General features: G+C 45.6%; 1 protein-coding gene across 2 annotated transcripts; it reads left to right on the plus strand.

The window, feature by feature from the left end:
- The first annotated feature begins 6570 nt into the window (after nucleotides 1–6570).
- On the plus strand, nucleotides 6571–60024 carry ONECUT2 (one cut homeobox 2). 2 transcript variants are annotated; one of them, XM_088798013.1, is made up of 2 exons: nucleotides 6571–8342; nucleotides 11382–15017. In XM_088798013.1, exons 1-2 carry the CDS (start codon nucleotides 7112–7114, stop codon nucleotides 11384–11386), a joined length of 1236 nt encoding a protein of 411 aa, XP_088654139.1. In that variant the 5' UTR covers nucleotides 6571–7111; the 3' UTR covers nucleotides 11387–15017. The 2 variants fall into 2 exon arrangements, with proteins under 2 accessions (XP_088654139.1, XP_019610878.2); XM_019755319.3 differs by lacking the exon at nucleotides 11382–15017 and adding an exon at nucleotides 45155–60024 and having other exon boundaries at nucleotides 6580–8342.
- Nucleotides 60025–60948: the final 924 nt, after the last annotated feature.

The following is a 60948-nucleotide window of genomic DNA, read 5'->3' on the forward strand; positions in this document are numbered from 1 at the left end:
TCTCCGCCTCCCGAGCCGCGGGGCCGCACAGCCCCCTCCCCGGGAAGCGGCTCGGCGCGAGCCCCGGGGCCGCCGGACTCCCCGGGGCAGGGAGGGCCGGACCAGGGCGGCACGAGGGCGCGGCCCGGCCCGGGAGCGGCTCGCAGCCTCCCGCGCGGCCACCTCGCGCCCGCGGCCTCGACGCCGGCGGGTCGGCGCACGCACCGCTTCGTCCGGGCCAACAGGTCTCCCTCCCAGGGCAGGGCGGCCGCCCGCTCGGCTCTCCCAGCCCCGGCGTAGGGGCGCCCTTCTTTAGAAGCAGCCAAACCACCTGTGTCCGGCCAGGCCTGGCTCCGGAGCTGGTTCGACTGGCCCTCGGGGACCATGTCCTACTCACAAACCACGGCCCGCGTGGTTAGCAAACGGTCGCCTCTGAACCCTGCAGTCGGCCGGAGTGGCTTTTTCTTACACATTTGGAAGCAAAAAATAAAATAAAATAAAAAATCCTAAAATGTGGCATCGAAGCGATTTTCCAGAGATAAAATGCTCCCAAAATAATCTGAATATGTTCTATTACTTTTGATCGTGTTACCTTGAAAGCTCAGCTCAGATTCCCTTGGTTATTTAATATGTTTGAGAACCGATACGAGGAATCTAAAATACATCATGTGATTTTAAAAAAAAAAAAAACGAAATGGTCTGATTCGCATAAATATTTAAACCCCTCGATTGGTTTTCTTGGTTTCAAATAGAAATATTATCTTTTGAAATCGGAAGTAATATTTCTCTCGTTTAAAATCTGACCAACTCTTTAAAAATACATGCTTTTTAGAAATTCCATGGTAGCTAGACAATTGAAATTCTACAAAAAGATTTTTAAACTCTCCTATTTTCCTAGAGAGGGGAAGTCATGGGTATTTGTATTAACGCCTAAACAACATTGAATCCTCAATCAAAAATGGTTGTGTCCAGAGCAAATAAATGATCATATTAAGAAGGTGATAAATAAAAAAGCGACGCCGTGCTTACTGTCTCAGAGCAACTTGAAAACAGCTCCACTTTCAGAGTTAAATTTGTCCTTTTTACTGCAACTTTTGCCTTCCCTTTGAAAGAACAACAAAAAAGATTTCACGCACAACTTGACCTGAACAAAAGGACCTCACGCCAGTTTTTCTTTTGTGGGGTGACAACTGGAGGAGAGGAAAACTTTATTTTAAGCATGCTTGCATTGTACTTTTGGAAATCCACTGTGAAATGAAAGTGCGACCACAGACCCCCACCTCTTAAAACAGAATGTACAGGGCTTTGGGGGAGAGAAGTTCTAGAACAGGAACTGAAAGCCAAGGAGAGAAAATTCACCATCGTTCTCGGGCTAACAAGTTGCTTTCTTAAAGTGCCACGTGATTTTAGAGAAAAAGCTGTTAGGAGAGCTGTGCTGCCGGCTCCCTGACCCCACCCAAAAGAAGCCCTGGAACGTTCGCAGGTTCGAATCTTCAAATTCCCCCTTCATTTTTTGAATTTCACTTTCCCGGAACGAGTCAAATTATGTCTCCCACCTGATTCCGCAGTGACAGCAGACTCGAAAATAGAACCGGAAGAGGGGGGCGCAGAGAAGATTCTGTGGTGGGCCCCAAATGAGCGGCTGCAGTCCCGACACCCAGCCTCGGCGACAGTTACCTCCCGTCGGGATCATAGGCCTGGGCACCCACTCCCGCCCAAACTCCTCCCGCACGGGGGCCGGGGATCCCAGAGAGGACAGGGGGGGGAGAAGGACAGAGGGCTGTGTGTGTGTGTGTGTGTGTGTGTGTGTGTGTGTGTGTGTCCCTGAGGACACAAAACTCGAACAGTCGCGTATCTATAGGAGTGGAAGTGGGTGCTCCAGGTCGGCCGACCGTAGTCCCCGGCTTTCTTTAAAACTAGGCGGGTGGGCCCGCCGGCAGGTTGGCTCCGCGGTGCTCAGTGTTCCGGCCGCGGCTGCTGTCCAGACTCGCCGTCCCAGGAGCAGGTGCCAACGCTCTTTGGGATGGAGACTCCTCCTTCCCCCCAACCCGCCCCCCCCAAAACGGACTACTGAGGCTGTGATAGGTTTTGCCCCAGCGCAGCCACCCCGCTGGGGTCGCCCCGCAGCCCTACTTCCCACTTTCGAATCCAAGAACTGGGCTTGGGGCACCGAGAGTGCGCTCCCCCAGCCGGCAAGGTTCCCGTACCTTCATTTTTCTTTCCTTAAGAGGCCAGCTGAGGGTGGGAAGAACACTAATAAACTCCAACTCTCCCTCCTCCCACCCCGACCCCGGCGCAAAGTGTCCTTTGTCAACCAAAAAGTTAAGGGCAGCCAGTCCCCTGCCAGCTCTGCCAACTAACCTGGCATTTTCGATTTTAACAACATCCACACGTTGGACGAAAAGGACCTTTTTGGCCTCAGCACCTGGAAAAGTTTTTTAACTTTCCTAGATTCAACTGGAATCTTAAAAGTGTCATTGAATTTCTGAGCTGAGAGGCCGAAAGGAGTTCGTGGGACCTGGCTTCGGTTTTAGTTTTCTTCTTCCTGTGCTCGACCAGCCCGAGCTTTCAGGCCGAGGAAAATTGAAGCTAATGGAGATATCAAACAGAGACAATTCCAGGGGCTCCTTTTCCGCCACAAGCACCCACCGTTCATCTACAAGTGTAATCACAGAGACTTACGGTGTCATCACCACCAAGAGCTCGGAGACAAGGGAAAGAAAATTCTGCACGGTTAAAAGGAACCCTCTATTATTACTTATTTGTGTGCAGCAACATAAGAATTCCCCCCCCCCTTCAAATTCCCCCACAATATTAAAACAGCATTTGTTGTCCAATTCATACAAACGCTTGAGGCCTTTCTGGAAAACCATTACCATTCAATGGCTAGAAAATTGCTCTCCTTCCTTGAAAAAAAAAAAAAAAAAAAAAGGCAGCCACAGCAGCAGCTACAACAGACAACAAAAACTTTCTCCTGCATAATCCTCGCTCATGGAATGACAAAGAAATGATATTGACTTACCCCTGAACGGATGATGTGTTTGATAAGGGGGGCACTTTTTTGAAGATTTCTGTTCGGGAGCTGCACAGACAGCTGCAATTCATGGGCGACGCTGATTGCCAGAAACGCTATAGATTGGCATGGGGTCTGCAGCTCACGGATCCTGATCAATACCCCTACACTCACACGCCAGATGGTTTGGGGAAGGACAAAAATAAAATAGTCCAAATCAACCCACCATTATGTCTTTTTGTATTGCTCTGATAAACCTAGTTGTAGCACAAATGTGTTCGGCCCAACACAAAACGTTCTTCAGGTTTTGAACCTTTGGGTGGAAATAAGCAACCCTCCTCTTCCTGGGATTTGGGCTGTGGTTATTGTTGTTTGGTTAAAAAAAAAAAAAAAAAAAAAAAAAGCTATTGGGCCCCTTATCCCAACAGGCTGGGTTTACTTGTGGTCTGTTTATTTTTTGCGTGTGAATAATTTATAGGGTCTCTGTTTTAATTGAATGTCCGCATCTCTCTCCCGCTCAGAGCCTAAAAAACAACTTAATGTGAAAACACATCTGAAAAGCTCTGACACTAAAAATTTGCCAATCTTTTCCTGCAATTCCTAACTCAAGTTCAGATTTTTTTCCTTTACAGTACAATAGCTTACATTTATCGTCTAAGCTGCATTTTATTTACAAGCTTCTTTTGACTCACTTAAGTGTCTGATCTTAAAGAAAATCAGACCTGTGGATGTGGCATGCTAAGAAATGGATATCTTGCTCCTGATATAATGGCTGGTGTAACTGTTTGTCCACATTCTAATAGCCATGAACTAGCACTCCTGAATACCACATTTCTAAACAGTCTACTTATGAATCAAATGCTGAGGGGAGGGGAGAACAGGAGTGAAACTTCAAATTAAAAGAAAAAATTCTGAGTCGCAGAGCTTGTGAAGGTTAGAGTACGTGTGCTAAACAAGGGGCAGTTAGAAAGCAACTCTTCCTTTTTATTTTCTTAAAGAACTAGAGACATAAACATCAAAGAGATTTCAAAACACATGTGAAAATCATATTAGTAATGACATTCTTAAAATTATCTTCAACTAGAAAATATTTTTTTCTCTTTAGAAAGAAAGCGAAAGCACATGCAAACCTAATTCAGTAAAAATTGGGATGCTGACAAAACAAGCATATTAATTTTCCTTTTAAGAGGGTTTTGGGTTGAAATATATAACCTCAAACCACCATCAGAAAAAGTGTGAAAAATCTGCTTTAATCTAGCCCAATAAAATTATACACAAAGAAGCCAATACTATTTCATGATTTCCCTGAGATCGCCAATATTGATCGAGGGAAAAGGGGAGGGAGGGTGGGAGAGAGGGGGGAGGGAGGGAGGGAGCTAGGCAGCGAGAATATGCAACTCACCTTTCAACTCCCCAGCACGTGACTGCTCCCAGGCACACCGAAATGCAATTCCCAGAAGCAGATTTATATCAGTAGCCTGGTAAATAAGTTTATCATTTTGAAGAATTATTTAAATGGCAATTTATGTATTTAGGTTTCTGTATAGAGGCAATGCCTGTCCATGTCCCAGCCTTGGGTCACTGGCCATTCCTCAAGCCTGAAGCCAGGGCAGAATAGGCTGCCTTCAGCACTGGGGCACACCAGACAAACTCCCTCCTTAGCTCTGCCTTCTGCTGCCCTATTTCAGTCTCTGAGTACTCCTGGACCAACAGAAGGTTGCACTCTTGTTAACTTTTGTTCAATTTGGTGTTTATTTCAAACATTAACTATTTCAAATTATCCCAAGTGCCTAGCCGCCATATATAAGGTGGGGAGTGGAAAGAGAGACAGTCGGAGAGGGTGAAGGGGAGAAGAAAAGCAGAGAAACAGAAAACTGAATTATTTTGACTGTCTAGTGTTGTAACATTAAAATGTGAGCATCCAGAAAAGTATGTCTAGCAATGCAGGGGATCGTCCACTTTCTTACCCAGGCTTTGATATCACAGAGAAGCAGCTATTTGAAAGAATAATCAGCAAGGAATTCTTCAGAGCTCCATAGTTGACCTATGAATAACCTCACTGTACATACACTTCATGTGACAGGATGGTGTGGGAGGGGGTGATTTTTGGGGTGGGAGGGGGCTCTGTAGCTAGAAGAGAGCTGGGCAGCCATTAAAAGGTCAGAGACTAAGAACTATTTTCCAAACCTTTCTACAGCACCATGAAGGCACATACAGTATTACAGGCTGTGTCCTTGTTTTCTTATCAAGTTTTCTCTAACAGCTGGAAGTGGTTGGAGGGGCTGTCTTAAGGAGACCCCCCGCTCTTCTTCTGACAGCTGATCAAAAGAAAATAGGTCACGCTTCTCAAACTTATGTCCACCCTGTCCTTAATTACTGTCTCTTTAAACAAAGGCAACATCTGCGCAACCTCAGCTCGCTTGAATCTTCGGAGGCAAACAGAGCGCAACCTGCTTTGAAAGAATCTGTTACTTTGAAGGCTTTCAACGTCGGGTGACTATCTATCTTGAGCCACCTCTCCTGGCCGTAGAAATCCCCACTTCACTGTACCCTGCTCCACTCCCAGTCCCTGACCCGGGCTTACTAAACAACGGAAATTCTAGGTAAAAGGTGTACTTTTTACAGTTGCGGTTTGTGAGCGTTCTAGAACTCGCCAGGGCTTTGGTCTTTTCAGAAATAAGGTTAGTGTATACAGATATTGGCCAAGGCTTCCTGGCATCTACTCAGAGCCGTAACCGGGGCTTTCCTCTCCTGGGAGTCGAGAGAAGCGCGGTGTGTGTGTGTGTGTGTGTGTGTGTGTGTGTGTGTGTGTGTAAAGATACGCGGGTGTCGTCCCAGACGGTTTACATACTCCTTGCCCCAGTTTGCTCCCTATAAGTAACGGCAACAATCCTGCCGCACCTCTCCCACCGCCCCCCCCCCCCCCCCAAATACCACCACCGCCACTTCTTTCCAAATCTCTAATGTGGCAAGCATTTGGTCACCTTGAAACCGCAGCTTCTAGAGTTCTAGGTTTGTTTTGCAATCTAGTAGGGTCCTTCTGAAGCCTCATAACTGGGAGATTTATGGGCTCGCCGGGTAATTAAATGATGTTATTGTGTTAACTTTGCAAGCATTACCGCGGCCCGCGCCTCCTGTGGGCTTGCGTCCGCTGGCCGCAGCTCGCAAGCGGCGAGGGCGCTGGAGTTCCTCTCGCCCGGTAGGTTACGCACGCCACCGTCTCCGAAATTTACCCTGTATTAGAATACATTAGCGCCTGCATTTTAAAAGGCTAAGCACTGGCTCCCAGCTAGGGACGCTTAGGAAGTGGCTTACTAGGAGACGTGTGTTTTTTACACCAGCTCAAAGCGGAGTCTCTTCCTCCCGGCTTCCTAGCCTGGAGAAAAGCTTTGGGGTGAGGCGAAGTGAACTGAAGCAATGCCATTTTCCTCAGAACGCAGCTTCTCAAAAGGGACACAGCGCATCTTTAACATAATTTCTGTCCCTCACTCACAGTCTCGTCTCTCTCACCCACTACCCCTTCTTCCCCTCCCTCCCTCCCTCTCCTTGACGTTTGATTCCAGTGCCAGAGGAAAAAAAAGACACAGAGCCGTCAGCCAAACATGAAACGGGCAGCCCCGCCCCCTCCTAAGCCATTGGCAGTTCCGTGAAGGAGGCCCGCCTCCCGGGCCTGCCGCGTCCTCGGAGTGGCTGTTTGCGGCGCTCATCGGGCGCTGCCCCGCCCCGGGTCCGGGAGGGTAGGTTGGCTGCCCCGGCCAGCGGCAGAGCCCTTCTGGACAGCTCCCGCTCACCCAAACAGAAGACGTCGGCGCCGGAGCGGGCTGGGACATGGCGAGGCAGCGCGCCGGCCCGAGCGGCGGGGCTCGGTGATTCCCTCCCTCCCTCCCCTCCCACTCTCCTCTCCCGCACGCACGCCCCGTTCGCCCCCACCCCGCCCCCACCCCGGGCGCGCCCGCCCGCCCGCAGCCCGGGGCGCACACCCGCACGCACGCTCCCCCTCCACACACTCACGCACTCCCGCGCCCTCCCAGATCCCGCGTCCGAGCTCCGCCACGCGCGCCTTGCCAGCCCGCCGGCCGCCCCCGCCGCCCCCGCCACCCCCGTGCCCCGATGGACTGAATGAAGGCTGCCTACACCGCCTATCGATGCCTCACCAAAGAACTAGAAGGCTGCGCCATGAACCCGGAGCTGACAATGGAAAGTCTGGGCACTTTGCACGGGCCGGCCGGCGGCGGCAGCGGCGGGGGCGGCGGCGGGGGCGGTGGGGGCGGCGGCGCGGGCCCGGGCCATGAGCAGGAGCTGCTGGCCAGCCCCAGCCCCCACCACGCGGGCCGCAGTGCTGCTGGCTCGCTGCGGGGCCCGCCGCCGCCACCGCCAGCAGCGCACCAGGAGCTGGGCACGGCGGCAGCGGCAGCAGCGGCGGCGTCGCGCTCGGCCATGGTCACTAGCATGGCCTCGATCCTGGACGGCGGCGACTACCGGCCGGAGCTCTCCATCCCGCTCCATCACGCTATGAGCATGTCCTGCGACTCGTCCCCGCCTGGCATGGGCATGAGCAACACCTACACTACGCTGACGCCTCTCCAGCCGCTGCCGCCCATCTCCACCGTATCGGACAAGTTCCACCATCCGCATCCGCACCACCACCCGCACCACCACCACCACCACCACCACCAGCGCCTGTCGGGCAACGTCAGCGGCAGCTTCACCCTCATGCGCGACGAGCGCGGGCTCCCGGCCATGAACAACCTCTACAGCCCCTACAAGGAGATGCCTGGCATGAGCCAGAGCCTGTCCCCGCTGGCTGCCACGCCGCTGGGCAACGGGCTGGGCGGCCTCCACAACGCGCAGCAGAGCCTGCCCAACTACGGGCCGCCGGGCCACGACAAAATGCTCAGCCCGAACTTCGACGCGCACCACACTGCCATGCTGACCCGCGGTGAGCAGCACCTGTCCCGCGGCCTGGGCACCCCGCCCGCGGCCATGATGTCGCACCTCAACGGCCTGCACCACCCGGGCCACGCTCAGTCCCACGGGCCGGTGCTGGCGCCCAGCCGCGAGCGGCCACCCTCATCCTCGTCGGGCTCGCAGGTGGCCACATCCGGCCAGCTGGAGGAGATCAACACCAAAGAGGTGGCCCAGCGCATCACCGCGGAGCTGAAGCGCTATAGCATCCCGCAGGCGATCTTCGCGCAGAGGGTGCTGTGCCGGTCTCAGGGGACTCTCTCCGACCTGCTCCGGAATCCAAAACCGTGGAGTAAACTCAAATCTGGCAGGGAGACCTTCCGCAGGATGTGGAAGTGGTTGCAGGAGCCGGAGTTCCAGCGCATGTCCGCCTTACGCCTGGCAGGTAAGCCCATGGGGTTGCCTGGAGCCAGGCAGGTGGGGAGAGGTTTCCCGCATGCTTGGGGCCCCAGGTCAGCGCGCCTAGCACTTCTTTCGGTTCCCTCCTGCTTTCCCCTGCACACTTCCTATTTCCTCGGGACTGTATTTCTCCTTGCATTTCATTTCTCTCCTCCTCCTCGCCCTTTTCCTTACTTCTCTCTCTCCTTGTCTACCCGCTTTCATTGCCCTACATACACCCTTCTCCAACACACACACATATGTCATGCGCCCACCCCTCAATGTGCCAAGTTTGCCCTCTCTTTCCCAAGCGGGATAGGGGTGCCCGGTGTCCGCTAGGAGCCCTCTTTTTCCAGAACTCACAGAGACCAGGAATTGCTCTTATTCAAAATCCTGTGCGCTTGAACTCTTGCTTAGACAATACATTTCAGTTTTCCAGGCTGCCTAGTCTCTCTATGTGGAGGCAGTTGAGGAGCTTTCCTCTTCTTAAGGGGGTGGGGGGAATCTCTGTTCTCCGTCTACCCACCATATCAGGCAAACTTCTTTGGTCACTGGCAAGAGTCACAGCCCTGCCCGCGCCGGGAACGGTGGCCAGATGATAGCAGCGCTTCCAAGCCCTTCTCCGGCCTTGGCGTTGGCGGGGGGTACTTTCTGACCATAAGAGCCGGGTTAGGCCGGCTCCCGTGTCACTGCCCACCGCGAGGGGAGGGTGTAAGGACGAAGGTTGGGACTGCCACATTTACCTCTGGGAGAATGGGGGGAAAGAAACTAAGAATGCAGAGTACCGTTCCTCACTCGCCAGCCACCCTTGCTCCTCTCCGAGCGTTTGCTGATATTTGCCGAGGACTGGCTGGGCTCAGAGAGAAGCTAGGAGCTCGCGGGAAGAAACGCTGAGAAATTAAGATGCAGGTTTGTTAATGCATCTTGGCCGCGGGCTACAGGCTCCGCCTTTGCATTAAGCGGACGTTGATTGTGCGCGTAGCGCGGCAGCGGGGAGGGCTGGCAGCCTGCGGGAGGGGACGAGTGGACGCGCCGCGCCGGGTACATTGTTCTGGAGCCGGCTTGGCTCTTTGTGCCTCCTCTAGCGGCCAAGCCGCGAGGTACAGCCCTCTATTGTTCTAGAAGTACAGACACCTCCTGTGTGGGCGGCGGGAGCGATAGAGAAAAACGCAGCAGTGGCTGTGACTGGTACGTAGCTGCGCGCTTTTGTGCGCACAGACCCAGCGTGGTGCGCGTGGTAATTGCGCTGCCCCGAGGACCGAGCCGCTGGCCCAGAGAGGCAAAGTGTTCAGGTACTCCACTGGGGAGGACACACAGTACCCTACTGCATACGGGGTTGGGCAGCTTCTCTAGGACTGGAGCCATCTCTCGGGATCCGCGGGACATCTGGGAGACAAGTCGTGGTGGCAGTGATTTACTTAGGCACGGGTAGTGGGACGCGCGCGATTCGGAGGCGGCTGCACGCAACGCGCTTCCGGAGCGGGGAGCTCAGGCTTCCTCTCACGCGCCCCGGGGCTTTCCTCGTACCGCTGAGCCAGGCTTATGGTGTGCACTCAGCCGACGCCGGACAGGTCTGGGATGTGTGACAAGCCGCGTGTTCACCTAGGCTCCAAGAGGGCGCGTTTCCGCTCTGACCACCTCAGCCTTTGCCCTCTATTGCAGTGTTGATCTGAGAAGGTAAAGAAAACTAGCTTTCCCCCAAAGAGCTTCTCAACATCGGTGGACTCCAAGTACTTTTGCTTGGATTTAGAAATCTACTTTATGTTTCTCCTTTAGCTTACTCTTAATCCTCGCCTACATTTTTCTCTGATTTACTGTTGGTTCCTAGAAAAGATTAAACCGTGAATAGAGAGAGCAGCGGTGAGCAATAGCTGGAGGCGTACTGGCAGTTCTGAACAGTGTGGTACCCCTTTGTCTTAGCTCCCTCCACCCCACTTCCCTCTCCGCCAGCGCTAGCGTAGCGTGTGCTGGCTTCCTGGGCACAGGCGGCCAGAAGGCACTTGGCAGCTGGTCTTTGGGGGGTACAGTTAAAAGCAGGATGACAGCTATTCTACTCCAGCCCATCTCAGAGCGCTGCCGCCCCCTCACGCCTGTCGCGCAAAGGACAGAGATTTAAAAAAAAAAGAAAACTGCCTTGCTGTCTGTAACTGAAAGTGGTGTTAGTGTGTCTCAGCTTTTACAACGGCCCCAAGCATCGCTCGGGTGAGGGATTGTATGGCATCCCCGGGGGTCCCCAGTCCCACCCTCCACCCCGGGAGGGTCCTGGACAGACTCCTCCCTGAGGGTCGGGCCTGGGGGAGTGGGTGGGTGGGGGGACTTTCGGAGGAAGAGCTCTGAAACCACCTCCTCAGAAGACTGAAAGCCTCCTTTAGCGCATGGGAAATTCCTGCTGAGGACCTCGCTTTGCTCAAGCATTCAAACGTGTGTCTGTTTTATTACCCCAAGTTGAAAAGGGACAAGAGCTTTAGCCTTTTTATCTGGCCATTTTATCAGCAACTACAAGTGTGTGGAGTGGTTATTATTACATAGAAGGCTTTTCAGTGTGGGGTCAGTAGATCAGTCTCTTCAGACACTGCCGCGGAAGCTGGGACTGGTAAGTAGGTATTATGTGCTCAGGAGCACTAGGGAACAGGAGCAAGTGGAGAAGAAAAGCGGAGGCCTTCTCTGCCAGGAGTATCGATCGGAATCCCCGCCGGGACGCCGCCGAGGGCCCACGCCGTTTGGCTCCCGGGGTTAAACAAGCCCAGTGGCTCCACAGGGCAGCTGCACACCTCGGGTCCGACGGTACACACACACCTCGCCCAGATCAGGCCTCTTTCTATCCTGTCATCTATCTGTCTCTCTTCAGTTTCTTTTTCTTTCTCATTTTGGACCCCTCTGGGTCTTGCCAGAGGCCCAAACAGACAGGGGTTTGCATGACCTGAGAATTAAGATGTCTGATTTGGGCCAGTGCCGGCACACCTCACCCTTAAGTGAAGTACACCCCTTCGCAAGAGAACCAGGTCCTTCTTCCCCCACCTTGCCCACCTCCTCGGTGTATCCACAGCCTAAGGGAGAAGGCGTTGGAGAAACCCGGATTGCCCAGCACTGGAATTCAGAAAAATGGACTCCAAGTACACGGTTTCGTTCGGAAAGGGTGGTGAGGGCAGCAAGTGGCTGCAACCGCGCCCATTCGGGCGTCTTCAGCCGTTTCCAAAGGCGCGCTCCCGCGGGGCAGTTTTTAGTAACTGGGCAAGGGGCTGCGAGGACAAACTCCCGCGGGTTCGAGAACCAACACTCTCGGGCTTCGAGCCCAAGAAGCCTCTGAACCAAACTGAACCAAACACAAACACTAACAAAAAAGGGAGAGAACCCAGGCAAGAACTTGGATTGGCGCCCCTCAGAGGAAAATCAAAGCCTCAGTGACGGGCGTGTTCTCCTCCACCGCCCAGAAGACAGAGCCGAGCCCCCGACGACATGCCCTGTAACCCGGGCTCCTGGGGTTGTCTGCTCCGCGGAACTTGCCTTCAGTCCCTGCGGCGGACAGACGCAAGGCCTTCTTCAGGCACCAACTCCCAGCGGTCAATCTGAAGCCAACTGAGTGCAGGCAGCGGAGGGCCCTTAATCAACCCGCCAAGATGACACCAGGGCCACCTGACACCCGCGACGGTGGAGCAGGGCAGGGCAGTGCTTAGCGGCTCCTGCCGGGGGCTCCACTGTGTGCGTGTCTCCTTAGGGCGCGGCGACGTATTAAGCTACGCAGGCCGACCCGCACCTCCTAAACCAAGGGCGGGGGCACCTCATTCGCAGAGCACCCCCACTTCACCGTCCCTCCCGCTAGTCCGCCTCCCAGCCCAGCTCAGCCCGGCTCCCCCCGAAGTTTAGTTCCGAATCCGAGCCTGAGAGGCCGCACGCGACCCACGTTGATACGGAACACACGGTATTTTCGGCTGCTGGCTGGTCAGATTAATAATTGAAAAGCTCGCTTCTGGCCTTGCTTGGTCAATCAAGCCCCTGGTGCCTCGAGAACACCTTCCTCATGCTCATTAGGGTGGACGCGAGGCCGGACGCGAGCGAAGGTAGTGAAGCCCCGCGCGAGAAGTAGCCCCGGTCTCATCGCGCCCTCGACACAAGAGGCTGCGCATTTATTTTTGTTGCAGCCTTTCCACTGTGTGGTTATGTCACTTTCTCAGACAAATGTGTATATGGAGGGAGATCGATGCTGATAATGTTTAGAAGATTAAAAGAGCATTAATGCTGGCAACAATAACGTAAACCTGTGGACCCAGATTTCATTGATCTGGAACCTGATCCGGCGCGTTTCCAGTAAGCCCGACGGTGCGCTCTTCCCAGCAGAGCGCTCGCCAGCGCCCCGGCTCCCTCGCGCTCCGCGGAGCCGCTCCCCAGCCGCGGGCGGGTCCTCGCATCTGGCCGCAGCTCCTCCCCCGCGCGGGCCCCAGCCCTCCCCCTTCCTCACCGAGGCTTTCTCTCACCGTTGAGGGGTTGCCTGCCATCTTCCCGAGCCCCCCAGCGCACACACACCGTTTTCTGCGCTCCTGGCCGCGGGCTCTGCGGGTGAGAAGACGTTGCACGGGCCGGGTACCCGCATCCTCCCAGCTTTCTTGTCCTTGAGGAACCGTCGCCCCCGGGCCCTCACGGCCCACAGCTGGTCCAGCAGAGTCCGGGGCAACTTCTTTCCTCCCTCGAAACCAGGAAATTGAGTCGTCCTCTCGATATGCGGGGACGACCAAGCCCAACTTTGGAAATGACGTCTCTAAAGCTGCCTGCTAACCGCGCAGTTTCTTGAGGGCTTCCTGAGCCTTGGATCCCCTCCTATCCCTCCCTGTTCTCATTAAAAGAGAAGTATCATCCGCATTAAATGTTCCCATTCGCAAACTTTCGGCAAAGTTGCATTAGTTGGGCAATTAAATGCGGCCCCAATGACAAAATCCTGGGCTTCCTCCCTGAGAATTGCCTGCTGTGTTCCGGGATAATTGGGCCAACCAGGGAAAAAGCTTGTTTCCTACCCCGGCTGGAAGTAAGAAACCAGACTGGGGAACCCACCACCACCACCACCACCTCCCCTCCCACCAGCTGAAGAGAACCCCCCCCTCCGAAAACGGCGTGTCAGACCTAGCAGGGTAGGGAGGTTTTCCCTGAGTCACCTGCACTGACTGGAAAAGAAAGAACTTTTAAGCATTTCCTGTCTGTCCGTGGGAAAGACCTCCAACATCCTGCCAATCGCTCCCCTTGACAAATGGTGGCTTATTCTTCCAGAAGGAACACTAAGGTGAATGTGACCAGAAAGAAAGAGCTGGGACGGTAGTGAAGGTGAGATAAGAGCTGCATTGTTCTGTTTTTCCTGTCTTTAATTATAACTCCTCCAATTGGAGAAGTTAAGCTTTTCCTTCCAGAGAAGTTCTCAATCTGGAAGGAAAGGAATATTTTCCTTGCTTCTCCAAGAACGACATGAGAAAAAGGAAGAAGGAAAGAGTGGGTGTGTGTGTGGGGGGGAATTTTGTATCGTTCTGCTTTGAGGTGTAAAGGGTTATCTGGTTTTGTTTTTTTTCTGTCCTCCCTAGATTGGGGTCATCTTCCCACCTTAAAGAAGGGAGCTTCGATATAGCTCCTTGGTTCCTAGTTGGAACTGCCCTTACCCCACTCCTGAAAACTGCAGTGAACTAGGTCAGGTGACCAGTGGTTACATGTAGAAACTAAGGAGGGCGAGGGCTGCGGGTGGTTTCCTTCTGGTTAGGAAGACAACTGGCGCCTCTCCACATGCCCCACACGAAGTGCCTCAGCGTTCTGGGGGGGAGGGGTGAGTGGACTTTTGGAGGGTAGGGTCTTTGATTCCCCCTTATCTCCGTCTTAGAATCCCAAAACGGTGGGATTCCTGGTGAATGGTGAGGGTAGACCAGAAGGGAAAGTGATTCCCCCAGATTCTCTGTTGTCTCCAAGAGGAAAGTTGCCCCACTGCCCTCTTGAGTCAGGCCTTCCCAGAGACAACAGGACGCTGGGTGGCTTCACCTTCCAGAGCTCCAGGCCTGAACCCGGAGAGAGCAAGTCTCCTTCCCCTGCTGTCTTCAACCCAAAACTTCATTTTTTGGGCCACCACTTGGTTTTCTAGCAGTTAGAACCTTTTTCTAAAAGAAGGTCAGAGGAAGGGTGTTGAAGAATCCCCAAGAAGAAAGTGGTAGGCCCCACCATGCTGTGGCTGGTGACTGGCGTTGGCAGACAGTGTCTTCAGGAAAAGTGGTATCACTAGTGGGATCCCTGGAGAAATGGAAGCCTCAAAGGAGAAGCAGAGAGATTTCGTTTCTGGGCTCCTGCCAAAGGAAGGGAAATGAGGAGAGAATAAATAGAAATATTTGCCTGGATAAAGGGCCCTGGGGAAAAGGGTGACTATTGAGGCCTCCTGATTACACTTCATCAGAGACCCTCTGGATCATGTTCTCCCCGACCTCTCAGAGACCCTTGTATTTCCTGACCTGGGGAAAGTCGCTTCATCCAGGGGGATGCTTCTCTTGGTGGGGAGAGACCATTATGAGGAAGCCCAATGGCGGCATTTAAACTATCAGATGCAGAGCCTGCTCAAGATGGGCTAGGGACTCATCAGCACCCCTTACCACCCAGTCTGTCCCCCTAACCCACTTCAGTGCCTTTGGGAAAGGCTTTTTCATTTCCATGTCTCACTCAAGACAAACAGTCTGAAAAATATGCATAGGTTTCTGTAGGGCCAGGGAGGGAGGGAAGTCGATTGGGTAACTCAGCCCATCTGATGCCTGGCAAGGTGCAGACAGGCAAGGCAAAGAGGCAGGCTGCAGCTGTGCAGACAAAGGTAGTCTCACTTGAGCAGGATTCTTAGAAGCTGTGGACATTTGTTGTGAAAAACTGTCCCACACAAATTGTCCCAGAGGGAAGGGAGGCTCTGCATTCCACCTTGGCGCCTCTCTCGCCATTTGAAGATCCATTACTCTTCTGTAGAAAGCAGACTTTGTTTGGGTTGGAAGCACACCTCCAACGTAATTTAATCAGCATTGGACTTTGGCTCGTGTAATCAAATATACATATACTTTCTCCTGCAGGAAGAAAAATAATTTCTCTGTAACTGGTATTGACTTGAAGTCATGTAATCTCTGGAAAGCATCACATTTTTAAAGGGAAAGGTAAAATTAAGGGGGGGAAAATCCATAGTTTTAGTGGTTTGCTTTATCATTGCTAAGAGAGCCAGTTACCGCCTAAGAAAGGGCATTCTAGATCGCAAATACTCGTGCCGCTCCAATTGAAGATATTTCACTTCAGCTTCCTCTGTGTCGTCAGCCTCCCAAATCTATTTTGGCAGGAAACAAGGTTGGCTAGCTCACCAGATCCCAGGAATTTGGACTTTATATTTACACTGGGTGGAGACGTCCTTGGAGGAACCTGTTTCTTCCATTTTTCTACCCTCTTTGGAGAGGCTACAGGCGCAGCATCAGAATCCCCATGGGCAGCAAGCCCCTTCATTAAGGGTGATTGGTAGCCATTGCCAGCTCACTCGGCACTCCATCCCCAGGGCTTTCAGGATGGAGCTCTGCCCTAAGGTATCCTCTTGGAGAAAGCTTGGACTCCCCACTCCCAGGGCGAGGCTCTGGGCTTTACCCAAGTTGAGTCTGTTAGGGAATCTGTTGTAAACACAGATCCATTGATTTGCATTTGTCAGAGAGTAAAGTTAAACCAGTGAAAAGAGAAGCCCTTACCCTTTTATGCAGGGCCAGGGAAACCTTTCATATTGATCCTATTGATCCAACCTTTCCCTTTAAGGAAACCACATAGTTAAAGACCCTCGTTCAATAGATTTACCCTTCGCGCTTGTGATATTCCTTTAAGTGTTCTCATCTAGGATAGCTGGGCATTAAGCCCACACTCCAAACCAAACAAAAATGAAAAGGGGGTAGGAGGGGAGGGGTCAGGAGGCACAATTGTGGGAAGTGAAATTGAATCAAACTGAAATGTGTAATGACTAGATTGGGGATGTTTTTCTCATTCTTCTAAGGTGACATGCAGGGATAAGAACAAAATGGATGCATTTAGTCTCTCTCTCTCTCTCTCTCTCTCTCTCTCTCTCTCTCTCTCTCCCCCCCCCCATTCTCTTCCTCTCTCTCTTTTTTCCACCAAAGAAAATCTCTTTATATGCTAGAGTAGCAACATCTCAGGAATATCATTTTCTACTGCAAAATTATTTCAATCAAGCCACTAGCTTGGTTCATTTAAGCTGATTCACTTCAAAGCAGTAATACTTCCATAAACATTATTTTGATTCATTTGTTGCAAATAAGGAACAGAATTGTCCTCTCAAAATCCAATATTTTGGCCTCTGTGTATGAACATGGACACTGAGGTCACTTCAGAAAAGATGGGGTTTGGAGTTGTGTGTTCTGATGGAAGTAGGTAGAAACTAGACCAAGTGTAAGTTACAACTTTGCTCACAGAGCAGCGTAGATGGAATAGGAATTGCTAAATATTGCTCAGTAACTCTCATGTGTGCAGATATGAAAATGAAAGTCCCCTTTGTTTCCAAAACCGTTGGCATGATCAATTTCGTTTCTTCCTTGATCCTTTTTGTTCTGTAAATAATACCCATTTGTGATTTTTTTTTTCAGCATGGTACATGTGCTATTTCTAATTGGCTATCTCTTGGGTTGTGTTGAGACTTTCATGTTTGTTTTATGTGATTGAAAAATATTAATGATTCCTTAGGTGAGCTAATGTATTTATCTGCTGAGTGAGTTCAAAGGGCAGAGTTCAGCTATGGTTCAGGTTAATTGAACAGGAAGCAGTGAGTTCTCCAGGCTGTGTTGAACAGGGGACCAGTCCCTTCAAATATCACACTCAGCAAACACACAATTTCACTGTCCTCATCCCGGAGTCTGATGTAAGAGGCTCAGATCAACTTGGATTGCCTGTTTAAAAATCCAAAGCAAAGCACAGCAACTGCAACAAAACCCTCGAGTTCCCCTCGGGGAAGAAGAGTTTTCTCATTGGCTAATTGCTTTATTGGTAGCGCTGACCTACAGAGCAGCTGCAGGGGCTTGGATGACGGCTTAGGCCTCAGAATAATGCGCTCCATTAGAACAGGGCAAGGCATTTTTGTTTACTCAATTGGAGCTCCCTGCAAAGTGCCATTAACCCCTGTCCAACCGCGTGTGTGCTGCAAAAGCCAAAGGTCATGCCAGTCAGGCTGTAGGCACAGCTAGCTCTGCCCTGGTGGGAGGGAGGGGGCCTCCTGCTGGCATTGCCTTCCCCAAACTTGACCCAACTCCCTTGACCAAAGCAAGCAGTTGCACAACTTGTTTACATTTCCCAGTTGCTGAATCATGTTATTGATGATTAAACAGTTTTGATCTGAGCACCATCAATCACACCAGAAAAAAATCTTCCCATTAACCCTCTCTTTTCTATTTATGTTCTTTCCATCCCTGTGCATTACGGTAAATAGAATTGTGCAAACGGTGCTTTTTAGCAGGAATATAGTCGGGATAAGTGCTTGGATCAAGAGCAAGACAGACCTCCAAACATGGCTGAGGGGTTATTTAGCAGAAAGAAGGTTTGAGGTGGAGCCAGCAGTTAAGGTTTCCACCAAGAGCACCTTGAGCTAGAGCGCCACCTGCCGGGAGTCGCCTCACTGCAATGAATCCTGCACTTCCCACAAGGCCCAGGCCCCTTCCTTCACTTTGTTCCTAGTATCTGGGTCCCGGTTCCTCATCCTCTTGACCACTATATTTTCCAAGAAACTTCTTTAGGGACTTTTCCTGGTCTTTTGGGACTCTAACCTCTTGCCTCTTCTCATTCATTACCAAGGAGAAATCAGCCGTTCTGCTGTGGTGGGTCAGGTGATTCGCCCACCCTACACATTGAGGTAATAGTCTCCTGCTTAGATGGAAAGAGCTTGGGGGAGGAAGGGCAGAGAAAGCAAAAATATCGGTGGGAGAGAAGGAGAATGGTTATGCGTATAAGAGAAATGGTTCAGTTGATTGTGCCAGTGAGGGCTGTACCAACCGTAAGGTGCTCTGCAAAGGTAAAAATATTGTACAAAAGTGAGAGGGTGGAAGAGAATTAGTATCGGCAGGGAGGATATCAAGAAAGAGATATGCCAAAACAGCGAGCCAGAGGTGGGCTCTCTGAAGTCCCCAGGGAAGAGAAAACGTGAACCAGCCATTTTGCAATTGCAAAGAAGGGAGCCAGTGAGCTAGACTTGGAGCCAAACTGTGGAGCTGGCTGTAGCTCTGTGGGCGACAACGGTTTCCAAATTCGCCTCACCTCGATCTGGCCCGCAGCCCCTGCAGCGGAGCGCCTGTGGGTGGGTTGCTGCCTCAGCGAGGACTTCAGCACCACGAACAGCGCCCCGAGAGCCATGCGCCTGGGCTGCAGTCTGAGCGAGTTTCCACCTCAACCAGAGAAGGCATTTAGGCGGTCTGCCCGGGTTAAAGCCGAACAGCATCCTGATCTTTATCTCCAGCTCTCTAGATCTCAGCGCTTCCCAGACGGAACTGGGCCTCAGTTTTCCCATGTGGCTTCGGTTCTCCATGTGAGGTCAGCAATAACAAAGGGAGAGGAGGCAATGGCGGTGAGAGGACAAAAGATGCTAAACGCCCCCGGTTTCCTTCCGAAGAGGAAGAACGTTACCTCTGTTGGGAGGCGGAGGGACTGAACTGTTTTTCTCCATGTTACTGCCTTCTGCAGGCACCAATTGCAGTTCTAAACACGTTTCAGATTTAGCATTTCCTCTCAAGGTTTAGAGTCTGGTTGCCCTTCACACAGGTACACACATGGATGCTTCCCCCCACACACACACACACCTCTGTGCTCCTGGTTTTTGAAAACATGGCTTCCATTATACTAATAAAATATTCTCACTTTACATCAGCAGAATGTTGATATCAACAGAATGTTGCAGGCAGAGCCAACTATGGAACATCACTACCTCAAATAAATCTAAAACCTGGGTTTGATTGCTTGGGAGTCATCCTTGTTGGGGTTCCCTTTAAGAAGGACCTCTCCACTGCTTCTTTGGGCCAAGGGCTACGTCATTTCCCCCAGGCCACACAATGGAGTCCTCTGGCCCTGGCCAAGGTGAGAACTGACATTAGGCGCTGGCCCCTGACTCTGGCCATTTTCAATCAGATGCTCTGCTTTATTTGTGTTTTCATTCCAGAGAAAAGACGCAGGTGGGTTCTTTTGATCTATGATTGGACACAACACACATCTCTTTGGGTTTCTAGTAAAATGGTCCTTGACTTCCCAAAGCTAATTAAAATGTAAAACTTTTGCTTTATTTCAAGGAACTTTAGTTCAAGCCAAATTTGTTGCTAAAGTGGTTCTCAGGGAGGTAGAACATTGAAACAGACAAGTGTGTCCCCTTTAAAAGAAAATCAGGGGTATGATAAATGAGATTTTTCTTCCCTGTGACAATCAATCTTTAAATTACAAGTTGCTGTTGGATGAAAAGGAGGAAAATCCACCCCAAAACAAAACAAATATGACAGAGCATTGATTCTCAATGTGAAAAATAATTTTCTGTCTAAATACCTAAAATTTGGCTCTAACAATGAACAGGAACATATGTGAATCAGATCTAAGAACTGGTTTCAAATCTATTTGAGAAACACTGATTAAAGCAGTTTCCTCAGGCTGTATGATCTTGAATTTACAGACATGCATATCATAATAGTTTTGGGGTTATATTATCAAAATCTTTTCCAATAAAACATGGATTTGACAGCCAGCAAAGTCCTTTTTTACTGTCTATTTTATATGCATCACTACATTTATTAAAATAAGGCAGTTCACTCTGCAAGGGCTTGTACTAAAGACATATCCTTTCTAGTGAACTCAATGTGGTTTTTAAGAGATATTCTGACAAGACTGCCATGTAAGTAGGACCTTTCCTATAGTCTTCTTTGACTCAAAATACTGAAAAATGTGTGGAGTAAAAGAATTTTTTGCTTTTCTGAAACAGTGTGATACATACATTTCCAAATCTAAAAGATTTTTTAAAAATCTTAGATTCAGTTGCCTATGCAGTATATCTAATGAACTCGGTGAACTGAGTTCACTTCGCTTTATATTTAAGGCACAAGAGAGAATTCTCTGTTCACTCTCAATATCTAACCTTTCTCATCATTTTAAAAAAAAAGTCTTCTGAAAAGGAAAAGACAGTCTTCCTGGAGAAGGCCGATTCCTAGACCTGACTCTGGGCTCCTGCCTCCCCTATCTTTTCAGGACCCCAACATTTCCTGTGCTTTTATAACATCTTCATTAGCTTCTTCCCATCAGCATTTTTTGTGCTCCAGTCTGTCTTATCTTTTTAAAAAATGCTCCCCCAACAGCTGTTGTAGCTTTATCTCTTCCCTCCCTTCACTGCTAGAAAGAGGAGTTGTAACTCATTGAATGTTTCTTACCTCTTCCTTCAGCCTCAGCCCTTTGCAGTCTGGTTCCAAGCACTCCTTTTTACTAGACCTGCTCTTATCAATATAACTAATGAGGTCTTTGTAGCCAAATCCAGTGGACACGTCTCAGTTCTGAATTTGGCCTGTCTGCAGCATTTGACACACTGCCGACCACCCTTTCCTCTCCCTGCCTTCCCCTGTGTTCTGAAATACTATAGGCTCTTATTTTTCTTTTTAGCATTCTGGTCACTCTTTCTCAGTCTCCTTTCTGGGCTCCTCTTGCTCTGTCCATCTATTCAGTGTACTCATCCTGGAAGATCTCATCCATTTGGTTATCATCTCTTTATGCTGAGGACTTCTAGGTCTGTCTCTAGCCCTGGTGTCGCTCCCGAGCTCCAGGTCCCTATTTCCTTCTGTATCTGGACATCTTTATCTGAAAGTCTTCAAACTCTGTTTATCTAAAAGGGAACTCAGTTTTTTGCCCCTGCAGCAACCCCTCATCACCACCACCAAATAGGAATCTCTTCTCATCACCTTGTACATGGCCTCTCAAACCAGACCAGGAAATCAACGCGTACCCTTTCTTTTGCCTTTTCCTCGTCATCAATGACACTAGCCATGGGGATTATTACTCTTAAATACCTGTCTACATCCCTCCATCTCCTCTGTGCTGCCCTAGTTGGGTCCATCACCAACATCAACAGCCTCCTGACGCGTCTCCCATTCTCCGTTCTTGCCTCCTCCCATCCAGTTTCCAACCTTGCCAGAGTGACTTTTTTGGAACCCAAATCTGACCACATGACACCTTGTTTAAAACTCTTTGTTAGCTCCCTGTGACCACTGGTGGGAGGTCCAGATACCTGAGCAGAGTGTACCAGCTCCTGTGGACTGACTCCTGCTCACCTCCAGCCTCCTCTCCCATCACTGCACCCATTCACTCTGTGCTCCTTCCATCTCCTCAAACACATCAGGCCATTCCTTTGGTCAAGAATACTTTTTCCCTACTCAGTTGCCTTGAGCTTAATTTCAGATCTTGGCTTAGATGTCCTTGCCTCTAGGAAGTCTTCTCTGGTCTCCTAAGTCAGGATCCCCAGGGACTAGCCCCCGCCCCCCATTGCACACAGAATATAGGTATCGCCTGCTAACTTGTCAGTGTCCCCCCCTCCCATTAGACTGTAAGTTCCATGAGAGCAGAGGGTGCATACAACAGGCAGCCAACACATATCTGTGAATAACAATATGACACTGTTTCTGCCCATTGTGCCCACCCCCAAGTTAGTAGATGGCATTTGAAAACAAATCATCAGTTACTAGCTTTTTCACCTTTGACTTTACTAGATATTAAAGATTTGAGTAGATAAGTCCTCATTTACCTTCACAATATCCGTGAGGTCATTTGATGGACTCTTGCCTATCTTTATAAATCTCCTAATTTCAGTTACTCAGGGGAATGGGCTGTGTATGTGTACTTATACCTGGCATTCTTTTCTAGCTTCTCCTTTTGAAAAGGGGTATTTTCTGTAAATATTTTGATCATTGATAGATATATTTGCTTACATAACCCAAAATAGATTCTTGTGTTAAGCAGAAATGAGACATACACTTAATATGCCGAAAACAGTCCTCACCATGGCTTGGTTAATAATGGAAGTTTGTCTGCTTCCACCCAAGCCAAAAATGTTATTCATTTCCGAACAATTGAGCCTGCAAACACGTTAGCAAATTAGAGGGACTGGTTTCCCCTTTTAAGTCCTTTTAATTATCAGTAAACTAAATTTGCATTTAAATGGCTGTTACTTGATATATTGCAAATTCTTAGATTGTTATTGACTTAACTTTACCTCTAAAGCAAAAAGCCAGTGTCAACATCTTAAATTTATACATTTACCCTCTTCCTTTCTCATTCCCTTATCTTTTGGAAAATGAGTACATAAATATAGTTGCTTGAGATCCTTGAGACCCAGTAGTTGAGAAATTTTCAGGGATGTTAGACACAGTTTTGCATACACAGTCCTGAACTAAGTAGTAAGAAAAACAGGAAAAAGTTAACTAGCTTTTTCACCTTTGATTTGCTCGATATTAAAGATTTGAGTAGATAAGTCCTCATTTACCTTCACAATATCCGTATAGGATTGAGAGAAAACAGATTGTATTATTATTTCAATTTTAGTAAGAAACTGAAACTAAAGTAATTTGCTCTATGTCTTATGTGGAAATTATATCTTTTTTACAGTTCTGTTTTGACATTCACATTACATGAGTAACAAACTGGGAAGACCAAGCATATGTGAACAAAATGCAGTGTTAAAACAGTTTAGACTTTTTTTTCCTGATGCCTTTAATTGAATGCATTGCTGGCTGCATGATAATTGGGCATGTTCAGTAAGCCGTTGACTGAAGGGGTTGTCATTTGTGTGCCTTGCATAGCCACACTAAGTTTCCTTTGACAAGGAGGCAGAGACAGGCAGTACTGCTGAGCTCACCCCTCCCTGACCAGTTCTCCTCCAGGAGCCTCAGATTTGGGCTTCCATAGGCAGATTCTGGAAAGTCAATTAAAAGGCAAGGTGGGAGCAGGTAAATGATTGGACTGGAGGAGAAAGGGAGGAAAATCCACAGAAACGTGGGCTTTTCTACCAGAAGCCACACCAGCTCAGGAGCCCGTGTTCTGCCTCCTTAGAGCTCTGGAAGTCCCTGGGATGTGAACATCCCTACCTGAGATGGGTGAGGAGCCTCAAGCTAACAAGAGAGAAAGTCTAGGGCAAGTCCTGGCAACAGTGTCTATACGACACTGGGAAGGGATTGGAGGCATCCAGCACTCCTTGCTCCCCTCTTCTCTCAGAGCTCATCTTGCAGAGGTAGCCGCAGGGTAGCTCAGTGAAATGAATGGCCTTTGGCTTTGGAGTGAGACAGGCTTGGCAATTAATTCTAACTGCCACTTACTAGCTCTAACTTAAGCTCTCTGAGTCTCAGTTTCCTCCTTTATAAAATAGGAATAATATGTCCACATTGGAGAGCCGATATAAGTAGTAGAGATGATTTGTATAAAGTAGTTGTCGGGTAACAGGCTGACCTGTCTTCATGACTTCCCCACAGAATTCCTTACCTGGAGTGGTGACCCGAGGGACAAGATGGCTTTGGGTGTTGGGGAGGGAGAGAGAAAGGAAATAAAGTCCAGATTTTATTGAACTTCTATTATGTGCTTTGTATCAGTTAGCCATTGCCACAACAGTGCTGAGTAACAAACCACCCCAAAACTCATGGCATTCAACAGTAAGCATTTTTTTTTTCTGACCTATCTGCACGATTCAGCTGATCTAGCCTGGTTCCAGCTGGGATTGCCCGTGCATCCGTGGTTCGGCTGGCTCGATCATGTGTGTGGGTGGCTCTACTCCACATGTTCCCCATCCTCTCCTGGGACCATTTGGGGGATCCGGGCATGCCTTTCTCATAGCAATGGCCAAGGGGAAAGCACAAGCAATAACGTACTCTGTAACATTCCATTGGTGAAAGCAAGTCACATGGCTGAGGCCAGAGACAGGGCAGGAGGGCACCACAAGGTCACATGGCCAGGAGCATGGGTCCAGGAAAGAGTAGATTGGAGCTTTTTTTTTTTTTTTTTTCTTTTTGCATTCTACCTCATCCCATATATTTTGGCTCACTTTTATTGTTGCAGGAAGCCATTTCTATGGTAAGGATAGGATGGGAAAACAAATTTGGCAACAAATATAAAATCAATGTGGAAGTATTTCAAAATATTTTAGTATTTTATGCTATATACAAGTAACACACCTATGCCCAATTTGACAGGAACCATGTTGCTTTGTACTATGACTATTTGGGGACATGCCTAACCTCTTCTAGATCATGGCAGGCAGCGACCCTGAGCTTTGCCCTCCTTCACCTTTTTTCTTTCTTTTTTTTTTAATAAATTTTTATTTTATTGGAGAATATTGGGGAACAGTGTGTTTTTCCAGAGCCCCTCAGCAATTGAACTGGCAACCTTGTTGTTGGGAGCTCGTTGAGAGCTCTAATCAACTGAGCCATCCAGATGCCCCCTCCAGAAGCTCAGTGGCAGCTCGTTGTCTTCAATCTAGTTGTGGAGGGCACAGCTCACTGGTCCATGTGGGAATCAAACCAGGAACCCTGTTGTTTAGAGCTCACGTTCTAACCAACTGAGCCATCTGGCCGCCCTCACCTTCTTTTTAGCACTAGCACAGTGCCTGACCCATACCTGGCACTCAGTAACTACGGAACGCCATTGATCACCAGTCACATTACTCTAGTGTCCTACTAGGAGGTTGCCTCCAGCCCCACCAGATGACTATACCGGTATGTAGCTCTACATGTATATTAAAATAGTGCTTCATTTTAAACGTTTCTATTTTTTTCCACTGAAATAATCATCAAACATCAGAGGAACAAAAGTCCAAGTTTGTTGCCTACAAAAGTTAAGCTACCCAAAAATTAAAAAAAAATTTATAAAAAGAAAGAAAAAGGAAAAGTTTTTTTTAATTAAAAAAAAAAAAAAAGCAAAACACAAAACTTAAGCTACCCCATTCAGATCTCGGTTATTCTGTGCTGATAAAATCCAAACAATGTAAACGATTGGCTTAGGGTTTGCCTATGAATATAGAAGCAATTGGAAGGTGATATCAAAAAGATCAAAAGATTTACTCATGACTCTAACAGTGGCTAAGGTTTGTTGTTGTTTTTATCCTTAGGTTCTACATGTTGGGCATATTTTTAAAAATCATAAGCAGCGTTACAAATATTTGACAATTTTGTCTTGATTCTTAATGCAGGTGTTTAGAGATGCCTCCATTAGTGTATATGCCCTCAGACAATGTGTTTATTTGCACCGTCCTTCTTCTCTGCCTGTCCCCTAATGGTCTGGTACACAGAGGGCTACTTGAGCTGATTTATATGGATCTCAGTTGCTCTCATTTGTGCATACTTAATTCAAAGAGGTGATCGCATTGATTTCCTCACCTCACTTTTCAAGACATTGTACTAACATAGATATCTCAGCTGCTCTAACTACATTGTCTGAAAAGGAAAACATTTTAAACCTTTGGAAGCAATTTTGACGGACATTTCATTGTGTTCTATATTACTTACCTAATTAAATTTCCTTCACATCGAGGTCTGTTTAAAATTAAATTGAGAAATATTTTTGAGTTCCACTGAGCAGATAACTTTGTTTAGCTGGATTTGTTCTGCGTACATGTGAAATGGCATCCTATGAATCAATATGCAGTGCTTACACTTCCCCTGGATGTGAAGAAATGACACCCTTAGTAGGCAGATGTAGTCTCCAGTTAGTCATAACAAGCTGTCGCTGGTTACTGAACTTGCTTAGCCTTCCAAGAAGTCCTCCCGTTTTTGTGCCCATGGTTTGGCAGGCTGATTTACTCAGATGCTGAGCACTGTGAACAAAATTCATAATTCTTTCATGGATTAACTGGAGTCCTGGGACTCCTATTTACCAGCTCACAGTCTAGTTCAAGGCAGCTAACTTCCTTTGGGGCACACAAAAGTCTTATTTGCATAGCCAACGGGGTAGAATTCCAGACTGGGTTTGAAAGCAAATAGGGTGAATTGTCTGAGGATTCATCCTGGTGAAGAGGTGGGATTCCCAAAGTCTCTTATCTTTGGAAACAAACCATAGGAGGAGAAAGGCCTTATCTTTCAGTTCCACCCACCCTTGTTACTAAAGACAAGCAAAACAGACCCTCTCAGTTTTATCCCCATTCCACTCCATTCTACTGGGAACTGACAGTGATAGAGCTATAATTGGAGAGTTGGCATTCCATAAATACTGCTTTAATATTTTAGAAAATAGTCCTACAGAACTGCTCTTTGTTGCATTGTTAATTAGCCTATAAACATTTCAGAATTCGTTAGAATCTTCAAGGTTTATCTTTGTCTCTTAGTCCATTCGGGCTGCTATAAGAAAATACTACAGAGTGAGTGGCTCATAAACAACAGAAATTTATTGCTCACAGTTCTAGCGGCTGGAGGTCCGAGATCAGGGTCCCAGCATGGTCGAATAAGGGCCCTTTTCTGTGTTGCAGACTTTTCATTATATCCTCACATGGTGGAAGAGGTAGGGAGCACTCTGGGGCCTCTTTTATAAGGTACTAATTCTGTTCATAAAGTTTCTGTCTTTGTAACTTAAGCACCTCCCAAAGGCCTCACCTACCAGTACCATCACCTTTGGGGGTTAGGATGTCAGCATATGAATTTTGGGGTCATAAACATTTAGCCCATAGTAATCTCTGTGCCTCAGACAATAGGTTTATCATAAGGTGTACCTTAAATGAGCTAATGTATATACGAGGTGTGATCACAAAATACAGTGAATGTTTAAATTTTTTAAAAAATTATTATCGTAAAAGGCACATTGCCATGAATCCCCCTCAAAACACTCCCCCTAGTTTCTCACACACTTGTGCAATTGTTCTTGCCACTTTCTAAGGCAGTTCTGGAAGTCCTCTTTTGTGAATGTCTTTAGTTACGCTGTCGTGGCTGCCTTGATGCGCTGAATCGATTCAAAATGTTTTTCTTTCATGGTCACTTTGACGTTGGGGAAGAGCCAGAAGTTGCACGGTGCCAGATCCGGTGAATAAGGTGGATGAGGACACACCGTAATGTTTTTATTTGACAGAAATTGTCGTACCAGAAGCAATGTGTGACATGGAGTGTTGTCATGATGGAGGATGAAACCATTTGCCCATTTCATGTTAATGTGTTGTCCATGACCCATGATTTATGCACACTTTGAAACATGCAGTCTCACAACCATAGCTCACACCCGACTGACTGCACCAAACAAGTTGAAACTTGTCACACACTGTTACTACGTTTCCACACGCTGCTTCCCACATTGAAGATCCCTGCCTTTCCGTTGGATGGCACTCGGCAGCAGCATTCACCATAGTTTTTGATCACATCTCACTGATGCTTAAAATAAACAACTGGCACGTCATGAATGCTTGCTAATTTAGCTGTTGTTGTTGTTGTTGTTATCTTTTGTAACATCTCCATATAGAAACAGGAGATTTGGCCTAAATCACTAACTCTCCCATAGTTTTTATGTTAAAAGTATTGCTTGGCATTGTCCTTGAGAGAATGAGCTCTGGTGTTAGATCCAAAATGTGTCCCAGCTACGCCACTTACTAGCTAGCTAAGTGACCTCAGGCAAGTGATCAACTTCAGTGAGCCTCAGTTACCCTGTCTGTAGAATGGGGGGATTAGGTTGACATCCAACATCATCTCGTTGGTGTGCACATTAAATGAGATACCACAAGTGCTTAGCACTGCACCTGGCACATTTACGTCTCTTTTCCTCCACACTACAGGTGATACCCTATTGTGCACAGATGCATGTATTTTTCAGCTTCAGCATAATTTACACATCACTGGTGGAATTTGTGATGAGAGAGATTGCCAGACTTCACATTGGTCCCGGGATGTAATCCTTGCAAACTGGTGAAACACACAGCAGTACTATTTACTTCCACCACCACCCTTAGTCCCCTACCCCATGTCCTTTTAAGACTCTCTTAACAATTATGGGCATGTTGCTAAGCTCATGCTTAGAACATGGAGGGAGGGAGGGAGGGAGGGAGTGAGGGAGGGAGGGAGGGAGGGAGGGAGGGAGAGAGGGAGAAAAGAAGAAAGGGAGGGGAAGGCAGGGGAAGCAGGGGAGGAGGCCACCGACTCAGCCCTGTTGCTTTTTCTGAAGTAGGAACTTATTTGCTAATACAAGATTTTGAAGCCATGGGCCTCTGAATTCTCAACAGGCATGTCTATTGAAACAGTCTCTAGAATCCTTTCCTGACCCCAAATTACTCCCAAGGATTAATTGTCCTAGTGGTTTCATGGCCACATTATTTCATATTCATTAATGTTTTCATGAAAAATTATAACACTAATTAGCGCGGTTTCCAGTTCATTCCCTTGGTGATTCATTACTCTCTCCCCTCTTGGTGTTCTACGTGTGGTCATAGTGGAGAAAGCATCCAAGGGGTAATTGCAGCTCTGTTCCCTGAGTGATCGCCTAATGCCGTTAGTTCTGAGCTACAGGTGCATCTCAGGTGGCTCTGTGGGGTCTGGTTACAGTTGCACCCTGTCCTGGCCCTTTGGATGCAGGGAAAGGCACGCCTGGCCGGCCGTGAAGACTGGTCCTCTGAAGAGGGTCCAGGGCAGCAGAGGGGAGGGAGCATTTTAAAGAGAAAGAAGTGGGGGCGGAGCTTCTTGGTGGCAGGTTAGCATCACTTTAACCTCTTCTGGAACCTGAGGTGAGGACAGGATAGGGTCTAGAGAAACCTGCCCTGAGAACTTGTACCTGGAAGAGAACAAGGCAAGCAAATTCTCTTCAGTTTTGGCAAATGTGTGGCCAGGTGCTGCCCAGACTCTGGAAGCCTGGTTCTCTCTCAGAGCTCTAATGCCAGTTCTTTACATTAAAAATTTATGTGACCTCACACCCATTGAGATGACAGCTATCAAAAAACAGAAAATAGCAAGTGTTGGATGAGGAGAAACTGGAAACCTCGTGCACTTCTGGTGGGAATGTAAAATGGTGCAGCCTCTGTGAGAAGAATATGGCAGTTCCTCAAAAAAATTAAAAATACAATTACCATATGATCCAATAATACCACTACTGAGTATCCCAAATAATTGAAAGCAGGATCTCGAAGAGGTATTTGTACATCCATGTCCATAGCAGTATTATTCTTAATAGTCAAAAGGTGGAAGCAAACTAAGTGTCAATCGATAGATGAATAAACAAAATGTGGTATATAAATAAAATGGGATATCATTCAGCCTTTGAGGAGGGGAATTCTGACGTGCTACAATATGAATGAACCTTGAGGACGTTATGCTAAGTGAAATAAGCCAGATACATACACACACACACACACACGTATGGTGTGATTTTACTTATATGAGATAACTAGCGTGGTCAAATTCAGAAAGTAGACTGGTGGTTGATGGGCTGGGGAGAGGGGGAATGAGGGTTGTTGTTTAATGTGTATAGAGTTACCTGTTTTACAAGATGAAAAAGTTCTGGAGATTGTTTACACAACAATGTGAATATATTTGACACTGCTAAACTGTACACTTAAAAATGGTTAAGATGGTAAATTTTTTTATGTGTATTTTACCACAATTTTTAAAAAAAGATTATTTGTCATTAATATTGTAATGCTTGCTTCATTAAAAATATTGGAAAATAGAAAAAATATTTATATCCTCAGTAAGGAAATAAAAGTTAAAGTTTTGCTCCTTCCATTTTTTTGAATTATTCCTAGATACGTGTTTTACTGTGATTTTTTTTTCTGTTGCGTTTACTAATAGGTTATTTTTGGTGTGGAGGAAAGCTATAGATGTTTTAAATGTATTATTGTAAAGTAAAATGCTAATGGGGAGTGCATTAAACATAAATGAATTGCGTAATTAATTCTTGAAAAGCAAATTAAATGCTACCGGCACCCAGAAGTCTTCCATATTCCCCTCATCAAAACCCCTCCCTCAACCAAAGAGATAAACAATAACCTGCTCTTACCGTGTTTCCCCAAAAATAAGACCCAGCCGGACAATCAGCTCTACTGCGTCTTTTGGAGCAAAAATTAATATAAGACCAGGTCTAATATAATATAAGACCAGGTATAATATAGTATAATATAACATAATATATATAGTATAATACTGGGTCTTATATTAATGTTTGCTCCAAAAGATGCGTTAGAGCTGATTGTCCGGCTGCATCTTATTTTCACGGAAACACAGTACGATAATCACCTCTTGGCTTTGTTTCATTGTCCTTACCTCTCAAGTACATATTAATACTCCTAACCAGTGGTTTAGTTTGGTCGATTTTTTTAACTGCATATACTCACTCAGAGTGTATGTCTTTGTGTCTGGCTTTTTGTTTTCAGCATTCACATGTTATTGCATGTAGTAGTAGTTCCCTCTTTTTCGTAGCTGTATAGTATTTCGTTAAATTTATATGACACTGTTTACTGGTGCCCCTGTTGATAGGCATTTGGGTTGTTTCCAGTTTTGTTACAACGAAAGCTGCTCTGAACATTATTGCACATACGTTCTAATGTACATAAAGCATCTATTTCTTTAGGGTTTTCTTAGATTGGGTTCCCCCAGAAGCAAAACTTCAAATAAACCAAAAAGTGTATTTGAAAGGTGATCCCAGAAAGCGCTGGTCGGGGAGTGGAGAAATAAGACAGAGAAGGGAAGCAACCCAGTAGTTATTGCTTCATCAAGCACATTTCTGCTGTGGGCGAACTGGGGCTTAATACTACCAAGTAAATAACTCTGTGTGTCCATAGAAAATGTGTCAGAGTTCTTCCACTTGGAAAACAAGGGTGTGGGGGTATTTATCTGACAGCTGTCATCATTCACTGATTGGGGGAAGCTCCTGGGAGGGGGCACGAATTCCCCAGCCCTTCTGGCCTGCCCTGCACATGGACAGAGCAGGGTCTGGCAGCCAGAGAAAGCCCTTAGGCAAAGAGATGAAGGTTCTGGCGGTTGGAAACGGGGCTGGCATGCAGTCCAGTGGTGAAGGCAAAGGCATGTGCCAGCACATGGCAGCGACCTGCACCAAGGCATTCTGTTCTACCTGGGACAGAATTTCTGGGTCATAGGGCATGCATGTATTCAGCCATATCGGGTACGGCCGAACAGTTTTCTAACCTGCTGTACCAGTTTACTCTCCCACCGGCAGCCTAGAGGATTTCTCATTTCTTTGCCAGCACTTGGTATCGAGACTTACACATTTGCACCATTTTGGTGGGTGTGTAATGTTGTCTTAGATCCATAATTCCTGTATTACTAATAATTTTGAGCATCTCTTTATATAATTATTGGAAATTTGGATTTCTTCTGTGACGTGCCTGTGCAAGTCTGCTTGTTTTCATATTAGGATGTCTGGCTTTTCCTTATTGATTTCCAAGAGATTTTATGTATTCTGGATTCGTGCCCTTTGCCAATCGTATGTGTTGTAAATATCCATGGCTCTCCTTTGACTCTTCTTTTGTTTTTTCTTTCTTATTCATGTCTTTTGATATCTAGAAGTGCTTAGTTTCCATGTGATCTAGGATCTCAATCTCTCGCCTTTGGATTAGTGCTTTTTCAGTCTTGTTTAAGAAATCTTTCCCAAGATGGTGAAGGTAGTACCCGATATGATTTTCTAAAAGCTTTGTTTTGCCATTCACACTGAAGTCTGTGAGCCACGCAGAACTCGTTTTTGGGGTATGACATGAAGTAGGGTCAAGAATTGAGCCCCACCCCAAAGCCTCGCCCGGTATCCCAGCTCCATCATTGGAAATAACGCCCTCTCCTCTTGGTCTGCAGTGCCAATCTTCGCTAAATCAAGTGTCCACGTGTGCATAGATCTGTTTGTGGGCGTCCTGTTCTGTTCCACTGGTTTCGTTGTATAATCTTATCCCAGTGCTGCACCATTGTTGTCTTAAAGGTCTCGGTGGTTGATAACAAGTCCTTCCATCTTGTCCTTCTTCACCAAGAATCGCTTGACTATTCTTTGATTTTTTGCATTCTCATATAGATTTTAGAATCAGCTTGTCAAATCCCAAAAGCTGAAAGGAAAGAAAGAAGAAAGGGAGGGACAGAGAGAAATCTGCTGGGATTTTGATTAGGGATTTGATTAGATCTATAGATCAATACAGAGAGAAATAAACTCCGTAATATTGAATCTTCCAATCTTTTGATTTAGGTATTCATTAATTCCTCTAACAAAGCTTACAGTTTTCTTTGTCTATGTCTTGACTACGTGTTGTTAGATTTATTTCTACGTACTTGATTTTTTGATCTGATTATAAAGAGCATCTTTTTTATTTTCTGTTTGTTGTGTTCTATAGAAACATGATTGATTTTTGTCTACTGAGTGTAGGAACCTTGCTAAATTCTTATATTAATTCTAATAGTTTATCTGTGTGTTATCTTGGATTTCTATGTATACAAAATCAATATTGATTTTTGTATGTTCATCTTGTAACTGACCACCTTACTGAACTTTCATTTTAGTTCTAACAATTTGAGTATTGAGCCTCTTGGGTTTCCTAGGTAAAAAATCATATTAGCTTATAATTATGAGGGTTGTGCCTGTCTGGTGAAGCAGTATAGGGTAGTTGTTAGGTACAAGGAGTCTGGAAACAGACTACCTGAGTTGGAATCCCAGCTTCCTTCCTTATTATGTAACCTTAAGTAATTTTCTTAATTGACTGTAAACCACTTCATAGGTTGATTGTAAAAATTAAATGAGTTAATACACTTAAAACAGTTCCTATCAAATAATGAGCATTTGTTTTTTCTTATTTTATTGCACTGACGCCTTTTCCAGCATGATATTGAATAGTAGTGGTCCTTTCAAGCCTCACCTGGAACTGAACACTTTGAAATATTTCCTTCTATGTGTTGGTAGACACCATTGTTTTGTTTTGTTTTTCATCTCTTTGACTGGACTTGTGAGTCTGGTGTTAAACTCTGCAAGAGGGAGCTACTTTTCCAGAAGAATTTCTTTTTGTCAAACAATGTTGTTCACATAATGAAGAAACATGAATAATGGAATTCTTTGTATTTAAACATCACTGAGCTTCTGTTTCAGAAGGAGGCACTGACCCTTGTACTTTCCTGCAGATTCACTGGTGTGGCCTTTCCAAGGAGGCACTGCTAGTGCCGTGACATGCCTTTGGATGTTTGGGATGCGTTTAGCCACCTAGGGCTGTGGGCCAATCCTTTTTTCAGACAATATCACATTCTAGAGCTTTTAATTTTAATTGTATTACAGGTGAACTGGAGCGTGTCTTCAGTTATTTTTCTTTTCATAGAGAGTATATAGATATACTTTTTGAATCATTATATAACTGAGAATGCCTTCCTACAGGAAAGACCATCTGAACTGCATAAATTCTAGCATGACAACTGCAGTGTTATGTTTTGCGCTTAATTTCCTCCAATGTTATTTAGTTCTCATTTTCCTGCAAGTTTTTTCATCTTTCTCTTATCTTACTGTGTTTTTTGTTTGTTTGTTTGTTTGTTTGTTTGTTTTATTACTTATTACTATTACTTATAGAATTCTATTTTCTTCTTGGGGAGTTTTTTGCTGTTGTTTTGTTTTACTTTTGACAAGTTTATTTAATCCAGTGTGATATAAAAGGCACAACTATAATTCTTCATTTTCTGTTCCTGTTTCATAGACGTCATCTCTTTTTGCGTCATGTAGAGATACCAAATGATTCTCTAAAGTGTTCTTTAAGTTTTTGTAAGATAGTTTCAGATGCATTTCCTCTGGTGTCAGATGATGGTCTTTCTTGTTTTCCTTTATTTTTCATGTTTCCTTTTGTCCTGTTTATCCATTCTCAAATGAGAAAGACTAACTTAAGTCTGATGTGTTCCATAGAAAGGTTGTGTTTTCCTCATGACCTTCATTCTGGATGTTAGTGCACCCATCCTCTCAGCCCTGCACTAAATTGCCAATTGATACACCTAACCCAGCTCCTAACGTCTCACCAGCTTTCTTGTAACTTGGCCCTGCTGGACCTACATGGACTCACCTCGTGTGTCCACTCCCAGGTTGCCGACAGGCTGCTTAAATGGAGCATGTGCACCGATCCCCAATATGCCTCACCCCAAAGCCGCCTCTTGTCCCTACGCTCACCCCGCGCACTCTTGAGAAACTCCGTCTCCCAGGGTGTGACTTTCCACTGCTGGTGTCCCTCTTCCACACACCCCCCCTCTGCCTTTTTGTCCAGTTGTTTTCTGGGAGTTCCAGTAGGTGGAGAAGAAGAGTGGACAGCACTCTGGCTATTTCCAAAGGCATCACCTATCAAGTTAAGAGATGGCTGCTTAATTTGAATTTCTGAACAGCTTGGAGGACTCAGGTGATTTTTTTTCCCAATCCAGATGTTATTTTTCAATCCAGTTCCGTTGGCCTTGTGTTTAGGTGGAAATTCCTCAAAAGGGCAGCCGTACAGGTTGACTGTAGTCCTAGTTTTCAGTTTGGTGGGCTTTGTCTTTTATTCTAGGTCTTTGAGATGATTTCAGTGGAAAGTTAGAAGCTGCACTAGGTTCTCTTAGCCATTTTAAGCCAGCTGTTTCTATCCAGAGTTAAGTATTTGTTTTATCATCTCACGACTTCCTCAGTAGCTTGCAGGAAGGCAGCTGTATAACAACTAAAGGTCTGTCTTTGCCACCCCTTCTCCATAGGCAGAACAGATGACCAGGAACTGTGATTTCAAAGGCCGAAAGCCCCAAAAGATTTATTCTAATAGCCAAGTGGGAAATAAAAGCCCCACTGGATTAGAAGTGAGGGAATCTGGGTTCTCAGGGCTGTGTCACTGACTAGCTGCACTCAGTGTTGGGCAAATTGTATTACTTATGGGAGCCTCAGTCTCCTTCTATCTAAAATAAAGGATTGGACCAAATGGTCTCTAAAGTCCTGCCATTCTAGGACTCAGTTTTACCAGCTGACCTGAAACATCTGCTCTTAGACACCTGCCCTTGGGGCTCCCCTTTTGCTCTTAGAGTTTCTGCTGAAAGGGAGGCAGAGGTAGAAGCCCCATCTGCTCAAGGACAGAACCTGCCAGGGAGGGAGAGTTGGTGGAGGGCCGGGCAATGAGATACCGAGGTCTGGCACTGTCCTCTGGCAGATGTGCCCTCTGGGGCCACCCTTGGCCTTTTCCAGTCCCTTTTTCTGCATAAACAAATTGGAAGACCTGCAAGGACCCTCCCCCCCATTTCCTAAGTAACCTCCAGTGACTTTCTATTGAAGGTAAAAATAGGACAAGACATAAAACTTGTTTTCTTCAGAGAACGTCTTCGGGGCACCGCAACTAAGAATGGTAGCTGGGTGTCTTTCATTTGGTATTAATGGACATCGGGGAGTTGCTGTAACACTTGCCATGACCAAACTGCTTAACCCTTCCAACACCCAAGGGAAGGCAGGGGCAGGGGAAGAGCAAAGGTTTATCATTTATCATTCGTGTTTTCCAAATGAGAGGAAGAGGGTCCTGCAGGGAACCCCAGATGGGCAGAAGTTTGCCCCATGTCAGAAGTGAGGCCCGAGGCGTGACTCAGGCATTCGAGGGAGTTGAGGGGGGTGTTATAAACCAAGCCGTCTGGGCTTCTGCACCTCTGCACTTCGCACATGAACCCCTTCCAGAGTCTCCAGAATGAAGGGTCTGTGCATCTGCTCTCATGTGCGTGGCCCCTGTTCTCTCGTTCCTTCTACCTCCTTTCCCTCTCTCCTTTCTCCCTCCTGCCCCACAGCCCCCACCCAGAAGCATTGGCTCTAATCAGCCGTACAGCAGCTCTCTCACTGGCACGTAGGTTGTTCCACCTGAGTGCCTTCCAGGGGGCTGTCCAGGATACTTTGCCAAATGGCTTAGCGGTTTGTCTCGCCAGGGCTTTGCCTGCACTCACAGTTAGAAGGGAGTGAAAGGAGAAGTGAAACCCCAACAACCAAGAATGGCTCCAAGTCCATTTGCACGGTGCCTCTTCTCTGTCTCTGTTCTTGGCCTCCCAAATGGACGTTGATCTGGAAGTCTCTGGCTCCACTGCCTGAGTGGATTGGCATCTGTTCTGTGAGGACAGCCAGCTCCCAACTTGGAGACAAAGCCATTAAGTTTCCTATCTGACTCAGCCATTTGGAGAAACAAGAGTGAAGTTAGAGTTTAGTTCTCAGGGGCCAAGTTCACGGCACTGGCTCCGTGGTCGTCTGGATCGAGGTGGCCTTCAGTAATAAAGTCAGGAATCACAGAGAAGCAGGGAAAACTGCAAAGCATCTAACAGACCTCTTTATAGTTCCCAAATTTTAGAGAGCACAAGATAATCAAATAACAATTAGAAAAGATTCTGTCCCTTGCAGCCCCTCCCCCTTCACCAAGAATTCCGCCTCCCAGGGGGGTGAGCAGTATCCCTGGCACCCGCTGGCCCTCAGTGGCCAATGGACATGCTTAGAGCCTGCGCGCGAGTCTCGTGTCAGAACCCTCCTCTCCATGTCCCCTGTCACAGAGTGCCAGCACCCAGCCCTTTGCTAGCCTGAGAAGCCTGCATTGCTAAGATTTACCGGCATTGATGGCTTCCTGAAAATTATATACTATCAGAGTATGTAACTCTTCCATTCTTGCCTCCCTATTTGAATGCAAGGGATTCTGCTTTTCTTTTAAAAGCTCTTGAATGTGCCAATTTGTTCCAGAGGAAGGGGGTGCCCTCCTGGACCCCATCACTCCTCCCGTGGGCTTGTTATTCTGTCAGTACCAAGAGCCACCTCTGCAGAGCAGGGAAGTAAAGGGGATGCATTTCTCTTCTTACCTGGAAACCCCATAGGTTTCTTAGAACAAGGCTGGAGGTACTCATAGGAACCTACTTTTGTAATCGCTTTTCCAACACAATTCCAGCCGCTGTGTGTATGCCCTCTTTCTGGAGAGGGTCACTCTCTCCCTTCACACAAGCCCTTGGAAGAGGGCAGCTTCAGGCCCTCTGGCTGAACGATGGGAATGATTCTCCTAAGGTACAGTTTCCAAACCCATATACTCGGAGGTCGAGTGTCAGGGCTGACAAACACACACCCCACTGACCTCCTTCCCCACCCCCCACCCTGTACCCTGGCAAGATCACACTGAACTATTCAGGGAAAGTATTTACTGAATGCAAGGAGAATAGAACACGTGTGCATTATTTATTAGGGGCTAACAATACCCATCATCTGTAGAATGTATTTAGACATAAATTAGTGATGTTGGGAAACACGGGTGGTCCAAAGCCTATGAGGATCTCTGACAAGTATGTAAAAATGCATTACCGTCTTACCTCTCTGTGAGGCAGGGAATCAGCTAGGAGACAACTTCACAACGAAAACAAAAATCTTTAACCTTTTGCCTGCCATTAGAACTCTGGAAAATTCAGGTACCATTGAGGAAGTATTGGAAAATCATTTCAAATGATGAATTCTTAACCTCATCTTTTTCCTTCTCTCTCAGTGAAAGAAGAACAGATATTTGCATTTACTGAGCACCTACTGTGTGCCAAGCGTTACAGCTAGCCTCTTGATGTCCACAGTGGTGGGCATTAGTATCCCCATTTTATAGAAGAGGAAACTGAGGCTCAAGGTCATACAGCTGATAAGTAGCCAACATGAAATTGGAAACCAGGCCTCGATGTCAAGCTGAGGCTTCTTACCCTGCGTTGACTCATCCCCTGAGTAGAAAGCAAAGGCTGGCTTCTATATCAGTTATCTATTGCTGCAATAATGCCTCAGAACACAGAACCACAAAACCGGTGGCATAAAACCACGAACATTTATTTTTGCCCAGGAGTCTGTGGTTCAGCGAGGTGACTGCCAATCCAGGTCACGGCTCAGGTGGTCTCAGCTGGGCTCACTCCTGCACCTGCAGTGGTGGCCAGGCAGAGTTCCAGAGTGTGAAAGCACACGGCTTCTTGAGTTCTGGACTCGGACCTCGAGAACTGCCACACTGTCACTTGTGCCACATTGGGTTGGCCAAAGAGACTCACCAGGCCAGACCCAGATCCACCGGAGAGATGAACAAACTCCACCTTGTGCTGGGAGGAGCTGCGGAGTCACGTTGCAGGGGGGTATAGACATTGGGAGGGGGAGAATTGGGGCCAGTTTTGCAATTAGTCTGCCTGGGTTCCCTCTGGGGGACTGCTTTGCCCCCTTGGGGGCACCTGCTTCCTGAAAGCCTGTTCCCTCTGCTCCCTTCTCGCCAAGCCTCTGCTTATTCACCCTGACTGGCAGAAGCAAAGGAGCGCTAACCTGGGCTACACAGGAAATGATGTGCGACATGTGGGGGAAGGGCAGAGTGGGAGGCTGGGGGAAGGGAAGGGGAGGGAACGGAGTGTCTGGCAGAGATGGAAAGGGCTGCTGGATTCCTGGAGGACTGGGATGGGCCAGAACGCTCATGAGAAAGAAACAAGTTGAGAGGAAACAGGAGAGGCAGGAGCTTAAAAATCAAATCTAAAAGATGAGAGGTGAGAGGACAAGCCAAAGAATGACCCTGGAGACCAACTCAGACCACGCTTGCCCTGCTGCTGATGCGCTGGGTGCCTGCTCACACCGCCTTTCAGCCGCACATAATCTACTCTGCCCACTAGGACCCCTGCCACGTGTTCCCTGAGGTTCACAGCGCAATTCCCCTGACCCGGAAGCTTGTCCTTTGGGAGGGAAGAGAAACTCCCAATTCCATGCTCCACTAGATAGGTGGAAAAGTATCTCTGAAAGTGGCACCTGCCCAATATGGGGCTTCAGAGGCAAAACGGATTGTGTATAGTAACAGTTTGCAGGTAACTGCCTATGATTCCCATAATTCTTCTGACTACTGGAGGAGAGATGAGAGAGGGTGTCACTGAGAAAAACATATTTGCGTTGGTTTGGGAAAATAAGTCAAGAAGGAGAGAACCACGGAAGGCATATCTGTCACAAAGGTGGAAAGGACCTGGGAAATCATTTCCGGTCCAGTCACCACTGGGCAAAGGAAGGCACAGGGAGGCACAGAGAGGCACAGCAATCATACCCAGGTCACACAGCAAGTGGCTAACAACAAGGGCTTTGAACAGACGTCGGATGGGAACTGCCCTGCCCTCGTCCATTGTAGTCTTCTTCATTAGTTATCTCAAGAAAAACAAAACGACAACATCTTCTGCTTCAAGCCTTAGGATTATAATTCACTTCCATGAGACATTTTTCTTTTCTGTCAGTTGAGGCTGACGTGTGGGAGCCTGAAGGACCCTTCCAATACTCATAATTCTATAGCATATCATTGGGCTGAACTCCCCTAAAACGAATGGGAATGTTCCAGCCCAATCCTGACAAGGTTGTTTCACAGGGACCTGAATTCATGGGGCAAAATCCCAGTGCTGTGGGGAATTTCAGCTCCAGAGCATGGAGGACCAAGGAGTCTGACCCAGGGTTGGGTCCCTCTTACTTCACGGGTTCCCCAGGACCGAGGAGGGCTGGGAAGGGGTTTCCAGGCCTACGTCCCAGCTCCAATGCTAGTCATGTCACCCTAAACAAGTCACTGAACATTCACCCTGTAAAGGGGGAATCTCCATCTCTGTCCCACCGGCTTCTCAAAGATGTAGTAGCAAGTTCTGATGGGGATCTAGACCTTGACGTCAGCTCCCCACGTGAAAACCGACAGCCCCAGAGCCCTAAGGTTCTATGACTCAGTAATGAGGATCCAGTTATGGGAGGTAAAAGATACACAGGTGCCTTGAAAAGCTGAAGCCACAACACAGCACCCATGGGACCAGGTGTCAAGATGAGGTGTGGTTTCAGCATGACCCCCAGCCTGTATCTGCCTCACTAGATACTGTCCCCCTTACCCTACATACACATACACAGCACTGAGGTCACTCCATCTGTATCGAGGCACAGCCCGCCCCCCAGGGAAGACCAAAGGGGAAAACAAGGCAGGCAGCAGACAGGTGGTGGCCCCATGCCTGCCCCCCCACTTTGCTTCTCCCTGCCGCTCTGCCCTTCTTTCCCCTCCCACCATCTGGCTTCCAACCCTTAGCATGCAAATACCAAAAAACCTTTGTCACAGGAAGGAAACTGAGTGGTTCCTGAAAGCCAGCCTTTTGTCAGGGAGGCTACATGGTCACTGACCTTTGTGGTGGGCACCAGGGCCTCTCCCCACCCATGAGTGAAAGGAAAGCAAAGGATGATGCATCACTTTTTGTGGCTTCCTTAATATTTTGCTCCATTTTCTGAAGCTGTCCTTCATCCTGTCTCCCCTGCCTTTGAATCAATCCCTTCTGAGGTGAATCACCCGGCTTTATAACCTTGCCACGTACCTGACCACAGGCCCTCATGCTACCTGTATGTGGGTTATTTGACAGCTGTGGCCAGTTGCTCTGGGTACCTGAGGACACCTGGGTTTCCAGGGGTGCCCAGGAGCAACCTGACTGTGCAGGGAACTGGGGTTGGAGGCAGGGAGAAAGGGTCAGCTGTGGAGAGAAGTGGTTCTCTCTGTTCTGGTTTAGAAAGATCAGCTACAGGGAGTGGCATGTCCTTTCTTTGTCCTGTTTCTGACCCTCTGAGGGAGAAAAACATGGTGGCTGCCAGGGTGAGTTGGCATCTCAAGATCTCAGGGAGGGCTTGTGCCTTGACAGCTTCCCTTGAATTCTTTCACCCTGGTAACCCAGCGGTTTGAAAATCTTGCTTGCCAAGGTAGTGACTGACCCCTTGCTATTAATCACAGATGCCTGTATCTGTGTGTACCTGCCAGTCTCAGGTGCTGGTCCACAGGAGACGCCAACGTCCCCAATCCGAGTTGAGGTTGCTCTTGCCTTAAAAAGGAGGGAAAAGGCACTGTAGCCTGGGCACGTAGCCTCATCGTCTCTCTCCCAGTCTTTAAAATACAAATGACACCCCCCCATCCCCATAGGTCACACAGGGACATTTGTCTGGGAGAGGAGCGGAGGAATGGAGTAGCTGAGGGCTTCTTGCATCTGCATCCTTACCTCACCGTCACACAATACACACAACAACCCATACAGGGTGCCCTCCTGTTTTTCTCCTCCAAGAGGGAGGAGACAAAGCAGAGCCAAGTGACCTCACACTTTCCAGTGGCAGAATCTACCTGAAAGAGCTGGAACCTGGCAGAGACTCCACTGATAGACACCCGTCGTCTGCTGGGTTTCTAACACACACTCCTGGGTTGTAGGGAACTACTTGGCATTTTCCTAGCAATTTAGATGTGGGTATTTGTAGAGTGTGATCTTTAAATACCCAAACCATTTACACTCTGATTATGCATGTGGGGGTGGATAGCTGGCCTCACACCTTGGATCCGAGAAACTCTGAGGTTCACAACCTCCTCTGAGCTTCCAGACGTCATTTGATCAGTCTCAAACTTTCAAAGCAGGTGTTCTCCCTCTTGCTTTGAATGTGCTTGAACTCCTGACCAAGTGCTGTTGTAAGATTTGTGGGGTGAATGCTGTTAGTGTTGTTTGTTATTTCTGTAATGGTCGAGTGCACACCTGACTTTTTGAACCTTGTGAAGAAATAAGCGCCTTATAGCACACAGGAAAAAGAAAAAAGAAAGAAAAGAGCCATGGGGTGGCACCGCCAGCGGTGAGGATAGGGCAGTTTCAGGACCTACTGCATCATTGCTTGGGGCTCTTGGACTTGTATATTTGCAGACCATAGGCTACAGCTTGGCATTTGCTGGTATGGAATCTGGTGGCTGTGGGTGGCTGTCGGGAAGGTAGACACAGGATCTGCTAATATGTTCTTTCTCTGCAGTTTGCTGAACGTTAAGCCTTTCACAGTTTTCTCTTAAATCTGTATACGTGTGTATACGTGTGTGTATCTGCGTCTATGCCTATATAATCTCCATACACTCCACTGTCATCTCCAAGTGGAGTCTGACAGGCCAGGGTGGACCTGCTCCAACACTGTCTACACACCTTAGTAAAAGCATAAGTGACGCACTTCCTGGAAAATAATCAGCACTGGTGTGAAAACGAAGGGCTGTACGGTCAACCCGGACATTGAGCCGAAGGAGCACGAACTGACAGAGGACCTTAGCTAATGCCTACAGGCGAGACCTGCCCAGATTCTGTTGTCAGGAGACTACTATACACCACTGTCTATTCAGACTCCTCCAGGTGAGGCCTCGGTACCAGGTGTCCCACGAGGTTAGGGCAGGGATAATAGTCTGGGGACCTGGAGTGGCATGCTGTCAAGCGTACTGGCTCCCGTGTCTCAAAGGGCTTGGGGAGGTTTGTGAAAGCACAGGTTCTGGGACCCTGTCCCACACGGTGAAAATCAGGGTCCCTCGCAGTGGCGCTCCAGACTGCCCTGCACACAGATCCCCTCAAATGTGCCCAGCACGTGGGCACCATTTCTGTGGAGAAAGATGGAGAGACCAAAGGACTGGATTCTTGCCCGTTGGAAAGTGAGTTCAAGTCGATCCCTTGTCCCTCTGAGGCTCCATTTATTTTGTTTTAAAATGAAAATCCTGCCTGCTTTTCTACCTCAGGATGCTCTAATGAGAGGGAGGAGGGAAGGGAGCATTCCCCGGACATTACCTCATTTAGGCCTCCGCAGAGGTGAGCAGCATTATTTCCTTTATTCGGTGAGGAAGACAGCCACTGAGAGGTTAAGTAATTTGTGGAGGTTCCACGGTGAAGGAGCTGGATTTGAATTCTGGCGAATCTGGGCTCCAGAGCTTTCCGTTTGACGAAAAGCTCAGCTCCCCTGAGATTTCAGAACTCAGGTAGATGCTTGAAGCATGTGGACCAGCTGCATCACCTGGGAGCATGTGAGAAATGCAGGTTCTCAGGCCCCGGCCCAGGCTGACTGCATCAGACTCTGCATTTGAACCATCTCGCCAGGGGACCCCTGTGCACCTTAAAGATGAGAAGCACTGTTGTGAAAGACTTGAGATAGGATGAGAGAGAATACGTCTGAGAGGAAGGTTATGGTTTACATGCATCAGCCAACAAAACCTGCGGTCCTTGCATGGATGAACAAAGAAGGAATCATCAGTGGGGAACACCTGTGAGAGAAGGGTACCTGTTGGCTGTTTCAGCCCTTCCTGAGTTCCCACTGCAGGGGGAACATGTCTTATCTGAGAAGTCCACACCTCCCAGGAGAAAAGGTTTTAAGGGGGGAAAAAAATGTGTGTGTGTGTGTGTGTGTGTTTAAAATTCAAAGGTAGTAGGATTACTTTTATTTTTCAAAATGAAAGAAGGAAAAGTCAGGAAGAGTTTAGCAAAGTGTTGTCACTTTTCATTTATCTCAGGAGGAATTCCTTTATGGCAGACAGCACCTACCTGAGAGGATGGCCAGTTAGGTGTGTGTGTGGCACACGGGGTGGGGGTGGGGTAGTTCAGAGTTCAGTTTCCAGAGTATCTTTTCTATGACCGTTGGTCCCCATGTTAAAACCCTAAACCCCATCAGTGTGAAGGCTGTTTCCCTGATCCTCAAACTGGAGGAGAGAGCGGACTGACTGTCTGCCACACGATACTCCCTTAGAAAACAACGAGCAGGAAACAACCCTGACCCAGGGCTCAGAAGCGACACTTGCAAACCAGTACTTTGAGAAGTACAGAAAAGCATCCAGGCACCCCAAACTGCTAGCCTTCGGGGAACGACAGTCCAGTACGAAGACATTCTTAATTTGGGGCCAAAATATCCAGTAGGATCTGCTTTGGGGGGAGAGTACTCGATGCCGGGCCTCAGCTCCCTGCCTTTCCCGGAGTAGCTCTGCTGCGGCTGCATGACACCCCCGGGTGAGCTGGGATTTCTTTCCAGTAATTTTTAACACATGTTCTCAGGCTGAAATTCGTGATTTGTATGTGCTGTGTTATTTAACCCTCACAAGTCACTTTGCTGAGACCAAATCTGTCTGCGAAGTGTCCATTCCTGAAACCGTCAAGACAACACTTGTCGTCAGCGTTTCAGGCATTCATTTATGTTCCTTCCCCTGAAAGAGCGAGGCGGGAGTAGTACACAGACCTGATCCCTGCCTGCTAGAACTTGTCCGGTAAGGCAGCGGTAGTGACACATAAATTAATGTCCTGGCTGCATACGCCATTCCAGATGTGGAGCCACATCTGCTAAATCAGACTCTGCATGTACTAATTGCTGTATCTTGGACCCTAAGGTCCTGTCATTGTAACTTTGGGTTGTTCCACCACGCTCAGCCCTGGTCTTCCTGTTCCGGCTTCACTTCAGACTGGCCAAATTAGAATTGGCTAAACCAATATTATAACAGTCTTTCCCTGCCTGGTTTGTTTGGGTTTTTTTGTTTCGTTTTTGTTTTTGTTTTTTGTTTTTTTTTGCCTTAATTTTCCAAAAGTCTGGAAGAAGGGGATTTGGGTCAGGATGATACCATCATTCTGTCACTTCTAATTTCATTCTGTTAACAATTTTTGAGTCACATGGGTAGAAGCTTTGATTTTGAAAAATTACACACTTTTAAGTTTGACTCCAGAAAGTAATTTCAGCTCAGCTGTAAACAATTCTAGATGGTGACTATGAAAGAGGAACTGCCTAACTAGGCTTCCCCTGGGGACCTGGAGTCATCACTCCCTTCACAGCACCTGATTTCAGAGATAAAGAATTTTCAGCGTGCTGGGGTGTGGGGAGTGGGGTGAAAGAGAAAGCAATTGATTCCAAACCAGACTGTCAAACAGCCGCTCTATTTTCTCCTTCCTCCCTTCCCGCACTAACTGATGCCTTCCATCACCTGGAGATGAACTGGGAAGGCTGGTTATTGACAGCTGGGCAATTTGCACAATAAAGTTTAACGGTTTACATCCCCTTGTATGACTTTGTCGATGTTTTCAATGGATCACCTTCTCAGGTGCAAATACTGACTCTCTCCTCCTCTTTCCCTTCCAGCGTGCAAGCGCAAAGAGCAAGAACCAAACAAAGACAGGAACAATTCCCAGAAGAAATCCCGCCTGGTGTTCACCGACCTCCAACGCCGAACACTCTTTGCCATCTTCAAGGAGAACAAACGCCCATCTAAAGAGATGCAGATCACCATTTCCCAGCAGCTGGGCCTGGAGCTCACGACCGTCAGCAACTTCTTCATGAATGCCCGACGCCGCAGCCTGGAGAAGTGGCAGGACGACCTGAGCACAGCGGGCTCTTCATCCACCTCCAGCACTTGTACCAAAGCATGATGGGAGGACTCTCAGCTGGGCACAAGTCACCTCCAATGAGGACAACCGATACCAAAAGAAAACACAAAGGAAAAAGACACCGGATTCTTAGCCGGGGCCCTTCACTGGTGATTTGAAAGCACAATTCTCTTGAAAAGAAACTTCTATTCTAGCTGTAATCATAGGCCAGGTGTTCTTGTTTTGTTTTGTTTTGTTTTTAATGGCTATGGAGTCCAAGTGCAAGCTGAAAATGAATCGCTCTGAACCGGACATTGTCCTCTGAGCACGCTAAGCATCCCATAAACTCAAATGGGGCCTTCCTGGAGCAAGTTCATTTCAGGGTGGCGTCAGCCAAGCTCAGGATTGCTTAAAACGCCAACAGTCCCAATTCAAATCCTATCAACCTCTTGCAGTCAGAGTCCCCACGAATAACAGTGGGCATTTGGCCTGAGTTTGGGCTCAGAAAAGACTACAATGAGATGAGAATCCAGCAACCAGAATGACCTCATTTGCGTTCCAAATGCTTAGCCACATCACACCACAGCACACCAAAGTTCACAGTGACAACATAAAAAAAAAAAAATCAGATTGATAATTACTGAGCACAAGTTTTAAATATGGAAGTTTAAAAAAAAAAAAAAATCCAAGGACCTGTTTTTTCAACTCAGGCATCTTTTCATTGAATGGTTTAAAACGCTTTAAGTTGATCCAGTTTACAGTTTTCTTTTCCTTACCTCCTGGAAATCTCACTTGGTCTTGGATCCATCACAACAACAAATCAGTTCACTTGAGCTCAAAGTATCAAGCACAACGAAGATAAGCAGAGAAGGAAGGAAGGTTCTGGATTCACTGCATCTGGATATTCAAGATGCCGATTGTGAAGTCATTAGGGAATCGTTGGGAGTATGGCTTCAAGCACATTTTGCAGTTTGCTACAAATTCTGTTTGTACATAATGCAGACGCACACTCAGGAGGCCAATTTAACTGTTACGGTACATGGAGCAAATGCCACATTTTAAAAGATCTAGATTTTTTTAGATCATTGATGTATCCTTCTTGGTTGTTAGTCACCTGGTTCCTCCTATTGTGCATTCTGACCACCAGGTCATTCATTCTCACTCTTTCAAATTTGGGTTGTTCTCTCGTCCATCCCATTGGTAGGGACATTTTCAGTGTTTTCTAGCAAGAAAAAAGTAATTCAAACCGCCGTACATGTTATCACGACTGTCATCTAGTCCTAAATCTCTTCCATTGTTGAGTCATCCTAGCAAAACAGCTGAATAAAACTGGAGAAAACACAGCACACCAAAGAAGCAGAATACTGCAAACCAAAGACATTTATTACTTGCCATTTTCTAGCCTAAAAATACTGTGATTACTTTTAGAAATCAGAGAACCTCTGCAACTCCGAATGGCATTCAGCTCTTGCATTTGGCCCACCATCAGGCTGAGCGGACCGGCTACTCCAAGGACGTTAGCCACGCCACCCAGGGAGTGGCTTTGCCATGCCAGCTCTGGTTCCTGGCTGTCACCTTCCCACAGCAAGCGGGAGAGCGCCCACAGAACTCGGGGAGATTGCGACGGTCACTATGTGCATATTTACCAGTGAATGGCCCCAGGTGGGCATCATGGGGGTGTTCAAAGCAAGGCAAACGCTGCAATGATTCTTGACAGACCTTTGAGACTGACTTTTTTTATGAATTACTTAATCGAAACCAAAGAAACTTTTTCTGCACCTACTTCTGCAACAAACAGAACTGTCCCATTAAGATGAATAAATAGGTAAACACGTAAATCAGTGAAAATCACCACCAACAAGAAGGAAGCACGCCAGAAAAAAACAAAAACAAAACCAAAAAAAAGAAAAAAACAAACATCGAGACACACTGTGTTCTAATAGACCTCTTGGGACATTTTTTGGAAGCAGATTTTAAAGAAAGGGTTGAGACAAGAATTGAAATAAAGAAAAGCCTCCGTGGGTGCTGCTTCATTTGACAACTCACACGGTAATCTTAAAGTTGAAGATTGTCTTTAATTTGTGCCTATGCAGTTTTTCAAAAGAACACGGAACAGAGCAACAGAAACCTCAACAGCTACAATACCAAAGATGAGGATTTCTCACACCTTTTGTTTCAGTTCATTATCTCCTCTTGCCTGGCTAAAATACTAATAGCACCATTGATCTGTGTAAAGGTAATCAATTTTGTTTCTGAGCAACAGAAGGAAAGGGTCATTTATTTGATTTGATTGTTTCCCTTTAATTTTCTTTTATGGCTTTCTACCCCCACATGGAATCTCTCAAAAGATCCCATGGACTCCAAGTTTAAGATGTTGGGATACTGAACGATTCTCTTCTCTCTGCGCCGGAGTGTGGGAATAATGTTATCACTTGAATGTTCTTTGCTTATCCCTTAGACTTGGTTCCTTCTATGTTCAGTCTCATCATCAAGGGAGGGAAGGGGAGTGAGGGTCAGGGTTAGGGGTCTCGGTGACACATCCTTGCCCGAGCCACAAAACCAAAGAGTTTATAGAGGAATTGACAGCCTCGCCTTCATAGGATCGCTACATCCTAACAGGGCTTCTTTTGGGGGTGGGGAGGCGACATGTGAAAATAATTGCCAGTTTCTACTTTTCTATTAGCTTTTTAAAAATCAGCTGCAAAGTTGCATTTCTAAAGAAAGATATATATATATATATATATGATAATATGAACACATATATAGATTCAACTTGACATTGGTGATAACCCAGAATTACTGCTGTCCAAATACATGTCTTGTTTTTTTTATCACGTGCTTCGTTTATTAAGTATTCAGTTCAGGATTTTGCTCATTTCTCATGCCATCCCAAAGTTCATTTGCCCCTGTGGATGATTTGGAGTATTCAGATTTCTATGAAAATTCCTGGAAAAAGGTTAAAAGTCAAGTTCAAGTATTTCAACATTTAAGCTGTTGATAAATGGATCCATGGTGCAAATGAGTTTTATTTGTCTTTTGAGTCATCTGTAATCTATGCCTCAACCATGATCAGTGTGGTGAGTTGAGGTCCATCCACCAGACCTGGCCAGTGGGGTGCTCATCTTCTAGAACTGTTGGGAAGGCTCAGTGGTCCCTTCCACCAGTTCTGGAGATGAGGCCAGCCCAGAAATCTTCTCCAGGAGCTTCCCTGTCCTATCAGGGTGTTTCAGATCCTCCTCAGTGAGTAGATCCACCAAAGAGACTTCTCACGGGGCAAGTCCAAGTCCTGTTACAATGGGTTGATCAGGTTTCCTCAGGGTGGTAATTACCAGTGCACAAATACAAGCCTGTGTGCAACACAACTGGCCCTGGGTTGAGGCAGTGGTGTTAGTTGGGGGAAGATGGGGTCCTTGGTCCTAAAGAGAAAACACAAAGCAGGGTTTGGGGAGGATCCCAGAGTCCTGTCCGAAGAACCCCATTGTCCTTTGTCCCGCCTCCTTGCTCCCACCATATGGGTCTCCCTTTGCAGAGCCAGTAGCCAAGGAACTATGAAAGAATGTGACTCTCCATGGCTTTTGTAATTCATCCTACCTGGGGATGTTCAATGACTTCCCTGTGTCTCTTTCTCATATTCCATGTCTCCTTTGTCAAATGACCCAAAAAAAAAAAAAAAAAAAAAGCATATTTCAGCAAGGGAATGCTCCGTATGGGTTGATAAAGATGAATTTCAACTTGTGTATTTCCAAATGAATCCCTGTGACTTGTGACTTGTGGAAATGGTTGTTCTTATCAAGAGCAGGCTGAGGAACCAAGGCTGATTGGTTTGATTAGTGATGCTTTGGCATGCTGATCTCAGCATTTGGGTCTCTGGCATCCTCTGAAGATGTCTAAACCAAGAAGAGCCTGCCTTTGTGGCCTGAGATTTCAACACCGGTCAAACCAAGTGTAGTCACATATACCCTCGGTCTCCTGGTGACCTGAGGAAGATGTCCTAATGTAAAAAAGGCAAGAGCTTCTTTCTAGGGACTTTTGACAAATGTCTCATTCCAGATAATGTCATACCAGAGAGAAATGCTTGCTTTTAAAAAATTATATACATACATAAATACATGTGTGTATCTCTATAATTTATATATCAAAATGTAAAGCCCTACAGAATGTCGATTTATCAAAAATCTGAAAGAAAAAAAACCCTGCAAATTGAAAGGTGATGGAACTTGACCCATGAGTTTCCTCACGCATTTTTAAAACTTAATTTAATAATTTCAGAGAAAATAACCGTTTGGTCTTGGTGTAGGGTCCATTTCCTCAATCCAAGAAAAACTCCAGGCTGCCTCAGCCATCGGCAACGTAAGGGTTAGTGTGAAGGCACAGTTCTGAACCCAAATTCACATTCTTGAAGCAACAGAAATCCAAAGCCTATTGAGTGGAAAAATACTTTTCTTTTTCCTTTAGGTAAATAAGTTTGCTTTACGTTTGTTTTTAATGTGATTTTGGTACTGGGGATATAATTCTTTCATTCCAGGAATTTTTTTTTTTTTTTTTAAAGAGTCAATATATTTCTTTTTTAAAGGAAAACAGCAACAACAATAAAAACTCAGCCCCCATATTAGAGGCTTTTCCAAAATGTAAAGTAGTATGTCGGGTGTACCACTTGAAGATACAGGCAAGAATGAGTAGTGAAGGACCCAGCCTGATGCTCTTTCTGGAGAGATTAAAGCATTGCCTCTGCAGCATCTCTTTTCCTGCAGGCTCTTGGCCATTGTGGGTTTAGGAAATTCCAGTTAATTTTCAATTCTAGCTAAAATAAAATAAAAATTAGGAAGGTAAATCTGAGATACACACACACACACACACACACACACACACACACACACATATGTATGCATTTTTGTAAGCCAAATATAAATACCTTTTATATGATCAACCATTTTACCTTATCTATGCTCAGTGTCCATCTATTAGTGCCAATAAATTAAAGTTGAACAGATTTATAAAAAAGTTACCACCCCCTGGATACAGGGGGGACCCTCCCTCACTTTTGAAAATGCTGGTAGAAGTATAAAAGTGTCTGTACAGTTACTGTTAACCATAGTGTGATGACAATATACCTTTGAACTCTAATTTTCAGGAAGTTGCATAGTAGGAGTTTTTAAAAATGTAAAAAGAATAGGCTGGGTTATAATGGTGTTGACGCTATGAAAAAGGACAGAAAAAGAGATGATGCCTGTGGTCCAGGTTAATCCCAAGGCCCCGACACGAGTACTGTGAAAATAATTGTCGCGATTCCTAACAGATCAGAGCTGATTTTTTGTTGTTGTTGCTGCTGCTGCTGTGTGACTCAGACTTGCGAGCCTCACCAGGAAGAGTGAGTGAGAAGTGCTAGATGGAGAAGCTGGTGCCTGTAACTTTCTGATCTTTACCTGCACGACTGGATAGATGAATAGTTTTGTACCTTTCAGACCAAGCCACCTCTAAAACAGCAGGAGGTTCTAGTTATCAAATAAGACTACAAAATCCTTGCTAAAGGCAGAAGGGGCACCTGACTTTGTTGTATAAATCTCATAAGTTAATGACATTGGCTTTAAATATGGATGTCCCAGCGCCTACTTTCTATTCATGATTTGTTTCTTTCCAAGGGCAGGGGGCAGGGAGGGTTTATTTGTTTTAAAAAGTCTCAGCAGGCGTTATAAAATACAAAAAATAATTATTAAAATAATGTAGGGCTTCACATAGGTAGATACAAAGCTTATCATTGAGGCTGATGGACTATTGTTGCACGCATCTCACAGGGACCGGAAATGCTCATTGTTCTCAGATACCAAAATGACGCTGACAGTCTGAGGCAAGTTAAAACTAGAGCCCAAGCTTTCCTTACAGGGTTTTGATTTTGGTTGACTGGAATTAACCAGCTGATAGCTTTTTAGTAGAGAAAATGTGTAGAGGACAAAAACGCATTGCTACAGGTTTGTTCATCCACGGAAGTCTCCCCCTCAGCTCCATCTTTAGCAGTAGGCATTTCAGATCGCATAAACCGAGGTAGATAAGTTTGCCTAAAGCTTATACAGTCTGTCAGCTTGGATGTATACAGATTTAGATACAACGTGTATTCTCATAGATGTCCTTATAACAACACACATTACCCACGCGTGTCTAGCCTGTGCACAGACAGATGAGCACAGACATCTCCATACATATATACTGTCATCTGTTACAATAAATAAATTTTAAATGATCATTTCACATGTATGTGGTACTTCTGCAATGTACAATGTTTTCATTATTTATTGTAACATTGAAAACTAAAGTGCAGGAAAACAAAAATAGTATCCCAGCATCTTCTTTGTGTGCACTTAGAATTACTTTCATTTGGGCACATCCAAGATAAATTCAACTTTCAAGAAACCTTGGATATTATTTAATCATCTGTGTACAAATGATACATATGCTTGATGACTTCGGTTGAATAGCTTTATTCTGGATCTCTCATAACTGAAGCTAAACCCAAAGACCTGAAAAGGGACAAAAAAAAAAAAAAAAAGAAAAAAACAAAGAAAAAGAAGGAAAAAAATAGCAAACAAAGTGCAAACTAATAGGGAAAAAGTGGGCTCTGGATTCCAGGGTTGAGACAATGGAGACATGGTATTGTGGGGCCTACCTAGCTAGAGAGAGGAAGGGGTGATTTTGTTTTCATGCTTGTCACTTAAATGGTCTTTCTGAACAGAGAAAGTGTTAGAGGTTATTATTTCCTGCTCTACCTTAATTTAGACTATTGAGAGAGGTTGTACATTTTATCCATCAAAAAATGAAGACAGTGAAAAAAAAACTTTTTTTTCTTGTCTCTTTGGGTTATGACCCAACAAGCTAAGTACCATGAAAGTAATTAATTTATTTAGTTTCTAGCACAGAAATGTATAGGATTTTGATAATTATTTAATCATCCTTCCTTAGTTCGATTTTACTCCTTGTGCTTATTTATCAAAATCTAGACCAATGGTGCATCAGAGATGCAAAATCACTTTTAGAATTCTCTTGAAAATTAGTTTGCTTTATAAAGCAGTGAAATTCTGTTACAGACAGGGAAGAAATACAAGTTACAGAAAAAAAAAATTGAGGTATGTTTCCTTCTTGAATTAACTTTGAAAGTAGTTTAAATAACAATTATTAAATTATTTAAGTTCGCACCCCCACCTGGTACCTGGCGAACTTCACCTTTTAATTATTGGGGCCCACAGAGCCTTCATAATGTAACTTATTTATTTAACTTATTCCGCACCTGCGAAAGGTGCACTGTATAGTTTATATTTTTTATTTAAAACAACAGAGAGCACTGCAGTTTGTTTGCTGTCAGAACAACAGAGCAATGTTTGTGGACGAGCAATGACTATTCAACTTGAACCTGTGCATTCAGAAATTATAAGCCGAGACCCTGCTTCACCAGCCTGGATTTCGGGGCTTCTATACAGAAACTGGAAAAATACATTTAAAAAAAAAAGCATAACAGCAAAAAGAGAGAAACCCTTACACTAGCTGCTTCCAAGAATGAACTCTGTGTGTGTAAAACAACAAAACAAAAAAGGAAGAAAAAAAAAGCAGAAAAAAAAGAAAAAAAAAAGGAAAAACTTTCTATTTCTAGTGAGAACCAAAGAAGGCTACCTCACTGACTTTTTCCATTTGTAATTTTAATCGTGTTGATGACACCAAAGATACCAAAGATTTCTTTCTCTGTGCGGTCTGCATCTTGCTTATGCTCTTTTATAATTTTAACTATTCTCTCTGACATATGGTATGTACAGCCACAGCTCAGATACCCCAAAGAAAGAATGATCTATGCGACGGCGGCTGCTAATTTGGAAAGGGATATTTTCTGTGTTTCTCTCATTTATGCGCTGTCCCCACATGTTCAGGATGCAAGTTCATATGCTGCTGTAATTGGATTCCTTACGTTCCAATTCCCAATGGGTGAAGAAGACTGGTTGGAAGTGGCCTTCTGTTCTAGCCATGACCTTGTCCCCGCTTTGGAGATATCACAGTAAATAGTTCCAATTACCGGACCATAGAAAATCTGATCACTGAAAATCTAATCACAGAGCTGGAAGGGCCCTTAGAAATCATTGAGTCCATCCCGCAGAGGTGTGGAGGAGTGAAACAGTTGTCTGAGATGAATAGCTACATAGAGGCAAAGCCCAGACAGGCCTGCTGTCTCCTGTTCCAATGCTATACCCATTGCTCAGCACTCCCTCTGCATGAGAGGGGCCGTGGGTTGGCAAAGAGGAAGGTGGCAACCCTTTAGCAATGATTAGGGCCTGGGGCTTATCACTTAACATTTTCAGTCGGTAAAAATAGTCACAGGCATTTCAGTGACAAGTTAGAACCTCAACAGAAAGCCACATATGGCCAGTTACTTGTAAAGGTGGCCAGCCTTGAGGTACATGAAGGCTCACAGAGAGGATTTTGCCCTGGAAGTACACATTGGTGCAGTGTGGTCACTGTTGACACTTGCCATTACAAAGTGTAGTTGTGTGTGTGTGTGTGAGTGTGAGTGAGTGTTTGTGTGTGTGTGTGTGTGTGTGTGTGTGTGTGTACACACACACTTTCCATTCAGTGAGAAGAGAAAGTTCTTTCTTGGTCTGTTGAGTTTAATTATTATGGATATTTTTAGGTCGGTATTTATCAGAGAAAGGGAATTTGATCACTGCACATGTGACATTTAAGCTGTTCAGCTTTTTCCTTTTCCTCTTGACTTGTAGGTGTTTATATTTTGTTTCTAGGCCTAGTCTGTATTTATGAAAGAAGATTAAACCTTACATCATTGGGTGCCAAAGGATTGTTCACTGTAAACAAAAGATGACCCCCAAATTTTGGAGGAATAGATAAGCCAGTTTAAGAAATGATTACTGAAAGTTGCTTCTCTCTTCCCTTCTTAGTCATGAAATTAGTTGGTCTTCTTTTGATTTCATTAAATGATTAAATCACTATTAAGATCCATTCATCAGAGTGATTTGTGTGTTAGCTAATGAATCATCCTCAGCTTTTAACCAAATGGGTTTTAGACACATGCAAAGATCCAACCTCTAGTCTGTATAGCTCTTCAGTCAAGTGCTAGTATTTTGCTTTTCACATGATGTAGTTATCTTGGAGCTTTTAAAGAGACCATATTCAAACAAAGGAGCTAGGAAAGGAGAAGACCAGTCAACGCATCTGCTCCATGCCTCAACAGAGTGTAGCTGGCAGAGGAATTTAGAAGAGAGACTGAGAGACTTTAGGGAACACTCACTTATCCCCTTTCTGCAGTGTCCAAGCACTGTACTGACATATGTGAAAGTTCTCTCCTGTCCAAACAAGCTCAAAGCTCCGTCTTCCCCCTACACATGGCGAGCTTGTAAGGCCTTCCTTCCAAACAGCAAGTTGTGTTAGTTTTCTTCCCCATTCCTACTGGAAATAGAATTCTCAGACTACCTGGGAGACACCAAAGATCTGATCACTGAGAGCAGAGTGCTCTCCTATAAGCAAATACCACCTTCCCCCGCCTTCCTACCACCAGGCCCCTACAAGAGGGAACCTAAAAAGAGCAATGGCAGCCTGAACACAGAAAACATCCCCAATTGGCAGACGCCTCCTCAGCAATCCCCCCTCAGCCTCATGCTTCACTTGCAAAGTGTGACATAACCACGGGACGAGTGCCTTGCTTGAACCAAAGCAACGATTTAGCCAGTCTGGACCTCTCTGTGCTTTTTTTAATCCTTCCTGTGAATACCTCAGCTTCAACTGGGCCTCCATACAGTAAATTGGTGGGCTTATTGTACTGTGGTGCTTTGCAATGCAACCCTGCAAAGAACAAGATTTGTACTAATACCAAAGGTTCTTTCTCTGTGTCTCTTCTTCTGCTCCCCCGTCCTTCTCCCTTTTCTAGTTCTTCACGGTTCCAAAGCTTTAATATGAACCTGGGCATGTTGGCAATGCAGACCGCGCAATTCCTTACCGAATTTTCTCAGATATACCTCATAGATAATAGTGTTTAGAGTAATGTTATTATAGCGTATGTAATAAATTATTCACTGTTTCTTTTGGTAACTGTGATTTAAAAAAAGAAAAAAGAAAAAAATAGCTTTATACGTTTTAGGTTGTGCTTTTGTAATAGACGAAAAGGTGCGCTTAAAAAAATGTATGTTCTTTTTTTCCCCTTTGGATCTTTATTTATTCTGGATTGGGGAAAGTTGCAGAATGAGCCCAAAGTTTACAGTTTCATATTTTGCTGAAGAAACAATCTGTGTTCATTTGCTCTGTTGAAAAAAATTATTTTCTACATTTGTGCTACTTGGTCTGAACAATTAATTGTTCTGTGTTAACAGTGTAGTATTATAATTAGCAACTGCCAATCAGTGCTATAATTTTATGCATGAGGCTAAAAAATTAGCAGTGTGATGCATTGTGGTCTTAATAGCAACGTTTCATTTTGAACTAGATCTTCCCCTTTGGTTCAATGGACTTTATTTATGCATGGGCGCCAATTGTTTGTTAGCAGTTGTGAACAGTTGTGTATACATTAAACTGTGAAAATGTACACAGTTCAGCCTCAGACAGTGGTAATATTGGTTTTATTGGGAGATGTCTCACCTCGAAAATACCTTTCCATCTGTTGGGATTTCAAAATGAGTCAGAGTGAATCGAGTTCAAATTTTATGAAAAAGGTCATTAGCCAACTTGCAGTCCACAATTGGGAGCCTCATAACCCAATTGTCTCACTCTATGTGAGAGGGGTTTGGAAACAAGCATTGAAAAACAACTCAACTCTGCATTTTTAATTTCCACTAAAAGGAGTCCTTTTGGCTTTATGTTCATGCCCTCGGACCTAACTGTCCCTGTAGATGGACATGTGAATTCATCCAGCTCTAGCTTTCCCTGGGTCTCTGCTTGGGAATGGCCACTTGGACTGTGCTTGGTTCTTCTAGTATTTTGTTGTCAGGTGATTCCCAGTAGAAACTCAAATGGCATCAATAATTTATTCTCTGGCTTTTTTGTCCATTCTCCTGGAAAGCTGCACCAACTATTCCAGTGATTTGGGCAAAAAGAGATGGCCATTCCCCAAAATATCACCTGTGCAGCCCTAGAGTCAGAGATGACGCTAACTTACTCTCTCCTGCCCAACAATGTCAGATCTATACTAAAAGGGATAAAAGAACTATTAAAACCTAGTTTAGGAAAACCATCTTCATTTTAAGTCCCAGGTAGCTAAGGCCTCCGAATCTCAAAAAGTATTTTTCAGTTGCATTGGATTGGGCAAACGTTCTTATATTTTGGTTCTGAGACCCATTCTCAAGTTTCATACCTGTTTTCCAAAGCAATATGCTTGACATAAAGCCAAATCAACTGCCAAGCACACTTCGCAGTGTAGGACCCAGTGATGGGAACGCAGCAGTTTGCTGTGCAAAATATCAGAAACCACCGACAATAGAGCGTTCATATTACCTGTCGATGAGAATATATTGGGAGTACGCTTTCCTTAATACAAAGAAACATTTTTATTTGGCCTTATAAAGTAGATTGTGATAATGAAAGCTTTGTAATATATAGTTGTTTTTCTTAATTTTTCCCGTTATTAATCTGCCAAAGATGGGAATGGATACAAGACTTTTAAGTCGGCTTTTGTAAGACAGTTAATGATTGTAATAGTGTTTAATCTTCCAGAAAGGTTTATGTGTTCTCCGCAATAAACCAAATCGATATTTGTTTCAGTCAAGTTCTCCTCTCACTCACAAACCCACTTACTATTCCCCCTGATGCAGATACTGTAGTATCTACAAGGTTCAAATGCATTTTCCATCCAAAGGAATGTCTGAGATGTGAGCGTGCCCAGCCCTTTTTATTACAAGTAATGCCTGGGTCTGGTTCACTAGGATTTGCCAAGAAGACTTGTCTTATGAAACTCAAGGTATATTTTGTTATGCCATTTTATGTCTTTTTTTTTTTTTTAACTTTGTGGAAAGTGATATGTTGAATCAAGTGTAAGCTGAGTTCTCCAGACAACTGAAGTAGCTACATCGTGAATGTTATTTTGTTATTAAAGGGTTTTTACTCAATGCTTTGTGCCAGTGGATGTCCTTTTCTCGGAGACACAGAACTATGGAATTACCTCAGCTTGGCCTGGGTTTCCCTCTTGCTCTCATGGGGGAATGTGGACCTGGCCGGGGAAATGCAAGATCATGAACTAGAAGGTAGATTTTGGCACTAGAACAGATCTCCTCAACATCAGCTTTAAAGAGAGCTGGGCTCAAACTTTCTCACCTCACTCTCTCTTGACCCCAACATTTTTCTGAGATCCCTTGGCCTTGAGCACATGCCAGCATGATGGCAGGCCCCAATTCTTACAGGAAAGGCAAGAGGAGAAAAGAGCAATCCTGAATCTTCTGTAGCGCACCAGGCACTCACCTCTCCCCCAGCTGGTTTCCACCAGCCAGGGCTGTGGGTGGTGCATCTGGGTGGCTTTACTTGCGCCATCACTCCATCTTGACTACAAAGGGTCCAGGTCTCTACAATGCAGTGGGCTCCTCCAAATCAAAACCCCCCTTTACCCCTCTTCCTCTGCATCCCACTCAGCAATTCCATCTATAAATTTTACAGATGATTATTTGGAAAACAGAAAGGTATGGATGGTTTCTCTGTCATTTTGTTTCTCATTTATATTTTGCCTGCTCCCAGTTCTTTGATCTGGGAAAATACAAGAAAAGGCGACCCCACTGCCTCTCTGTGCCTTGTCCCTCTCCCAGGTGGGCATGCACATTGCCCATGCCATAGATCTTGCTTAGGGGACAGGCTGAACCACAGCAATTGAGCCAAGAAAATGGCCCATCAATGCATACTTTATCTCTGCTTGAAAGTCCTATCCAAAAAGCTGTAGAATTTAGGGTTTTCCCCCATTTTCCTTGCTTTGTTTCAATTTGGCATTTAGCTTAAGCGTCCGTTAACTGTCTAGGAAAGTATTTTTCAGATTATGACAGGGAACCTGCTACCTGGTAAGAAAGGTTAAATACTCAAAGACTATTAGACAGGTAACTATACCAGTAGCAGATACTTCCTTGAAGCTAGAATATTATTTCCTTTGTTTACTAAGTTGTTTTGTGTTACACAAGTCGAAATGGTACCAGCAAACGTCTTAACCATGACAGGTTGTAAGACACCTGGCAAATTGGAATTCCTGAAACAGGAAGACAACTTTCACACAAAATGATAGCATCAAAGTTTAGGAAGCAGGGACTGAGATGATACAGGCATAAAATCTTGGTGCTGGTTTCTCTTCCAATCCACATCTCCCATCACTAAGTCATTAGAAGTTCAGTCTCTTCTCCCCCAGTCTAGGATGCCAAAGAATTTCATGGGCAAAGACAATTAGGGATTGACCAAGCTTTCAGTTGGTTCTTTTCTTCATCCTTTGCTTTTCTCCAAGAAGGTGTTTTTCTGGACTGCAGAGAAAGAGCCTGGCCAATTTTTTTTCATCCTTCCTGGGTAAATTTCTACCCAGATTTACATTTTATTAGTACAGGTACTATAGCTTAATTCTTGGTCAATGAATTCTTCCTAGAGAAACTATCCTCCCACCAAAGTGAATGACAACACATTTCAGTATCTTTGTTTTTCATTGGTTTTTGTTCTCAGGATTGAGTCAGTCCTGGCTATTTTCTCACTTCCGGCCCTGACTTCAGATGTGTTGATTTGGGGTATTAAGAACACCTTTTAATTTCACATGCTGGCCTGTGGGGCTTGAATCCTTTCTTTCAATCTGTTGGTTACTTGACAGTTTTAAAGTTTACTAAAATGAGGGAAGGGAGGAAGAGGGACAGAGAGAAGAAGTTGCTCCAGCTCTATTTAAAGTTTTTAAAATGGAAAGAATACTCTTTAAGCCATGGTAAAATGGCTATAGAGTGGTCAACTCTCCCTGTAAGAACCTATGCTCTGCCACTTGGCTTCTAAGTCAGCTCTTCCAGAAACCCAGCCCCTGCGTAGAAATCCAGCTGCCTTGCGTAGGTCTCTATCCATATTCCAAGGTGACAAGAGAGCAAAGACTTACGTGCATACTTCTTGTTCTATTTCCTTGCTTTTTCAGATATTATCTCCAAGACAAATCATAGGGGAAAACTTTAAACTTTTATTTTTAGTCAATCCTTTTGACATCACCTCTCATATTTAAAATCAGGAAAACACACCCCTAAATGTATACTCTCTTCTGTTGTAAAAAAGAAAACCTACATACTAATTAATCCATACTCTTTTTTTCTTTTCACCCTGAGCTATATTTCCAAAGCATATTATAATCCAGATTTTGCCCCATCTCAGACATGTTGTCAGAATTTGTGGAAATATTTTCCAGGGATGGTCAACAGGGTATATGTACAGTGGCTGCCCTGAAATCCTGGTGGGGATAAGGCTCATACACCATTAGCAAGGGGCTGCTCACCCCTTGATAGGCTCCCAGTCCTTTGGAAGATTTCTTTGAATGTTAATTGCATTTTCAATTTTGCTCATTTCCCACCCTGATGTTTTGTCTGCAACGTTGCTTACACTGGATTCTTTCTATTTTTATTCCTATCATTAAATGGTAGTGCTGTAAATTCTGCAATTAATGTCAAATAAACTGCTTTCATTCATTGACCATGGCTCAGTGGGCTTCTTTCTCTCTTCACAGAAAGGCTTAAGCAGAGGGTAAGCGGGGTGGGGGGTGAGAGATGAGGGTAAGGGGGATCAAATATATGGTGATGGAAGGAGAACTGACTCTGGGTGGTGAACACACAATGGGATTTATAGATGATATAATAGAGAATTGTACACCTGAAATCTATGTAATTTTACTAACAATTGTCACCCCAATAAATTAAAAAAAGAGAAAGGCTTAAATTAAGCATCCTTCCCCCCTATTGCACCCCACTATGGTTCCCAAAAGAACAGTAAAGTGATTCTGCTTAGTAAGACTGCAACTTCTTACCTCTGACAGGATGCAAGGCACATTTTATAATCAACAAATCTGTCACTCATGCTATCAATCACAAAAGGTTAAGGATACCCCTATAAAGATTGCCTTGTTCTGAACCCATTCAAACTTTAGAGATAAGCTACCCTAAACTATCCTTGTACTGATTCCATATGAGGTCATACGTGGTAAGTTAAAATGAGGATTACGTTATTGTTACCATATAGAACAATCAAGAAAAACAAACAAGTTTGGCGCCAGGAGACCACATATGAAATCGAGGCTCTGCCACCAATGAGTTATGTGGGTTAAAGCAAGTCATTTCACGTTCCGGGCTTCAGTTTCTCCAACAAGGTGAGGTTGGGACACGTTACATCCAACGTCTCTTTCATCTTTTGTCAAAAGATTTTGAAGATATTTATATTTTTGGTATAGGTCACATCTTAGCTTATTATTTTCTATAAGTTAATGTATTAAAGAGTTCTTTTAAACTTAAATACCATTCATTTTAAACTTAAATATCCCCATGCTTCACAGGAGCTCCATTAGACAAACTTTTGTCTAAGTGGAAGACCCACCTATTGCCAAGTGGAAACCCAAGTGGCATG

This window comes from Rhinolophus sinicus, chromosome 4 (genome assembly GCF_057876585.1).
Source record: "Rhinolophus sinicus isolate RSI-liver-muscle chromosome 4, RSI-T2T, whole genome shotgun sequence".
Taxonomy (NCBI): domain Eukaryota; kingdom Metazoa; phylum Chordata; class Mammalia; order Chiroptera; family Rhinolophidae; genus Rhinolophus; species Rhinolophus sinicus.

Bases quoted from the DNA above. Each gene is read 5' to 3' on its own strand.
- ONECUT2 (XM_019755319.3), top strand. From the start codon at position 7,112: ATGAAGGCTGCCTACACCGCCTATCGATGCCTCACCAAAGAACTAGAA. The intron at 8,343-45,154 runs GTAAGCCCATGG...TTTCCCTTCCAG, and splicing joins GTCCGCCTTACGCCTGGCAG to CGTGCAAGCGCAAAGAGCAA.